The 63,840-nt window shown below is 37.9% G+C and overlaps 4 protein-coding genes across 4 annotated transcripts in view; 2 read left to right on the top strand and 2 right to left on the bottom strand.

Moving 5' to 3' along the window:
* Nucleotides 1-2,808, top strand: part of LOC107599524 (solute carrier family 2, facilitated glucose transporter member 3-like) — a 13,977-nt gene extending 11,169 nt beyond the window's left edge. Inside the window, exons 7-10 of the mRNA XM_016291147.1 lie at nt 1,681-1,868; nt 2,197-2,301; nt 2,382-2,480; nt 2,599-2,808. Of these exons, the coding sequence (XP_016146633.1) occupies nt 1,681-1,868; nt 2,197-2,301; nt 2,382-2,480; nt 2,599-2,808 (602 nt within the window). The remainder of the gene's footprint in view (nt 1-1,680; nt 1,869-2,196; nt 2,302-2,381; nt 2,481-2,598) is intronic.
* A 3,341-nt stretch (nt 2,809-6,149) lies between these two features.
* Nucleotides 6,150-10,367, bottom strand: LOC107599525 (tyrosine-protein kinase STYK1-like). Its single transcript, XM_016291148.1, has 9 exons — nt 10,316-10,367; nt 9,651-9,863; nt 9,099-9,332; nt 8,057-8,238; nt 7,415-7,495; nt 6,899-7,113; nt 6,764-6,804; nt 6,518-6,614; nt 6,150-6,377 (listed from the first exon to the last, which is right to left on the bottom strand). The coding sequence occupies exons 1-9, from the start codon at nt 10,365-10,367 to the stop codon at nt 6,182-6,184; spliced, it is 1,311 nt and encodes a 436-aa protein (XP_016146634.1). The 3' UTR covers nt 6,150-6,181.
* Nucleotides 10,368-13,562: 3,195 nt separating this feature from the next.
* On the top strand, nt 13,563-32,026 carry LOC107599527 (chloride channel protein 1-like). The gene is made up of 23 exons (XM_016291151.1): nt 13,563-13,615; nt 18,736-18,976; nt 19,060-19,191; nt 19,875-20,003; nt 20,856-20,989; nt 21,161-21,238; nt 21,456-21,534; nt 22,189-22,314; nt 22,402-22,486; nt 22,803-22,904; nt 23,074-23,158; nt 23,864-24,019; nt 24,332-24,401; nt 24,961-25,071; nt 25,294-25,507; nt 27,598-27,731; nt 28,057-28,244; nt 28,419-28,500; nt 28,678-28,763; nt 29,089-29,133; nt 30,314-30,418; nt 31,211-31,297; nt 31,388-32,026. The coding sequence occupies exons 1-23, from the start codon at nt 13,565-13,567 to the stop codon at nt 31,841-31,843; spliced, it is 2,976 nt and encodes a 991-aa protein (XP_016146637.1). The 5' UTR covers nt 13,563-13,564; the 3' UTR covers nt 31,844-32,026.
* A 3,602-nt stretch (nt 32,027-35,628) lies between these two features.
* LOC107599528 (uncharacterized) lies at nt 35,629-61,302 on the bottom strand. The gene is made up of 8 exons (XM_016291152.1): nt 61,155-61,302; nt 48,146-48,183; nt 42,408-42,510; nt 41,099-41,317; nt 39,744-39,884; nt 37,605-37,897; nt 36,693-36,950; nt 35,629-35,885 (listed from the first exon to the last, which is right to left on the bottom strand). Exons 1-8 carry the CDS (start codon nt 61,180-61,182, stop codon nt 35,652-35,654), a joined length of 1,314 nt encoding a protein of 437 aa, XP_016146638.1. The 5' UTR covers nt 61,183-61,302; the 3' UTR covers nt 35,629-35,651.
* Between the last annotated feature and the right edge of the window lie 2,538 nt (nt 61,303-63,840).

Below are 63,840 nucleotides of genomic sequence, written 5' to 3'. Positions count from 1 at the left end.
GTGTCCTCTTTTGGAAGACCAAACAAAGTAATTTCGCTTTCACAACGAAACAGCGTCACACGCGGCGGCGGCCTAGAGTGAGCGGAGGCAGGCGGCTAGAGTGAGGAACTGCTGGCGGGCTGAGTGAGAGGAGGCCGGTGAGCATGAGAACGGTGCTGCCGGCGGGCTTGCGGCAACCACATGTGATGACCCCGGGCTGGACTCCCCTTCGTCCACGGTGAAAGCCAATTCGGCGATCCACAGCAGGAAGTTGACGTATTGCCTCAGCGACCAGCACGGATCAGCTCTAGGCATGACGAAGCGGATATCGTCTTCTTTTGGAAGGCCAAACAAAGTAGTTTCGCGTCCACAACGAAACAGTGTCTTCACGACATGGCGGCAGCAATAATACTACAGCGAGAATAAAAGTTTCACCTTCTTTCTTTGCGTGAACATTTGGGCGCGTTATGCAAATCTTCCCACATCGTGACGTAGATATGTGGGGGCGTGTTAGAACGAGCCATTTTAGGTACACGTGATTGTCTCTTAAATTTTATAAAGAATATCTCTTTGGATTTGAGACGTTAGTCTTTGCAACTTTACAGATCTTCTTTATGCACCAAGAGCTTGTAACACTCCAAAGAGAAAGGAACAATTGAAATCGCATCATATGACCCCTTTAATATAAAAACTGTGCATTGTTTTTAAATGTTGCAAAATGTTTTTATTTGGTATAAACATTATTACCTCATTACATTTTCTGAGATATTCATCTTCAAAAGTAATGTGTTTACCAATAACATCTAAGAAGCAGACTATTAGACAATAAGTCATTCAGTGTTCTGAATTCAGAATTCATGTAAATCAGAAGAACAGACATTTACCATGTTTTAGCAGTAGTTTTCTCATCTCTTAACCTGACCCCTTGTCAGACTTGCTAAACTGGCTTGGTAATAAGTGTTTTCTGAAACTAGAAATTTAGGTGGAGAAACCATCCCGACTTTGATATTGTGGTTTGCTGTTCCTCATAGAGGAAGCAAAAGCTTTAGCCTTTAAGAGTCCCTGATCTTGACAAAAGACCAACAGCAGGTTTTGGCATATGTCATGTTGAAGATGCAGTAGTTGCCTTTTATCCTAGAATAATATACACGTACAATCAAGTTAAAAAAAATAATACATTTTAAACAGTAAAGACATTAATATTATTGTAATTAATGACAATAATGTTAAGATTTCTCTTTCAAATACATGCTGTTTTTCATCAAAGAATTCTGAAAAAATGTATCATGGTTTTCCTAAACCTATTAAGCAGCACAACTGTTTTCAACATTGATAATAATAAGAACTGTTTCTTGAGCACCAGATTAGCATATTAGAATGATTTCCGAAGGATCAAGTGACACTGAAGACCGGAAAATTCAGCTTTGCCATCACAGGAATAAATTGCATTTTAAAATATATTCAAATAGAAAACTGTTATTTTAAATTATATACCGTGTATATATATATATATATATATATATATATATATATATATATATATTTACTGCTGTACTGTGTTTTTGGTTAAAGAAATGCAGCCTTGGTGAGCACGAGACTTCTTTAATAAACATTCAAAAATTTTACCCACGCCAAAATTTAGTTGTCTTTTTATTAGATTTCTACGGCAAGTCACCAAACCTCCATTATTTTGTCCCTCAGCGCTGGTGCGTCTCCGAGGTTACGAGGATGTGGGGAAGGACATGCAGGAGATGAAGGAGGAGAGTGCGAAGATGGCCATGGAGAAGAAGGTGACCATCCCAGAGCTCTTCCGCACCGCTGCTTACCGCCAGCCTCTGCTTATCGCTGTCATGCTGCAGCTGTCTCAGCAGCTCTCTGGCATCAACGCTGTGAGTGACATACATTACCCATCATGCACTATGCTCGTAATTGCATACTACCCTAGTATTTTGAAATATATGTAAAACAGTATGTGTATGATTTATAATATGCATACTTTATGTATACATTAAATATTTGAATGTCTTACTGCACTGGCTGTGCGACCAAAGCACTCTGCAGTGTCCCAAATTGTAATGTGCTGAGCATCTAATTTAGGCAGTCTAATGTTTGGACTGTCAAATGTTTAATATACAATAGTGTTCTTATTTTACTATCATTTTACATTCTTTAGTTAACCATTTTGACTTTCCTTTGTGTGACTTTCCTTTCTCAAAGGTTTTTTATTACTCAACTGGTATTTTTAAGTCAGCTGGAGTGACTCAGCCCATTTATGCCACCATTGGAGCTGGAGCAGTCAACACTGTTTTTACTGTAGTATCTGTAAGTATTTAATTATTGAACTATATGAGAAATATGTGATGAGTTTGACATAATACTTCCATTTTATCCTTTTCTATAAGCTCTTTTTGGTGGAGAGGGCGGGACGAAGAACTTTGCACCTTATTGGTTTGAGTGGAATGGCCATCAGCGCCTTGGTCATGACCATTGCTCTCTTATTGGTGGGTCCTGCTGTTTGTTTTCATTTTGCTGAAGATTCAAAACAGTCACGGTAAATATCTGACCATCATGGGAATGCTAGTGTAATAACTGTATTTTCTTACATTTGTCCCTGAGCAGAAGGACATTGAGGCTGTTCGCTACCTCAGCATTGCTGCAGTTTTTGCCTTTGTGGCTATGTTTGAGATGGGCCCTGGACCCATTCCCTGGTTCATAGTGGCTGAACTGTTCTCCCAGGGGCCACGTCCTGCCGCCATGGCCGTTGCAGGATGCTCCAACTGGACAGCCAACTTTCTTGTTGGAGTCAGTTTCCCTAAACTGGAGGTATGAGCTTAATTTAGATTAAATTAAGGCAATTTAAATCAATTGCCGTTACTGTAACCACTTAAAGGGGTCATATGATGCAATTTAATGTTTTCCTTTGTCTCTGGAGTTTTAAAAGCTGTTCGTGCATACAGAAGATCCGAAAAGTCGCAAAGATTAAAGTCTCAAACCCAAAGAGATATTCTTCATAAAAGTGAACACTTGGCCACGCCTTCCTAAAACGCCTTGTTAAAACACGCCCCCACATAACTACGTCACTGTGTGGGAAAATTTGCATAACACTGCCCAAATGTCTACGCAAAGAAACAAGGTGTAACTTTTATTCTCACTGTAGTATTGTTGCCGCCACCGTCGTGGAGACGCTGTGTGTTTCGTTGCGAAAGCCAAACTACTTTGTTTGGCCTTCCAAAAGAGGACACAACGAGAAATCAGTGGTTAAGTTTTATTTACAACACTGTTCCAGAACAGTACAACCCAAATATTCGAGTGCGTGCAGCGCATTTTACGGAGGAAGGTGTCCTGAACCTAGTAAGGAGCGTAACATTTCCGTCACAAGCTTGAGGTATTCGGCCAATCACAGCACACTGGATAGCTGGCCAATCAGAGCACACCGCGCTTTTCAGAATGATGAGCTTTGTAAAAAATTGACGTGTTTCAGAAAGGCGGGGCATAGAGGAGCAACAATAATGTACAGTATGTGGAATATAATGGGTTTTTTTTCCCCATAACTCTCCTTTAAACTAGAATTTCAAATAATTTTAATCTAACTCATTAACATAATAAAAAAAAACAATTATTCTATTATAATAATTTTTTATCTCATGACTAGCTGGTTATTGTGATCTTATTTTATTATAAATTATTGTATTCCTCTCCTTGTGGGAATCCATTTCCCTAAATTAGAGAATTGGAGGTAGGGGTTTAATTTAGAATAATTTATTAAATCAATTGCCATTACTTTAACTTTACTTAAATTAGAGAATCTTTACCAATAATTCCTATCATGTAAGGCAATTGACGCTTTATGCTGCCATTGCTTAGGTATTGCTATTTTTGTCTAGATATTGAATGTGAAAGTATTTATTAATAAGCACATTTATAGGCCAGGTGTAATATGAAGAACTGCTTTTTCCCATTCTGATGTCTTCTGATCATTTATATGTTGCACGGAGAGAAACTCCAAAAAAGACCAAGAAAGAACATTCCTCTTGCAGTAGTGCACTGTGGTTTGTATCCCGGTGGTCAAGAGCAGTGTCACAATGAGCCAGCCCTCTTCTAACACTAACAAACACAACCATCTTATTAACTGTTTATACCTTTCACATACTGTACCTTTACTGTGCATAATGTACACAACTCATAGTTACTTGCTTACTGTACAGTTAGAAGAGCATCACCCTGTAAATAACTAAGTTAATGTGTCTGTTGAATGGTGTAATTGATGTAATTGCAGTTCAAAAGGAGAGTGTCTGCTAAACAGAAGTGTTGATGTTTTGACATTTGTATATTTTATGGTGGCTTTTCCTGAATGTGTAACAAAATGAGTGGCACTGTACAGTTGTATTATTTTGAGAATAAATAGTAATAAATCTAAATCATTTTATTTCTCCTGTTTCCTAAATGTTAATAGGATACATCAGATTCAAAAGTATACAATAACTTGTGGTATTTTGGAGTAACCTAGTTATCACAAAAATAAAGTCATAAAGATAACTGTTTTTACTCCGTGTGCATATAAGTAATAATGTGAATATATAGGTCTTTCAGATAACAATGAAGTTTTTTTTTCCCTTTAATTTATTTATTTTTACAGAAAAGTATTTTTAATCACTGGGCTGAAATTCAAATAACGCAACGTCATTTGCCTCTGTTTGCGTCCCATCTCGTAAATAACCAATCATAGTTAACCGTGACCTTTGAAGCCAATCAGATTTTAGCATCACACTTACGCTTCATCAAGCGTGCTTCTGGTTGACAACAGGTGAAGAGAAACTTTCATATTTAGGCTAAATACAGATGGCATTCAGATTATTTAAGGATTATTGTAAAACCCACGGCAGTTTCCCTCACGGACCAACCGCAGGCTTAACGATGTAAGTGGAAAACCAAATATTTAAACGTAGTTATAATTTTGGTTAGGTGACCATTATTTACAACTGCTAGTGATGACTAAACTGAAAAAAGTGAGTTTACATGAATAAATAGTATATTTTCAATACGTACGTTGTTATACGTTTATAAACTCTAGTTACCAATAAATATGCCAGTAATCTAATTTTAAGTCTTATTTGAATTAGAGGAGTACCAATGAATGAACATAATACGATATTTTCCAACCTAAATAAATATAATGATAAATGAAATCACACTAACTGTACTATTGCAAGACACTGTTTGTTTGTGTGTGTTTTATACATGTTTACATTGTAGCTTTGGTCTTCGCTACATTTTCCTGCATATATGACAATCTTTCGCTGTTACATATTTTACTTTACATCCCCTCTTTCTCATTTGTGTTACAATTGAGCTTTTAGCCTTTATCCGCGGTCTTCGGTCACTTTTGAGAATTTTACATTTTGAATTTTTAAAAATCGTAGCTTCACCAAAATGGTACGAAACTTGGTGACTTTCATGACACTTGGTATGTGAAGACAAAAAAAATTGAGGGCAAGATTCGAAAAAGCTAAGTGGTCGTAAAAAAGAAATAGTCACACTCGTGGTCTTCGGTCAAAAATGACCGACCATATGAAATGAATAGGGAAACAAAAATCGAAAATACAGAAAATGTTTCTGTGTACAATCTACAAATCCCTCACAATGCAGAAAAACATTGCACACTTGCTCTCACCATCAGGTGCTATTCTGCCTTCAAAAATTGGATTTTAAAGGCCTAGTCTCTATTTTGATCTGAAATACTGCATTAATTGAAAAATTATTTTACAAAATTAGAAAAAAAAAATGTGTACTATTTTCAATGGGAAAATTGATCATAATTATTGCATAAATATTCATTATTACCATAAAATTCTCTCAAAATACAAAAGAAAAAATATTACTGAAGAAAAATATATTAGATTGATTTTACTGAAGAAAAAAAAAGTTAAATTTCAGGTGTCTGATATTCCACTTTTGTCCGCGAAGACCATGAGTGTGACTCTCAAATGAGGAGCGCACAAGGGTTAATCTAAAGTCCTGAATAATAGCACATGCCTGATGAGATAATATTTTTCTTCTTTAAATTCCATAGTGATGCCACTGTCTGAAACCAGTGGCTTTCTTTAATCATTATAAAGTCCTTATCTCAAAGCTTGACTGTTCATTTATTCATAGCTAGTGTGAAGCTCTTTTGATGAGTCTTGACTGACACATAAATGGAACATTAGAGCACAGTATAGTTGAGCGATTCTCCATAGCCCGCTTCCCGCATGTATTTCTCCATGTCGAACGGCTCAGACACTCGCAGCACTGCCTGGTCATTGGTGCTTTTCTCTTTTGATTGGAGCTTTCTGATCAGCTCAGCCAATGAGACTCGATCCATTGGTTTCCACTGACAGCAGGATTTGATAATAGAATATCTAGAGAAAAAAACATTGTCATAATAGACACATTGTTGACTAATAGTTTTACAGTTTAGAACATATATATATATATAGATATATATATGCTTTTTTTAGATAAACATGTTTGCTGTATGTGTGTGAGTAAAGTAACATACAGTGTATTAGAGCAGTTGGGTGGTCTCTTTATTGTGTTCACTCTCTGTAAATGCTGCAGAAGTTCGCTGGCTATGATGTTGGGAAAGGGGGGCCCTCCTGAGATTCCAAACAATGAGATAAAGAGCTTTAAACAACTTCATAATTTGATTATTATTTTTTTTCCCATTCAAATGGAGCCCTACTACAACCTTGCAGCTGTAGCTGTACTGGAGAGTTTTATAATACTGGATGACAGACACACTCACCTAATGTCACCATCTCATAGAGCAAAATGCCAAAGGACCATCTATGGAGGATTAAACCGTAATAAATACAGTGTGAAGATCATCGGTTACAAAAACATTGACTGAAAATATAAATAATCATTACATTAAACTCACATGTCGCTGCTTTGCTGGAGAGGTTGCCGTGCTGATGCTTCTGGAGCTTGCCACTTTCTCATTTCCATATCTCCCACATATTCTATAGAGCCTGCACTCGTTTTTCTGCGATATGCCGGACCCAAACCCCACAGCTTGACCGACAGGTCCCGACCAACCAGGACGCTTCGAGCTTTGACATTGCCATGGATGTAGTTCTTACTATGCAGATACTCCTGTGATTTCAGAACAGGTTGTGTAAGAAAGAGAATGTAATCTTGGGTGTGACAAAGTATTTATTGTACATTATAAATCATAAATTCTTCAGTTAAGTGCTCATGACTGGCCATGATTAATGCATGCCAGAGTCAAACAAGTAAAAGGCTTGGTGATTTATGAAGTTGCCAGTATGTGGATGCATGGTGTGGCTTATAAAAACTCTCCATTCATAAATATACGTTTATTGCCAAGCTTTTGTGATGGAACTGACTTGTCAATATGATTGTATATATTTAGCAAGCTGATTTGTTATCTAACCAGTGCAGATCCAATCTGAGCGCCCATGGTAAAGATTTGTCTTTCAGTCATGTCACACGGTGCCTCCTGACCTGTGTGGTCCTGTGATAGAGAAAGTCAGTCAAAACAAAGGTGAGGTTTAAACTAGTAGTTTAACTTTTAATCATTACATTACATTACAGATCATCAGGAATGACACAACCTGTGTGTCGTCCATTCTCAGGTGACCTCAGCAGTAACTGATCAATGTGAGAGTTGCGAGTCAATATGTTACAGTAATTGCTATTCATGTCATATTTATCTAGAAGAATTGGAGTTTTGAGATTTATAGTTCACATTTATTCCTGTGATGGCAAAGCTAAATTTTCAGCATCAATACTCCAGTCTTCAGTGTCACATGCATGATCCTTCAGAAATTATTCTATTATGCTCAAGAAACATTTCTCACATTTTTGTCCAAAAAAATTTAATTGCTAGGTTGAGAATATTCCTCACCCACTTGCCTTTTATTAGCAAAGTAGCAAATTGATGTGATGTAAAGTAAAAACAGGATAATCCCTTTTCATACATCTGCTTTCATAAGGAAATATGTCAGCACAGGAATGAAACCTGAGTTTCATTACTGTCCCTTGCAAGACTGAAAATGAAGTATTACTCACGTACCTGTCTGCACCTCCACAGGAAGCTCAGCAGGTCTCGATGTTCCAGCTCCTCCACCGCAATCATCAAGGGTGTCTGCACAGTCACCACCCCCAGCAGTCTGGGCAGCGATGGATGCGATCCCAACTCTGAAAGGAAGTGGGCAAACCCCAGAAAAGACTGGCACTCTCTGGCACTGGCTGATTCTGTATGGGGGAAAAAGTAGAAGAACGTAAGATCAGTCTGTCTGTCTGTCTGTCTGTCTATATCATTCTATCTTTCTAGTTATCATCTAACTTGCTGGCCACAATGGTGAGGTTTTGTAGCTCATCCTTTCGAGAATCAAACCTGCAACCTCCTGGTTGCAAACCCTGAGCTTTAACAACAGGTGAGGCAGAATTCTACCACTGATCCATAATAAAATACTCTGTAAAATGTTTTATTCTCAGGTGCTCAGTGTGCTTCATGAGGACATGGTTTTATACAAGATCAACTTGACTACATTAGGTAAGAAAGACGGAAAGATCGGACAGAATAGCTGCAGATTGATGGAAATGATTTTGCCTACAGCTTAATACCCATACCACAATTCTATAACCAAACCGTGTTTTCAGTAAAACATAACAGAGCAGGGATTGTTTTATTATTGTCTGTCAGATTATGTGTCCAACCCAGTGTTGTTATTGTTAACTAAATCTAAAACGATTAAAAATGGTTTTGTTAATTGAAAATTCGTTAATAAAGCTTAAATCATGAAATGTAAATATTAGATGAAACTTAAAAATGAGAAATGTTGCTTTGGCAACTAACTGTAATGAAAGAAGTACTAAAATTACTCAAATTGAAATAAAATAAAGCTAAATAGAAATATAAAAAACATTAAAAAAGGTTAAAAGTAACATTACATTTTAAATGAAAACTGAAAATATCAAAATAAAAGCTCATTCAAAATATTAAATATAACAGTATAATACATAAATTGTATAACATATATTAATATTATTAAAATAAAATACAAATAATATTAATAATAAAAAATAATAAAATAACACTTATCTAACCTTACCTTTAAGCACTCGTAAAACGACTGGCTGTCTGTCAATGACAGCTCTGTGCAAGGTGATGGTGTTGTCTTGTTTTACTGAGAAGGTGAGAGGAAGTGGAGAGACCAGCTGAAAGAGGCCCGGGTGCCTCTCGGTGGTTTGCTGAGGTACTGCAGGGCTTGAATTCTGCATGTCATGGTGAGGTTGGGCTGTCATGGGAATAATCTCATGTTCCATTGGGTTCAGCTCTACTGGAGCTGTTGTTGCAAAGTAAATCAAAAGATTAAGAAATAAAAAAAATGTAAAAGAATCCTATGTATGTTCTTTCAGTATAACCTGTGAGAATGACCTTCAACAAACACTTTGATAATTAATGAACAAGATAATCTATTAATAAACATTGCGATCATTCGTAAAGGGAAACCCTTTAAATAAACATAGCAATCAAGCATGGTCAGGAAGGATTATAAATAAACATTTCTATCATGCATGAACCAGAAGACCTTTAAATAAACACAACAAACAACAAGCAACTTGAGTATTTAGTGTGTAACAAAGTCAGATGCCGTAGCTACCATCAATGCCTTGCAGGTGCCGTCTGTTGCTGTTACGGTGCCTGTGTGTGTTATGATGGTGTTGTGTGTCGTCTTTTTCATTTCTGTGGTGTCCATAAAGATGAGATGGCTTATGGGAGCATTTGAGCACAAACAAAATGATCAGCGTGACCAGAAAAGCCAGGAGAAACAGCACAGGAATGACAATCAGTTCGACTTTAAAAAAAAGCACCTCTGCAAAAAAAATAAGAGACACAATGAAATTAGAAAGCTGAATTATTTGTATCATGTGCTGTCAAGTTTTGGTAACAGATTAAGAGAATTGAGTGTGCACATGCAGTGCATAACTGGCAATATTGTACATGATGCTTCAAATATAATTCTAATACGCCGATCTGGTGCTAAAGAAACATATTTTTCGTTATCAATGTTAAAAACAGTTGTGCTGCTTAATATTTTGGTAGAAATTATTTTTTCAGGATTCTTTAATGAATGTAAAATTCGCATTTATTTTAAATAGAAACCTTTGGCAACATTATAAGTGTATTTACTTTCACTTGTGTGCAATGAATGCATCCTTTGTAAATAAAAAAAAATCAATTTCTTATTATTAAAAATATATATTTTTAAAAACCTCATTGACTACAAACTTTTGAACAGTAAATTGAACATAACACATTACTTACCACAAAGAGTGCCTGGTACACATAAATATGTTGCGTTAGTTGAATTAGACATACTGTAAAAGAAATATATGTATATATATTTATTACCACCATTAACTTGCCAACCAACTTCAAAACACTACATGTAAACTGATATCCAGTAATTCAAGTGCAGTGCTATTCACATGCATCAGCTTATGTGTTTTATGAGTGTAAGGTTAACATCTCTGGCATAATCATGCAGTGCACAGTTTTACAGTTTGGCAGCTCTTTGAAAGACATAAAACCATACTTTAAATATTTGACATTGATTGCCCATGTAGTTTGCTGCATGTGTTTTGCAGAGAATATTTGTTAGTGTGTATGTATTGTCAGTAAATGATTTGTACGTTTCACAGTGCTTTTAAGTATCAATTATAAAACTAGTTTTGCTTAGTTTTGATAGATTTTTATTCAGCAGTGAAATATGTAAGCAATTGTGGAGTCCCGTCCTATTTTATCGGAGCTAAATATTTGTTATAAAACCATCATGACAATGATGGAGCTTTTGCCTCTATATAAAATACTGGCATGAAAAGAACATATGATCTATACTCGTAGTCACAACATTGACATTTGTGATCAATGGATTTTAAAAAGATTATTTGAATTTATCAAGATTATCCAGAACATCAATGTATGTACAGTACAAAAAAACGCCTTGAACACTCCCACTACTGATCATCCTTTGTCAGCACATTCTTTCTATTTAACTTTGGCATCTTGAGTTTGTGCATGAGACTACCAGACTGTCACTCAACCTGTTTCTCTGCATTTCTGTCTTTACATTAAAAACACACCACACACAAAAGCCAGTGTGAGCTCAGTATAATGTAAATATCAACTTCTTGATATATCAAATCTTGATTTAACTACAGTTTAGCCAGTGAATGTGTATTTCAAATTTTCATATATATATAGCAGTATAATATAAAATAATGTGCGTATAAATGTATATTGTTAGCATAGTAATGAACTTACATGTCATCTTCTCTGTGTGTGAAGAATTATTGAACTATTTCTAATTTTCAAAACTTGGTAATCTCCTTTTGTCAGAGGTTTTTTTTGCTGTAGTTTATTCTCAAAGTATGATCTTCTTGGTCCCATCTCTTCGTTTCTACAAGTGCTCTTTGTCTTGATGTCTGGCATCTACCTGCATTTTTGTTGCCGCACCCACATCCTATAGCTGTTTCTTTAAGCTCCGCCTTCACATGAGTTTCTGTCATGCATCACTATACCACAGACAGTTGATTATATGAGACTGGCTTAGTTGTCATATGTTAATATGATAACATAAATGTTTGTCATGGAAGGTTCAATTAAATGTTTACATGAGATTCTACCTGTATGTGAATAAATCTTAAAATGAGAAAATTGTGTTCAAATTTACTCACCTTCAGGCCATCCAAAATGTAGAGAAATTTTGCATTGCATTATTTGCTCACCAATGGACACTCAGTGTCATGCATCACTATACCACAGACAGTTGATTATATGAGACTGGCTTAGTTGTCATATGTTAATATGATAACATAAATGTTTGTCATGGAAGGTTCAATTAAATGTTTACATGAGATTCTACCTGTATGTGAATAAATCTTAAAATGAGAAAATTGTGTTCAAATTTACTCACCTTCAGGCCATCCAAAATGTAGATGAGTTTGTTTCTTCATCAGAACAGATTTGGAGAAATTTTGCATTGCATTATTTGCTCACCAATGGACACTCAGCAGTCAAGTCACCTTTATTTATATAGTGCTTTATACAATACAGATTGTGTCAAAGCAGCTTTACAGTGTCAAACAGGAAAATAGTTTGTCAATAATGCAAGAGGAGTGCATGGATGTCATGCAGAATGAGAGTCCAGACAACTGATAAAAACATCACAACAATCCACACGACTCCAGTCCATGAAATAATGTCTTGTGAAGTGAAAAGCTGCCTTTTTTGTAGAAATCAAATCCGTCATTAAGAAGTATTTAACTAAATTACGAGTCCTATATCCATAATATTGCTTTATCCAATGAAAAAGTCATCTTGTCTGAATCAGGAGAGAAATATGCACAGATCAAGCACCATTTACAAGCAAAAACAGTTCTAAACAAATATGTTGGTGGATTTTGATGTGAGAGGACAACAGGGGATGGACATTTTCACTGGAGAAGTTATGGATATTTTGGACAGAAGCTATGGTTTAAAGTTAAAGCGCCTTGGATTTGTTTCTTACAAACACACAGCTTTTCACTTCACAAGAGAGTAATTGATAGACTGGAGTGGTGTGGATTACTTGTGGATTATTGTGATGTTTTTAGCAGCTGTTTGGACTCTCATTCTGACGGTACCCATTCACTGCAGAGGACCCCTTGGTGAGCAAGTGATGTAATGTTAAATTTGTTCCAATGAAGAAACAATCTCGTCTACATCTTGGATGTGCTTGAAAATGTCATAAATACTTGAGAGCTGAATATTGTATACTGTAAGCATATTTAAAAAATATCTTAAAAACTATTGTGCACAATATGAATTTGTAATCTTTCAGGAAATGTTACATACTAATCACACAATACACACAATTGAAGACATAGTTTGAAGTCTATAAATATTACATTCTTCTCGTCCTATTTTTTTCCACTTTATTTAACGCTTAAGCTGTCTCCGTGTGCCATTAAGTGTATTGTTTAACATTCTGTTGATCATTACTGATGAAAAGGCTGAATCAGAGATGGCTCTGGCCAATTTGGTCCTCCCTGTGCTGCCCTCATCATGTTTCATGGAGGACGGGGAGTTCCCTCAGCCTGCTCAAACCCTCACTGTGCCCCTTTCCAAATGAACAGGTGATCAGAGTCTTAGTTTGTTGCCAGGGGCGACAGGATTGGCCACTATTAAACAAACCAGCCCCGCTAATTAAGGGCCAGATGGGTTTAGTTTGGCATCTACACTCTCTTTGTAACTCACAACCTCTCACACACATGCATAAACGCATGTATGTGTCCCAAGCACAGACACGTCCACATAAACAGACACACATGGGGCTTAGTCAGGCAACTGGACTGCTGTGTTGCACCACATGAGAAAGTGTGAGAGAGAGAGAGATGGATGTGTGCAAAGCCAGGAAAGAGAGATTGAGAGAGAGAACTTGCATGTGCCCTCTCTCCCTCAGTCCGTGCCACCCCAGGGTGGGAATGCTAAGACAGACAGGCGGTTTATTTTTGGGTCAGTGACAGTGTTTCAATGGCCGCAGATGCATCGCAAAGGAAGGCTCTGAGATACCAGCAGACCGTGGTCAGTCACTGTCTCTCTCTTGCTCTCTCTCTATCTCCCTCGCCCTTTCTTCTGCTCTTTCTGGTTACTCTTTAGACTAATGTGAATTGCTGTTCTTTTGTTGTTTGAAATCGTATGCTCTCAGAGATGTTGCACAATCTTTGCATGACGTATATATTTCTAGCTGTACGAACTGAGTCACTGTGTTGAGTGCTGAGCTGCAGAACTCGCGGGAAAGTTCAACAGGAGTTAGTCATTTTCTTCCTGTCTTTTTCTCTCCCTTTTACTCCATCTCTCCTTTATGTATAGGCTCCTGAAGAGGTCTGTACTACTAGTTTTGTTTATTTGGATAAGTTTGCAGTGCAATTTTTTTTAAACAAAATGCCCAGTCCGTACTATGACTTTAAAAAGGAAGTTAATTAAAAATGGGTGATTCTTCGATTAGAATGACTATGCAAAAAATAAATGTGTTCTTTCATAATCATTCTAGTTTTAAAGTATAGATTATAATAATTTAATAAATATATGTAAAGTCTTTTTAATCACTTTTTCTTAATTTCTGCTTTGAGCTCGACTTTTAAATGTTCTGCAAATCACAGAAAGTGTATTTAAAAAAAAAAAAGTGGATAAAACCTATAATTTTTTCAGGATACTTGCAAAAAAATGTAAACATATAGTACACATAGAAGATGTATCATTTTCTAAGAATTAAAATCAAAAGATTAATTGAAGAATCACCCAAATTTACATTGTCACCCAAATTCCATACACTACATTTCAAAATTTTGCGGTCTGTAAGATTTTTTTTTTTTATGGTTTTTGACGGAAGTGTCTTATGCTCCAAGACTGCATTTATTTGATCAAAAATACAGTAAAAACAGCTGTTTTATTACAGTTTCAAATAACTGTTTTCTAGTTTAATGTATTTTAAAATGTAATTTATTCCTGTGATGCAAAGCTGAATTTTCAGCATCATTCTTCATTCATTCTTCCAGTCTTCAGTGTCAGTTGATCATTCAAAAGTCATTGAAATATACTGATTTGATGTTGAAAAAACATTTCTTATTATTATCAATGTTGAAAACAGTTGTGCTGCTTGATATTTTTGTGGAAACCCTATAGATTGTTTCAGGATTTATTGAATATTTTTCAGGATTTATTTGAAATAGAAATCTTTTGTAACATTATGAATATCTTTACGATCTCTTTTAATCAATTAAATGTATCCTTGCTATTAATTTCTTTAAAAAAAAACTTGCTGACCCCAAACTTTTGAATGTTAGTGTACGTGGAAACTCAATCATGGATTATAAATGTCTTCTTTAATCTCAGCCTGTCATGGGAGACCGTCAGTGTGGTCCCTTGAGCTCCAGAGCATCTGGTGTGATTGATTGTCTGCTGTGATTGCTGCTTTGACTGAAGGGGAGATGAATGAGGTTGAGCGTTTGAGCATTTGAAATGGTGGCCATACATCTTGGTTAGTGTAATATATAAAAAAATGTAGTATTTCTTTCTTATGGAATCAGTTGAGGTCATCTATTGTGAGACATGCCACTGTGATTCATTGAACAGCATGTGAGACTGATTGAATAAGCAAGAGAAAACTTGTGTAAATGTTCAATCAATAATCATACAGTATTTTGGGTTATGGATCACCTACAGAATACTTCACTCTTACAGTGATTTACAGCAACAAAACAACTAAAAGTCATTCTTTTTTTTTTTTGATCTCTTGATTTCTAGGAGTTCAGCTTTATGCAAATGAGCAAATATTCCATGCAGCGATAACAAATGGGATTGTAGAGTTTTATCAGTCATGTAGTTGGATACTAGAAGTAGCTACTAGCAACCAACATGACAAATTGGCGACCTCAAGATGTTTATTAGCAATATTTATTGCAAACAGGGCTTTTTGCTTTAGCTGTTTTACTTTCCAGTGATTTTGTTATTTTAGAGTTTTTGTGATATTAGGGGTTGCATTTTTTGATTATTCACTGTTATGTTGTCAACCTGAATCTCAGATTTGTCTCATATACAGTGTTTTTTTAGTAGTAAGTATTTATTAATATTTTGAATTAGCATTTATTTTTATATTTTCAGTTTTTCATTTAAATTTTAGTTTAAGTTTTAGTAATTTCATTATGCGCTTTATCGTTTTTTATTCGATTTAGTTCGGTTTTAGTTTAGTAATTTAATACTTCACCTTCAACTTTTTTATTTCAGTTAGTTCCATTGCAGCATTTCTCATTTTTAAGTTTTTCATCTAATATTTATTAAGATTTTATTTTATCTCAGCTTCATTTCAATTACCAAAAATAATTTTTAATAGTTGTAGTTTTAGTTAACGCTAACAACTCTGTGCCATTCACATATGAGGTCATTCATTTTATTTATTTATTTGTTTTATTATAATTTTTTTTAACTTCTACTTTATATGAAGTGTACATTTAGCAAAGTTACCGAACAAAAGCGCCTTGACAGAAAGGCCAAGCATATTGGGATATGTTGACAAGTGTGGTCATCCCAGCATGGGAAGAACATCTATTTTAGAAGACCTTCAACAGAATTACATATGACTTTACATAACATCACATGACAACACCATGACAATTGCCTCGATAGCCTTCCCATACTGCCATCAACATGACCTAAAGCACAGCAGCATCAAAACTCTTTCCAACGCGCTTTAGTTTGAGCACATTAGCATTTTCTGATTGGAATTACTTTTGTTTTCTTAGTATTTTTTTATTAAAATGACAACACCTTGGTTGTGCTCAACGTACTTGCATGTGTAAACTGCACATATTGCCTCAGCGCCACATTTGTTGTTAGCTGTCTAGTTAGCATGACAGTGTCGCCTGATTATAGGTTTCCGACTTTCCTTGGGAGTCCTTAAAAGACGGATGAACAAATTGGAAGAGAGAAAGATCCACACAGAGGTGTGTGGGGAAGTGTGGCTGTGAACATTGGGTCACACGAAGCTATTATTAGCCTAGCGGCTAGTATTACAGGCCCTGGGTAGAAAGGGGGTAGTTCCAATCTATGGCTGACAGAGGGGGTCTGCGGGGGGTGTAGAAGACTGTAGGTGTAGAAGCAGACTGGGATGAGATGAGAGGGGGTGAAATATGGAGGAAGCGAGGGATTACATGTACTGTGGGAACGGGTGAAAGTAACTGGATAGACACATGGAATGAAAGTGAGATGTGTTATGGGGAAGAGAGATACATGAGAAACCTATCATCTACATGGACCCATTCCAAAGGTGAAAGTGAGAAATTCAATAAAACTGCAAATAGTAACACGTATAGACACACATTTAATGTTCTATGAAAAATATTAGGCCTAAACCACAGAAAAATGGTTTTAAAGCAAGATACAATTTTAAAGCAAGAATTAATTTATAGCTATGTATACCATAATACTTTATACTACGATTCAAAAGTTTGTGGTAAGTACTGCATTTATTTAATCACATATACAGTAATATTGTAAAATGTTATTATAATTTAACATGTTTTTTTATATATATTATTTTATTATATTTTTTTCTGTTTTAATATGCTGTACTCAATATTTTGTATTCAAGAAACATTTCTCAGTTTTATTGTCAATGTTGAAAACAGCTCTGCTGCTTAATATATTTGAGGAAACAACAATACGGGGATTCTTTGACGAATAAAAAAGACCAGCATTTATTTGAAATCTTTTTTTTTTTCTTTTGAGAGTTTGATGCAAAACAAATTGATGCGGTTAATTTATTTGTTTAATTTTCTTTTACATTTAATTTTATGTTTTATGTGTTATGTGTTGCCCACATAACATTTACAAAATAACACAATAATAGTGGCTCATTAGAACTGCTAAAATTTGGGCCAGAAAACTTTCCATTTTCAGTTTATTTAGGCTTATCAACCTTGAAAATCTCCTTTATCTCATTTTTAAAAAAAAACAAAGCTTGATCATATTAGTCTCAAGTTACATGACTGAAGTTTTGAGCACTTTGCATCTCCTGCGTCTACAGTCATTTTCATTGTTTACTTCATTACATTTCTAAAATGAGATTCATTCATCAGCAGTATAATATTTAGCATGTGGAAAGATGTGGATTTGCTGCTGTCAGCAAATAAACTGTTTTGTTGCATTAAAATTACTATGTACAAGACATCACATTTGTGGCTGTGTACCAGCCGCAACATTTCTTGTTTCATACTCTTAACCGTAGGTTAAATGCTTATAAATAAATTAGTCAGAGTCATGGCACTAGGGTTACGCTCGCAGACGCACAGGCTCGGCCTACATCATGTCCCGACCCTATTTACCGTCCCTGTCATTAGGAATTGTGACAAATTGTTTGTAGAGTATTTCATGAGATTTGCCGGTTTAAATTGTCATATATCAGTCTCATTTAATAGATTTAAGTAAGAAAAGCTTTTTGTTTGAGGTCAAACTACGTGTGTGTGTGTGTGTGTGTGTGTGTGTGTTAGAGAAAGTAGTGGGAATGAAGACACTAGGAATATATTTTCCAGATGTCTGGGTCTTATCCGGACAGTTATAAATCTAAATGTAGACTACTGCTCTTCCGCCGGTGGTCTTACTCGAAGCATGTCGAGAAGATTTTCCTCTATTTTTGGACTCCCTCTCCTCTGTCACCTCTTGGGTGCGTCATGTTGTTTTTGAAAATGTTTCACTTTTTTTTTTTTTTTTTCTTCGAAAGAAGAAGATTGTCTATGACAATTTATTATGTCATTTATCACACCAGTGAAGAATATTAAAAGTGATATCAAAAGCACATTTTTTGAATATTCGGTAAAACAAATTTACTAAGATGCCTTGTATTTTAACATTATTCATCTGAAGAACTACTGACAAAAGAAAACAAAGACTTCTTGAATGTTAATGAATAATACAATCAAATGCACACAGATACATATTAGTATATATTTATTATATATTTTAAATATAATGACTTAAAACAAAATGTATAATAATAAGAAGCTTGTAGGCTCAAACCTTGCAAGGTGCAGTCTATGAGATACCACTATAATGGACTTTCAGTTGATAAGTCGCTTCAGACAAATGTGTCAGCTATTTATCTACTGATCTCTTGGGTAACAAAACCTGTGATTTTCTTCTGTGATCAGCTATATGGAGAGTACAGGGAGCACCCTGGTGGGTCCCAGCGGAGAGAGGCCTCTCGCCTTCTGATGGAGAGACAGAGAAAAAAACATGGACATCACCACCATCACAGTCACCATGGGCGCAGTCACAGCCGAAGTCGCCACCATCTGGAGCTGGACATAGGCAGCATTCATGACAGACAGGAGGAGGAGCAGGGCCACACATCCTCGTTCAAGAAACGCCGATCCTACTCCAAATGCAGAGGTCAATAATAATAAGCCTTGCAAAAGCCGATACAAACTATGTGTGAGGTTTGAAATCTGATAGGGATTGCAATGTTTTCCCAGACTGTGTGGCTCGAGTACAGAAGTTCCTCATCTCTAAATTGGGAGAAGACTGGATCTTTCTGGTGTTGTTGGGTATTACCATGGCATTAGTTAGCTGGACCATGGATTATGCTAGTGCCAAGAGTCTGCAAGGTACTACCCTACCCAGAATTCCTTATGTGCAGTACAGTTTCAGGGGTTTTCAAAAAAGAGTAGTTCTAACACTTGCAAAAAATATTTTAATATATTTAGCAAAATATATTCTAATTTACCTAGCAAAAAAATTAGAATACAATACATTTTACAGGGTGCTGGCGCTTTTTTAGGATTGTAGCAGATTCACGGTTTATCACGGTTTCCCTGACTGTGCCTTTTTCAGAATGCATGAAACAGATGCAGAACCACTCAATCACTAGCCAAACAAAGATGTTGCATGAGCAGTTTTTGATTTACATTAGATTGTATAATTTCACAATTTAAAGCAAAAACAGAATGGTCTGACTTTAGCTTTGTGAATTTATACAACATGAACCATATCTGCACGAGATATATATATATATATATATTGATATATATATTGTATATAACATTTTTAAAATTCTCTCTCTCTCTCGTGCAGATATGGTTCATGTTGTATATAAGGGTACCTCAGAAGGAGATTTTCAATGAGATTGAAAACCCCTGTTTTATTTTGGCAACTGTTATTTCTCATATTCTTTTACCAGCTTTCCATATTTTTCCCAATTTTCATTTCTAAAACTTTTGCCTTATTTGCTCTCTTCCTCTTTCTCTACCTCGTGTGCTCCATCACTTCTGTCCTTCTCCGTGTCTCTCAGCATATAAGTGGTTTTATGGGGAGTTGAGTGGAAATATCCCACTGCAGTACCTGATCTGGGTCTTCTATCCCATGGTGCTCATCCTGTTTGCCTCCCTGTTCTGCCACCTGGTTGCTCCTCAGGCCATTGGTGTGTAGCTTCACTGTTCAGATTTTTTTTACTTCTATACTTTATATTATTTTGCACAACTCACAATGGCTGTGTTTAAAAGTCATACTCAGTTCTTTACTGATATTAGGTGCTTGGTGTAATTTTGGGACCTTCCCTGTCTATATAACCTCAGTTTTTTAATCTGATGTCTACATACTCTGTGTCTGTCACTTAAAAGTACACATTCTGTATTCAGTGCCACTTTCAGTTAATATACCAGCCACATAAATGCTTTCTTCAACTACTGTAATTTCTGCACGCTGTTTGCTACTCAACAATGCCACCTGCTGGTTAATACACTGCAGTCATTTTAACAACACCATTAAGACCATTTATTCCCAACCTGTGGTACTTATGCAGGTTTACTTTCATTTTATAAAACTGAAACTTTAAAAATATTTGGGTTGTCAGAAGGTTAGGGTTAGTTTCTTCAGTTCCTTTTTTTCTATAATTTATTTGTAAATTTCTCCACTTATAACAAAGTTTTCCAAAATTAAAGTCTACATTCTTACTATTTGACTATATAGAGAAAAAGGGGGTCAAAACAAAACTGAGGGCTTAACGCAACAAATGTAATTTAAAAGCCAAAACCAAACTTTCATGAAAAGCCCAGTATATTATAGGCTACATGAAAAGCAATGACTCAGATTACAGTATAATCAGTTTCAGCTGTCTTGTCTGTGTATTGTAAACTATCCTTATCCATTATCACATTTATCTATGTCTACAGACTTTTCATATTGATTTTTCATGATTCATTCCTTCTTTTTTCCAAGCCATGTGATTGTTTTGTCTTTTTTCTTTCCTCTTCTGACTCTTATTTTCCCTCAGGCTCTGGTATTCCAGAGCTGAAAACCATACTCAGAGGTGTTGTGCTGAAGGAGTATTTGACACTCAAGGCATTTATTGCAAAGGTGGTGGGACTCACTGCTGGTCTGGGCAGCGGTATGCCGGTTGGCAAGGAGGTGAGACACATTTGATTTTGCACTCTCATGTAACATGTACCATGTAACAATAATTTTATATTATACAAAATGCACTGTGATTTGGTGGGTACGAGTGCCAGTAGAGTCACCTAAACTGGCCTTAGCCCCATCTGATGCTTACCTTTAAACTGTGCTATTTTTATACATCAGGGTCCCTTTGTTCACATAGCCAGTATCTGTGCAGCTGTGCTCAGCAAGTTTATGTCTTTCTTCTCTGGAGTCTATCAGGTAAGCAGAAGTGCATGTAGATCCTGCAATGCATCTCCATTCATAAAATGCTGAATGCTCGTTTATCATCCAGGGACAGGACAGGTTTTTTTTTATTATACATTATTTTTGAGGACAACACTGATATATCATCCAGGGCATTTATATTACCAAAAATTATTTCCCACCTGTACCCTCAACTGTGTCTGCTTCACTCTTTTTGTCTATGTGTCAGTAGAGCCCATATTGTTATACAGACATCCTCACAGTGGGCTGTGCTGTGGGGGTTGGATGCTGTTTTGGAACCCCTCTTGGAGGTAACGTGTGTGCAAAAATGGCATTTTCCTTGTCATTTCAGAATATTCTTGATAAGTAAAATGTACAAAAATGTAGCAAGGTTAAACAATTGGTGTAAAAAAAAAAAGTAAGATATACAGTACCGTTCAAAAGTTTGGGGTCAGTTTTTTTCCTGGAAGAATGCATTAAAATTGTATTCAAATTAACAGTAAAAAAAAAAGTTTACATTTTTATAAAAAGATTTCTATTTCAAATATTTTTTTATTCTGAATCTTAATCATTATTTATGATTGTTTGCCTGTAAAGTCATTGTCAATTTTGTTTTTGGTATAAATATGACAAAATGTATTCAGGTTTATACTTAAAACAAGAATAAACAATTGTATAAAAAGTTAAAAAACTAAATAATAATAATAATATATAAACTACAATTCCAAATTTTGGGGTCAGATTTTTTTTTTTTGGGATAGAAATTTATAATTTTATTCCACATTCCAAAGTATATTAAAATATAAAACAGTTCATTTAAATTGTTAAAATATTTCACAGCTTACAAGTATACTTCAAGTCTTCATATTCTATCATCATATTTGTGGTCCTTGGCTTCAGAAAGTCTGAAAATCCCTGCTGTACATGACAGAACCCCCTTCTAAATGTTTCTTTTGTTTATCCAGGTGTTTTGTTCAGCATTGAAGTTACATCAACCTATTTTGCGGTGAGAAACTACTGGAGGGGTTACTTTGCTGCCACATTCAGTGCTTTTATTTTCAGAGTGCTGTCTGTGTTTAATAAGGATGCAGGTGAGATACTAAATCATATTCCTGAGTGAAGGTCTTGGAAGCCTTGAGATGTCAGATGACTTTTCTCTTCCATATCTGTTGTTTCAGTCACCATCACTGCTCTCTTCCGAACCAACTTCCGCATGGATTTTCCTTTCGACCTGCAGGAGCTCCCGGCGTTCGCCATTATTGGGTGAGAGCGCGGGGGCGAGAGCGTGCCGTTCGTGGTGAGGGCACAATCCTGAAGCTGCGTGTGTGCCATACTGTAACCCTTGACACACTCGCAGACCTGAGCACACAGCACTTTAACTTAACCAAAGTGACCAGATGTTGGCATTACATTTGATTTGTTGGAACGGTTCCATAATAATTGTGCTCACATTGATGAGAAACAATTCAGCAGAGTGCACAGCAATCTTCTTGCTTCTTGCTTTTGAAAACATAAATGTGATTTTTGTATTTGGATCACTGGAATAATGTGATTTGTTCTTTGTTTTTTCCCCCCACAGCATTTCTTGTGGGTTCCTGGGAGCTTTCTTCGTTTACCTGAACCGCCAAGTTGTCCTGTTCATGAGAAGACCTAACATTCTCACACGATTCCTTACAAAACAGTAAGAGAAATTAACACAGCAAATGACAACAGACAACATGAGCTTTAATATTATCTTTAGCATTATTATAGGAGTATGTAGTACTCGCTTGAGAGTTATTTTGCTGTGATCTTTAAAATTAGTATGCAGAAAAAAATGTACAAAATATGTGTCACATTTTCTTTCTCAGCCGGCTGATTTTCCCTGCTGTTGTGACCTTAGTCATTACGACACTGACATTCCCTCCAGGCTTTGGGCAGTTCATGGCTGGAGAGGTCAGATTAGAAACATTTGTTAACAATTAATACTACAGTTTTGTTCATTTTTATAACAAAAAATGATATCAGTTTTCTAGGATCGTGTACTAATGCAGTGGTTCTCAACTAAGGGTCCAGGTACTACTATGGACCTCAGCAAACCCCAAAATGCTTTCAAATAAGTCAAAACAAGCATAAAAATAAGCTAAAACTACTAGAAATTGAGATATTAACTTTTCTCTCAGAATTCTCATGATCTCGGAAAACAATGAATGGAAGACTATGTACGGTATCTGTATGTATGGAAAACTATGTTTGTGAATATGTGAGGAAGTCTTATTTGAAAAGTATTATTTCTAAACCTGAAGAAAAGTCATGGAATTTAATCAAATCTTAAAATTCCTTGGTAATTTTTTAATAAAGAATACACATTTTTCTAGTTAAGCCCAGTTCTATTATTTTATCTGGTATAAATTGTGAGTAAATATATTTTTTTAAATCCTTATCCAGTAAATCTGGTGCAAATGGGAACCCTGAAGAACATTCAGCTTTTGCAATCTTGAAATTTAATGTACAACGTTGTCATTACAGCAGCTATTTTTGCAGAGAATGGTGGGAATTGGAGTCACAAAGGTTGAGAACCACTGCTTTAATGTTTATGGTCTGTCTTTCATTCAAACAGAATTGGGTCTGAAATGTGAATTTGACTGTATTATTCCGCAGCTGATGCCCAGGGAGTGCATCAACTCTCTTTTTGATAACTTCACCTGGACAAAAATATGGGGTTCCTCCCTCCCTCCTGGTCTCGGTCGCTCTGCTGTGTGGTTTCACCCTGATGTCAGCATCTTTGTCATTCTTATTCTCTTCTTTATCATGAAGGTTGGTCCATTCCAATCTCTTGTTCACATTGTCCTACATCAATTAAGTCATTTTCACTTTAAAACACTAAGAAAGTACCATGCACTGACATTGGCTTTAGTTATCAAGTCATATTTGTCTAGATGGCTTCAATAAAACCTGCTTTTAATCGGGACGGTTCCACAGTTATCATCTCTCTCCATCTGTCATGTTTGAAGCTGCTGAAGCAGTGATTTTTCTCTTGAGTTAGGCTCGTACATGTTGTGCTGACAGCGGTCTTTGAGATTTTAGAATTAAGGCAATCGTGTGAAAACATTATTATTCATCACACAGTTCTGGATGTCTGCAGTTTCCACCACGATGCCCATCCCGTCTGGAGCTTTCATGCCTGTCTTTGTATTGGGTAGGTCACCGGTTTTATTCATTTATTAGTGGGTGCCATTTACAGATGTTTTCTGATTTATTTAAAAATCCCTTAAACACACAGTGGGATCCAAAAGAAACTGGGGGAAAAATAATTATTGATTGAAATAATTGAAGAAATGGTCGTTGTGACAAAAAAATTTATATAAATATAAAAATGTATGATTCTGCACAATTTTAGGACACTAATCAAATAAGTACTTTTTGGTAAATTTTCACTCACAGTAATATGCTTATAAACTGTAATGAAATGTTTTTTTAATTTATTGTAATTACAAAAAAAGTTATAATTTTCACTAGTAGTCTCAGACTTTTGGATCTCACTCTAAATATGTAACTGCACTTATTAGATTTACAGAAATTAGTCAGGCGCATAACATTTATTTTATTTTACAATAACTTTCACTTGTGGTCTCAGACTTTTGGATCTCATTATAAAAATGTAAATTCACTTATTAAACTTATAGAAATTAGCCAGGTACATAGAATTTATTGTACTTTATGAAAAACATTTGTATATCCACTGCAATACCTCACAGGTGCCGCATTCGGTCGTTTAGTGGGTGAGATCATGGCTACTCTTTTTCCTCACGGTATCCTGTTTGATGGAATACTGTACCGCATCATCCCTGGAGGGTACGCTGTCATTGGTCAGTCATCCTTTCCTCCTCTTCCGATCCACCACTATTACCTAATGTTTGCTCATACTGTGCTGATGATGTCACTTCCTGTTCCTGTCCCTTCTTCTCTTAATCTTCCGCTGCATTTATCCATACTCTCTCCGTTCATTATGTCACTCCTGTCATGACTCTGTCTTATAGCACTCCATCCTTCTGTCCTGTTACTCTATTGGTCTATCCCTTTCTCTTAAGGTGCGGCGGCGCTGACAGGGGCCGTCACTCATACTGTTTCCACGGCGGTGATCTGCTTCGAGCTGACCGGTCAGATCTCTCATATCCTTCCCATGATGGTCGCCGTCATCCTGGCCAACATGGTAGCGCAGGGTCTGCAGCCATCGCTGTACGACTCCATCATCCAGGTCAAGAAGCTGCCCTATCTCCCCGAGCTGGGCTTCGGCCACATAAGGTGTGCAGACATTGCAAACGCCATCGCCGTGGCTCCACGTATGTGACAAAACAGCTAGGCTCACAGCGCAGCCAGGTTCCCGCACCCTTGCATGCTGACAGCACCTCAAAGTCCTTGTGATTCATTAGCAGCGGGAGCTATTAGTAAATACACTTGTCAACGAGCGGTGGCAACATGAAGCTTTGGCACCCTTCCAGCTAACACTGAGCCTCTCCACACACATTAGATTTGGGCTATTCATTACCTCTTTATCAAGGATGCACTCTGCATCTTAATCTACCCTTTTGTGGTGTGAAGTAGTGGTTCAAGAGTTGACATTGGACATCAGGTGGTGACCAAACACATTACCAAAATTGTACAGAAGCAATCGAAAATGTCCTTAAAGACCCCGTGCCAAGTTTTTAACATTCTTTACATGTCTTCCAGGGGTTTTTCAATCTGCTTAAAGACAAACCATGTGGAAATTCTTCAGTCAACATCATTGCTGAGCATTTTCTCCTTTAAACTGCAGTGTACCAAAGACCAAAATGTGGTTTGAAACAGCCCATTTCCTATGGTCACAAAACATGTAACCAATCCCATCAACTTACGGGGTGGAGCTTTTCATATTATTAACTGTCTGAGATGGCGAGCAGAACCATGGTTTGTGTAACATTAGCAAAATTAGCTGTTTGATAATGTAGCGAAGCCAAAAGCTAATGATATAAATTATTGTTATATGTCTGACATTGTAGAGAGCAATAGAGCAATACATAAAATGCATTACCATTCTGATACATGGACTTGTAGACAACCCTGAATTCACTCTTCCTCTTCTTCATCTGAATCAGTTTCTGGTTCAAACATTAATCCAATGTTGCCACTTGTCATTGTGTAGCGTTACTACTAGCATTACTGCTACTTCAGTGAACCGAGTGAAAGTGGAGCAGGTATAATTGAGTGGAGGCGGGGACTGATTTGCATATTCATTGGTCTGTGTATACTAAATGAGGTAAGGGTGTAGAGTTATATATAAGCCATTTTAAGGCATGAAGAAATTTTGTTCATGGGAAAAAACATTTAAACGTCATCAAAGTTTAGATTTAAGCGATAAAATTAGGGACTTAAAAATCAAACACTGAAACTCTAATATTGCAATGAACTGTGTAATGAATATTAGCAATGAACTATGTAAGCAACATGTTAAATTAATAATATGACATGAAAGGCATGCAATTCAGATTGAATAGGAATATGTAACTGGGAATCAATATAAAAATGTCCAATACCATTAAGCTGATATTTATAGGGCTGATATTTAAATTCTTTACTATTTTGTATAAATAAATTAAAAGAAAAATATCACTTTAAATGCCAAAAGGGAATTTAGACATCAATATAACTTTATAATATACAGTTACAGGGTTATTATAGTTAATTAAAACTAAAAACATAAAAATGGTATTACTTAAATTTTTACTTAAATAAAATAAAATATCAAAAACTTCAACCTTATTTAATTTCAGCTAATTTCCAAGGTCTTTTAATTTATCTTGATGTACTAAAAAACTAAAACTGAAATAAAAAATGTATAAAAACTACATAGACATATTTAAAAACAACAAAAAAATAATTTAAAAAAATGACAAAAACATACAACAAAACTAAAATTAGCATGCACGCAGGAAATATACAAATAAAATCTAATTCAAAATATTAACAAAAACTATAATAGTATCTCAGTGATATTAAAATAACACTTGTAAAATATGAAAAATATATGTTCACTTTTTTTAGGTTTGCTAATGATTATTACTGGGCCTATGGTATGTGTCATTATGTTATGACATATTATCAAACCAGCCAATAAGTTTGATGAAATGTGCCAAAAGAAATAGGAGCCATTTTCTGCTTCCTTTTAAAGCCTATATATTTTGCTGCTCTAACTATGCACTTTTATATGGTCCGTGCATTTAATTTTTTGGATTAAGAATTTAATTTTCCTTGTCAGAACAGACATGAGACCACCAGTCTAGAGTTATTAAGCTTTTAAACTGTTTCAACCAGCCTTAAGCTTGTGGCCTTACTTCAGATTCTCTGTTTTCTTGCAGCCAGTATAACATCTTCGTGGAGGACATCATGGTGAGGAAAGTCAAGTTTTTATCTTCCCACTCTACATACAGAGAAGGACTGCATTTGCTGGACTCGACCTCTTTAAAAACCTTCCCGCTGGTCGACTCAAAAGGTAATGTCACACAGGCTGTCTAGACAATTCTCTGCATCTAATTGAACTTCTCATTATGACATTTTTCTAGCTGCATGCAGTCTACCAAGGTGAGCTACTGTATGTACTTTTATATTGTTTCACTCAAACAATCTAAAGCACTGTTTAAAAACCTAACAAGCTCATATTGATAGCTTAGCAACATAAAGTTGCTTCTTTGTAGAATTTCAAATCAGTCACATAAGGCCTATCTCGACAGTATAGATTTTGGAACAGAGCCTTAGTGTCAGAAAACATTTTAATTATCATATGTAACTGGCTTCTGAACTCACTTCACCTTCAACAGAATCTATGATTCTATTGGGCAGCATTGAGAGGTCTGAGCTTCTCGCCCTCTGTGATTGGTGGCTGTCAGCAGAGAGGCGGATCCTAACACAAGGACAGAGCTCACAAGGTCAAGTGCCTTGTGCCAAAATCAGCTGGGAATCCTTTGCCTTTGTTGATGAGGAGGAAGAGGAGAATGAAGATGATAAGGTATCTATCTAGCTATCTATCTATCTTGAATGCCTTTTCTGAAGCTGCTGTGCTCATAAAATATAAAATGTAATAAATTATAATGAAACCATAATATAGAGTTTATATATCGAGACTTAATTTTTCATGAAGATTCAAAATTACTATTTGTATTTGTTCTCTGTGAATGTTTAGACGATACCAGATAAAGAGGAAAGAAACGGTCCTGTGCCTCCATCCAAACCTTCAGAACCATCCACCAATCACACGTCTCCCGGTGAGAAACTCTCCAGCAAACATAACCAAGCCATCCTCTTTAAAAACCTTAATAAACCTTGGGCAAGCACTTCTTTTGAACAAGCATCTTGAGGCGTCATAAGTGATACTCATCCTCTAATCCACCTTCCGACTTTTTCGTTTTTCTCCTTCTCTCTATCCTTCTCTTCTTGCCTAGATAAGGGTCCTTCCCAGTCTTTCGGGAGAATTTTACGTAACTACTTTTCATCCTCTTCAGAACGACACACAGAAGGTCAGCCACAGGTACATTGTTTGTGTCTATAAGTCCCTTGTGAAAACCTGTGTGTGTCTGTTCCATAAAGTGAATTTGAGTGCACTAAATTAATTACTCTCAGCATGTATGAAATTTTTATGTAAGGTCGATAAAATGAGAAGAGCGAATATATTGCTAATGGACTGCATTAATATTCATCAGTGTTTTTCAAGAACGTGCGGTTAAAGGAAAGTGAACGGTCTTCCATAGAATGTGTCAATATGAAAATACTCTAAAATGTTAATGAGTTTGAATGCTTGGTACAAATGCACCATGTCATGTATAATTTAATTTCCTTGCCATTTTTCACCCTAGGAGCCTTATCCTCCACCTTTAACTGACACAATGACACCAGAACAGGTATTACCAATACTATAAAAAATAAGATTCCTATTAGACATTAAAGGGTTAGTTCATCCAAAAATGAAAATTAGCCCACAAATTAATCACCCTCAAGTCATCCTAGGTGTATATGACTTTCTTCTTTCAGACGAATCCAGTCGGAGTTATATTAAAAATTGTCTTTGATCTTTCAAGCTGTTTAATGGCACTCAGCGGGTGTTGCATGCATCAGTCCAAAAGCACTTCATTAAAATGCACCCATCCATAAAAAAAAGTGTCTCACACGGCTCCGGGGGGTGAACAAAGGCCTTCTGTAGCGAATCAATGTGTTTTTGTTAGAAAAATATCCATATTCAAAACGTAATAATCACTTTAATCTAGTTTGCACTCACTGTTGTACACGGAAGCAGTTCCGGGCGGATGACGTATGGAGGTCGGCTTTGCGCATGCGCCGCTCAGAAGTGACGCATGCAAGAGTGCAGGGGAGAGATCAAAACAAAACAACGGTCACTAATTAGAAGTACAAAACGAGGATTTGTAAAGAAGAATGTCGGAGGATTTCGATATAAGCCAAGAGGAGACTGGTTTTCCTTTGCTAAAGTAAGGAAACTTTGCTTCCTTTGCTCCTGTAAACAAACGTTGGTTTTCACGAGACTCACCGGCGCATGCACAGCACTGACCTCATACGTCATTCCCCCGGAGCTGCTTCTGTTTACAACAGTGAGTGCAAGCTAGATTAAAGTGATTATTACGTTTTGAATATGGATATTTTTCTTACAAAAACGCATCGATTTGCTACAGAAGGCCTTTGTTCATCCCCCGGAGTCGTGTGAGACACTTTTTTTTACGGATGGGCGCATTTCTTTTAACTGCTTTTGGACTGATGCATGCAACACCCGCTGAGTGCCATGAAACAGCTTGAAAGATAAAAGACAATTTTTTTATATAACTCCGACTGGATTTATCTGAAAGAAGAAAGTCATATACACCTAGGATGACTTGAGGTTGAGTAATTTATGGGCTAATTTTCATTTTTGGGTGAACTAACCCTTTAAAGTATGGAAATTGTATTAATGTAGATTCTGGATATTGTTAGTTGTTTTAAATCCTGTGTAGTTTATAAATGCAGAAGAGTTGCTCAAATAAAATAAGGCATATTAGAGTCAAAGCCTTACCTGGTTTTGATTGGGTCACATAGATCAAAGCCTGGGAGGAGACAGAGATGGACAAACCTCTGGAAATCGATCAGATCAGAATAGACCCCTCCCCCTTCCAGCTGGTGGAGAGAACATCACTACATAAGGTGAGAGACATGCCATGCCATGTTAAGTCACGTTTATTTAAGTAGTGCTTTATACAATAAAGATTGTACAGCTTCACAGTAAATAAACTGGAAAATAACAGTATTAATGTTGCAAAGTGCATCAGTTATGAAACAAGTCAATTTCATCTGTAAAGCAGTACTACGGAAGACAATAGTGTCATTATTCAGCTCAAGTCAGTTCAGTGTTGATTCAGTTCAGTTTAAGTGTCAATTATGAGACACGTTCAATTCACCTATAATCAGCTCTAGAGAAGGCAATAGTGATGAATGCATGATATATCTATACCATATTAGATTTTTTTTTTATCAGTATCAGCTAATATTGGATTAGATTACATTGTTAAATGTAATCTAGCAAATCTCAAAAAGAATATAAATTTTTATACTGTACATTATGTTGTGATGCCTAAATTCACTTGTAGATTTAAACCTATTAATTTCAGTTTTAGCATTTTAATTTAACAAAATAGTGTAGAGTTTAATATATAATATATTCAATTAACATAAAATTTCCTTCATATAATTCATAATTATTAATTAAATAATATTTTTAAATCATTATCGGCTAATTGTATCAGTCAAAATTTTAATGATGCATTCCTATTTATTAGTGTAAATCAGTAATTCTTAAACTTTTTGTCAGCCAAACTTCAGTTTGGAAAACACTGGTGTAAATGAACAAATCTTTTTTGTTTAAGCATAGTTATTTTAAAAAATTTAGAATATCTTGATTTTTTTGAAGGTCTGTAAAAACACCTTTTTCCCCCCCAGACTCATACCCTGTTCTCTCTACTGGGCCTCAGTCATGCCTATGTAACCAATACTGGAAAACTAGTGGGAGTCGTGGCACTGAAAGAGGTAGCCCATCTCCATCCATCCATGCATTGTTGCTGCTAGTAAATTCTCCTTTTTTAGATTGTTTAACCCTTCTTTCTTCTTCTGCATCAGCTCCAAAAAGCCATTGAGGGCTCCACGCGCAGTGGCGTGCGCTTGCGCCCCCCTTTGGCCAGTTTCCGTGACACAATTCGTAAAGCTTCGAAGCCACCTCCGGCCTCCTCCCCTCCATCCTCGCCCAGCTCCACCACAGCTCCCTCCTCGCTTCTGTCTGTACCCGTGATCCCTCACTCCCATTCCCCCAGCCCAGCGGCCCCAGTGAAGGAAGAGAAGGAGGACATGGAAGTGTGGATTGAGGGTGTGAAGCGGGAAGTGATCGTTGGGAACAGCAGTAGCTTGACAACAGGAAGCAGTAGCAGGACAGGAAGTAGTGACAGTGAGAAAGGAAGTCCCGATAGCAGCCCAAACCTGCCGCCCTCTTCTCCTCCACCCCCCATCCCTCTCTCCACCCTGCAGCCCGTCCCGGAGAACAAGGAAGGTGAAGAAAATGAGGACGAGGAGCCCCTTTAGAACAAGTAAAGTTTGTTTTTCTTTTTGAGATGTGATCAGTGTACTTTTTCACATTTATTTTTATATAACAATTTCATGTTTTTTTTTTAATTAATGTGCTCATTTCAAAGGTTTAAAAATGTCTGTTCTTTTCTTGAGTCACATTTGTTCTCCTCTCTCTTCTGCTTCCTTTTCCTCTATTCTTTTCCTTATTCTCTTCCTCCCCCTCCCCCTTTTTACATTTCTGTAAATAATTGTATTTTCCTTTTTTTCCTCTTCTTCATTCTTCTACTTAAGAAAAAAAGAAAATGTACAGAATTTTTTAGAGGAAGAAGAAGAAAAGTAAGAAGAGATAGAGTTCTCTTCTTATTTCTGCTCTTCTTCCTCTAGAATTTTCTGTAAATTTTCTTGTCCTCTTTCCTCTTGATTTTTTTCTTCCTTTTTTTTCTTCACCTGTTTATTTCTCTTTCCACTACCACTTCCTCTTCCTCCTTTTTTCATTTTATTCTAAAAAAAACTCTGTAAATAAATATAAGCTGCCCCAGTAGAAATATGTATCGTGTATCATGTGACTTATTATTGAGATTATGGTCAAATAGGTGCTCGATTTTTTTTTTTCTTCTCAAATATATTTTTCAGTGTGTTCCCTTGACTTTCAGTAATGTATAATCTGTGTAATGTAACACTAACCCTGTGGCTGCACTTCTTTTCAGTGGGATTTTTTTTTTAAAAATGGATGGGGAATCTTCAAACATTAACTGATTATAAAAAATGATTTTATTGGAGCACCAAAACATGAACACTATCATTAGTGACATAAATGCTGCTGATAATGTTGAACCAGGTTTACATGCGGCAGACATTATTTCAGACCTCAAAAAAACACTTGTCTTCATGCACCTAAATCATTTCATATGAACACTTTATTAAAGGGCGTGGACCCTTTTATGTTATAAAATGTCAAAAATCAATTTCCAACAAAGAATATTTTCACTGCATTGTGAAGTAGTGGCCAGCCGGTGGCACATTGTGGACCTTTTCAGAATCTGAACTTTCTTTTCACCTGGAACATATTTTTTTTGTGATCTTTTCCAGTTGTACAATTTTAAGCAATTTAAAATTCAGGATGTGCACACTGTCCCTTCTTAATGAAATTCTTCATGTCCTGCCTTCATCTATCCATCTTTTTTTTCTGAAAACTCTCTCTCAGGTGTCTCTCATGTCTTTAAACCGAGGACTGCTGTTTATGAACAATCTATGGTTCATGTGATCTGCTGTCCTCTTTTAAATGTTACAGTTAATTTAATGTGATTTTTATATCTGTTCAGTCCGTGAGCAATAACTTTATTGGCTTCCATGTTTGTCTGTTTTTGTCATATTTATTAATTTATTTATTCATTCATCTCTTTCCTTCTTGGTGTGATGAGATATCAACAGAAAATGTTTGATTCATAACGAAGTTTTGAAACATTACTGATGGTTTTGTGAATTGTTTTGAATAATGGGAAGGAGATTTATATATCTAAAAGCATTCGATCTTGATCATATCTTCCAGGAATGAATAACAATTCAATAAACAGTGATACATTTGAATTAAAAAAGCTTTTATGGCACGTACTTTCTTAGATTAGTCAGATGTGGAATGATAAATGTTTTTTTTTATCATTGTGTAAAATAGTGCAGTGATTCAGTGAAATAGTGAGAGAGTATCTTAATATATCTATACAATTTGCTGGTCTTTTATAAATCTCTATAGCCGTTAACAAATGAGACAGACCTTTGCAATAAGGATTTTATTTACAGCACATGGTTTGAATGAGGTTACAGGATGACACCGAATGGAGTTGAAGAAACTGCAAGACTGCTACCTAGCTTGATTTTTTATTCCTCAATAATCAGAAACTCATTTCTGATTTCACGCCTTGCTTTGCCATTCTGCACTAAATGCATCATATTTCACAGAGTATGACAGAATTATGACATCATTGCTGTGAGCTATTAATGTCACCATCTGTTGGACATTTCACAAAGAGCTGTGACATTAAAGATGCTGAAAGTATACTTTCCAAAGAATCTAATTTTGTTCGTTGAACACGAGACATCATCCACTCCAATCTTTCTCATTTCGCCTGCTCTCGAATTTCCAAAAACAACCATTAGAACTTTGAAAATGACTCTCATTCGGCAGATGCTAGTCCTATGATGTTCGAAATATCACAAAGACAGAGAACTCGCTGGCCTCATTAGTATAGAAAAATAAATGTTACCTCAGCATTGCATAACGGCATTAATCAAAACTCTCAAAATCATCAAAGATTATAAATCATTGCTAAACCAAATGCCTTCTAAATCTAAATTAGGCCTAGTGTTAATGTTGCAAAATGTTTTTTTTGTTTTTTTTGTTCTCTCTTTTGGAACTTATGTAAGTATCGACAAAGGTTTAACGTGCACGCTAGTAGTCGAGGGCACTTCTTTCTGCAGCGGGTATTTAAATGACAGTTTATTAAATAATTAGTGGAAAGCCTGCTAGCATTAACCAGAAAAGCACCTTCTTTTCACTTCTTTCCACAGTCATACGGTCTGTCGTGACAAAAACATACTTTGACAGAACATGTCAACTAGCCCATTACCACATGATTTTACTGAGGTTATGAGAGTTTATCTCTTTGCATTATGTCAGCTACAGGGAAAGCTACAACGTAAATAACATGGAAAATGCATGCATGCATGATATAAATGGCTCCTACATGTTAGTTAATCAAAAATGGAAATTAATGGATCCATGAGTGGTCTTCAAGATTCACAGTTTGGTTTCCTGTAGTCTCAGCCTCAACGGATTAAAAGCATCCAAAGTTTACTCCTCTTTTTGCATGAGAATATTAATAGAATGTCCCAGAATGACGACGATGACTCTTCAGTTTTCCTTTTGTTGTTCAGTGCAAATCAGTATTGAGCAGCTCCGCCAGGCAGTACGCAAACGGATAAACACAGACATTGATGAGAAAAATGAAGCAGAACAGAACAAAAAAACTTGAGGACAGAACCGGGCTGTCGCTAAGAAGATAGGCAATACATTCGTTTATGTCCATAGTAGTGCATAAGTCTTAGTAACAATACAGTTAGGATGTTGAAAAGGGCAGCACTGTTTCCATTTGGGCAGTATTGTGCTTGGATATATTAAGAGCAAAAACATGTTTTCCAGGGTGTGTACTTGTGTGTGCATCAGTGTTTGTGTAAGTGTGTGTGCGAGTGTGTTGGAGGTACCTAGGGGACACTTCACGCAAACGGCAAATTCGTAACGTTTTTTTCAGAATATACCTTTAAATACACATACATCCATACATTCATACTAACATACATACAGTACATACATGTTATATATATATACATACAAATACATATTTGTTTCACTGGCTTTTAGTTTTATTACAAAATCAATATGTATTATTACTATGTGGATACTGTTAATTCAGTCACTTAAATATTCAACAAAAAAAAACGCATGCACTTTCTTTTGGTTGTATTGATTTCTCAGTATTGCACTCTTCGTTTTCATTTGTAAGCGGCCTTGGACTCCAGCGCTCCTGCCATAAAACAGCAGCAGCAGCAGCACATATAATGTATCATCCTGGCTTTGACACTCTCCCGTTTAGTCTCTATAGGCGCCCAGAGCCCTGTTCTTTCGGCGTTTGATAACGAATAAATCTGTTCCTGATGTGACAGTCCTTACGAATACACATCTGGGGTAAAAGAGCGTATACAATAGCTTAACTGGCGGATTATTTCACAGACGGTTTCGTTTTTTCCGGATGCCCCTCGATTTAAACTGTCAGTTGGTTGCCACAACAACAACGGCCCCATCCCCCACCTCTTCTTTCTTCTCTTGTGATTGGACGACGCAGGATGTGACTTCGTAGGTCATGTGCTCAACCACTGGCTCTGCTGGTGCTTGCCCTGGGCTCATGCCCCCAGATGGGGTGGAGTCCTCTCTCAGAGACGGAGGGGTCAGGGCAGGAGTTACGGATGTCAGCTGGGGTTCGAGGGTAAGTGTTATGTCATCCTCCTTGAGAAAGAGAGAAAAAAATTTAAGGAATAGTTCACCTAATTTGCTGAATTTTGCAAACCCTCAGGCCATCCTAGATGTAGATGAGTTTGTTTCTTCATCAGAACAGATTTTGAGAAATGTAGCATTACATCACTTGCTCACCAGTGGATCCTCTGCAGTGAATGGGTGCCGTCAGAATGAGAGTCCAAACAGCTGATAAAAACCACAGTAATCCACACCACTCCAGTCCATCGATTAGCGTCTTGTGAAGTGAAAAGCTGTGTGTTTGTAAGAAACAAATGCATCAAGTTGTTTTAAATTTTAAACGGTCAATTCTGGCCAAAATACCAATCCATAATAGAGTCCATCCCTGTTGTCCTCTGACATCAAAATCCATTGGCATCGTTGTTTAGAACTGTCTTGGAATGCTTTCACTTGTAAACCGTGTGTAATCTGTTCATATTTCTCTTCTGATTCAAAAAAGACGACTTCACTGAAGAAAGCAATATTATAGATAGAGAACTTAAAAATGTATTAGATTGTATGATGAGTGATTCCCGCTTCACCAGATGTTAATTGATGCACTGGAGTCATGTGGATTGCTTGTGAATTATTGTGATGTTTTTATCAGCAGTTTGGACTCTCATTCTGACGGCACCCATTCACTGCAGAAGATCCATTGATGAGCAAGTGATGTAATTTCTCCAAATCTGTACTGATCTTTACCCATCTACATCTTGGATGGCCAGAGAGTGAGTACATTTTCAGAAAATGATCATTTTTGGGTTAACTGGTGGTGAAGGATGTGGAAATTAAAAATGCCACCTTGACTTCCTCCTCCTCTTGCTGCTCTGGGATGCATTCGGTCTCCACAACGGATTCCTCACCATACACTTCCGCCATTCCCATTTCGGCCATGGTCACACCCATGTGTCCCAGCATCTCCACCTGATGGGGCTCCACCTGAGCCGCCGCCCACAGGTCAGCCAGTCTCGGGTGGGTGGGCGGGCCCAAACTGTGAATAGTGCTGTTGGGCGTGGCTTGTAAGGAGTGAGAGGCGCTGTGCACTCGATGTTCCAAAGACTTCAAGAGAAAACATGAGAAAAAGAATCAAGAATGTTTGTAGGTACGATGGGAAAAACAAACTTTGAAACAAAAAAGTATTTTAATACTGGGTACGGAAGATGCAAAAATGAGTCCTGAACATCTTTAATGAGGGAATTAACTACAATTGCTAAAACAGGTCAAGCAGTAGAGCTAATCACAACTCTGTAGTGTTCCTCTGAGCATGTAAACATGGCAGCGTGTCAAACTGTGTTTTCTGACCTGTTGATACTGCAGGAGCTGCTGCTGCTGGTACTGCTGATACTGTTGGAACTGCTGCGCCCACAGGTCAGCCAGTCTCGGGTGGGTGGGCGGGCCCAAACTGTGAATAGTGCTGTTGGGCGTGGCTTGTAAGGAGTGAGAGGCGCTGTGCACTCGATGTTCCAAAGACTTCAAGAGAAAACATGAGAAAAAGAATCAAGAATGTTTGTAGGTACGATGGGAAAAACAAACTTTGAAACAAAAAAGTATTTTAATACTGGGTACGGAAGATGCAAAAATGAGTCCTGAACATCTTTAATGAGGGAATAAACTACAATTGCTAAAACAGGTCAAGCAGTAGAGCTAATCACAACTCTGTAGTGTTCCTCTGAGCGTGTAAACATGGCAGCGTGTCAAACTGTGTTTTCTGACCTGTTGATACTGCAGGAGCTGCTGCTGCTGGTACTGCTGATACTGTTGGAACTGCTGTAGGTGGTTCTGCTGCTGCAAGGTCAGCTGCTGCTGTGTCAAATAGTGGGTGGAGCCGTCATAACCCTCACCCGAAGCCCCACCCGCCATGATGTAAGAGCTGGCAGCGGGAGAAGCTACGACCGAGGGCTCGTTGCTGATTGGCTCCCACGCATCAGAGGAGGAGAGACAGTAAAGGCCTTGGGAGACATAGGTGTGAGGCCACACTTCTGCCGAGGAATGATGCAACGGCTGGTCTGAAGGACAGAGACATGGAAACGAAGGAGAGACAGACGGAAGGTCATAAGGTGAGGGTTCAAATGCAGGTGAAACCAAAGTAGTTTCTAGAACAATAACCATATTAGCATCCACACAAAAACACGATAACGTTCTAACGTTCTACACTTTGCAGTTTTGTCTGTCACATTAAATGCTCAAGTTCTTTAAAGCAGGGTGGATTCTGATTGGCTGTCAATGTTTTTTTTTTTATCAGCTGGAAAAAAAACTGGAAGTGATTCTAATGATAGCCTTCCTCTGTGTCGTTATCATTCTAGATGTGGTGTGGACTCTGCTATTCTTTTCCATTTTAAATTATTTTTTAAAACTAAATTCTAACATTTTAAAATTCCTTATGTTCTAATCATACAGTCAAATCATTTTAAAGAGATGATTTAAACCCAAAAATTAAACTGTGTCGGCCCCCATTGACTTCCATTGTATTTTTTTATCCATATAATGAAAGTCAGCGGGAGCCGAAACTCTTTGGTTACGAACATTCTTGAAAATATCTCATTTGTGTGCTCCTCAAAAGAAAGAATATCATACAAGTGTGGAACGACATTAGGGTGTGTAAATGAATATTCCATTTGTTTGGACTATCCCTTTAAAAATTTTTACAATCATGTTTATTTTTCATTGTTACAATTCTCTTATTTTGACATAATCAGGCCAAAGAGATGCTTTTTGTTTGGTGTTACGTTGCAACCTGGCTTCAACCCAGGGCTTGTATAAGCTCTGATAGCTGAACCTCAGGAAAAGTGCTGTTCTGCCATTCTCCCCCATCGCCTTTGGGCCTGCAGCTGTCACTGTGGCATCTCTGACACATTTCCTCACACTAAATAAAGTGGTGGCAATGCGCTCTAGACCTGTCAAATGGACTGGAAGTCACATCAGTCAAGGCTAGGTAAACAATATCAAACAAATCGGCAGAAATATCCAAGTGCTCACATCAGTGAAACACAGGTGTGGTTATGAGACTCCTGTCAAAAGATGCAAACATTTCTTACTGCAAGAGCAGATGAATATTCACAAGCTTTTGAGTTGCCAGTGTAATGATCATGCAAGGATGTGCTTAAGAAGTGTGTGCTTGTAATATCTGAGCTGTGGATTAACAAAAGATTGTTCCATTCATCTGAAGTCAAACAAAATGTAAAAACTTTAATGTAACATAACATAAATTACTGTATATTGCCTTTATTAAAATCTCCAACAATGTCTTCATTCTGTTATGGCATGAGGTGGTTGTTGATGACCCTCACCTCTGCTGGTGATGCTCTCCTGGTTAACCTCACTGAGGTGAGCCACGCTGCCCTGGTTGGAGTTGGCACAGAGACTCTCTCCATCCATAGAGTTCCAGGTTAAGAGTGCGGCCTCAGAGATGGCAAACTGCTGCATAATGCCTGCAAAAAGTCAATTTACAATTTTGATGTTTTAAAGACGAAATATACTCACAGATTTTCACTGGGTGGTTCACTCCACTAAACATTTCCAAATTCTTATGTTGGCATATAAATACTACTGTTCAAAAATGTGGGGTCAGTATGGTTTTATTATTATTAATATTGTTTAAAAAATTCATACTTTTGTTTAGAAATGAAAGGATGCATTAAATTGATCAAAAGTGACAGTTAAGACATTTATAAATGTTACAAAAGATTTCTATTACAAATGGATTAACAAAAGATTGTTCCATTCATCTGAAGTCAAACAAAATGTAAAAACTTTAATGTAACATAACATAAATTACTGTATATTGCCTTTATTAAAATCTCCAACAATGTCTTCATTCTGTTATGGCATGAGGTGGTTGTTGATGACCCTCACCTCTGCTGGTGATGCTCTCCTGGTTAACCTCACTGAGGTGAGCCACGCTGCCCTGGTTGGAGTTGGCACAGAGACTCTCTCCATCCATAGAGTTCCAGGTTAAGAGTGCGGCCTCAGAGATGGCAAACTGCTGCATAATGCCTGCAAAAAGTCAATTTACAATTTTGATGTTTTAAAGACGAAATATACTCACAGATTTTCACTGGGTGGTTCACTCCACTAAACATTTCCAAATTCTTATGTTGGTATATAAATACTACTGTTCAAAAATGTGGGGTCAGTATGGTTTTATTATTATTAATATTGTTTAAAAAATTCATACTTTTGTTTAGAAATGAAAGGATGTATTAAATTGATCAAAAGTGACAGTTAAGACATTTATAAATGTTACAAAAGATTTCTATTACAAATAAATGCTGCTCTTTTGATCTTTCTATTCTTCAAAAAATGTATTTTACGGTATTTTAAAATATTAAGCAGCACAACTGTTTTTTTATGATAATAAGAAATGTTTCTTTAGTACCAAATCAGCATGTTAGTATAATTTCCGAAGGATCGTGTGGCACTAATTTGCCATTATAGGAATAAATTACATTTTTAAATATATTAAAATAGAAAGCAGGTATTTTAAATTATAATAATATTTTACAATATTACTAATTTACTGCATTTTCAATTGCATAAATACAGCCTTGGTAAGCATAAAATACTTTCTTAAACTTTCTTACAGATTACAAAATTGGAAATAACAATAAATTCTCAGAAAGGTTGTGTTAGTAAAAAAAAAATAATAATAAAATGAAATATTACAATTTAATGTAATTAATTGCACATTTTAGTCCCTATGCAATTTTATGATTTTAATATAAAAAGCCCACATTTTTGTGCTGATAAAAACATTTGCTATTAATGTACTGCAATATTTATTTATTTATAAACACCCTTAAACCAAGATAAATTGACCAGAGAAGCAAAATTGCATGAGATATTGAGACTTTAAGAGAATATGGAGTAAATATATTATGTGTTTTAGTAATATAATATTTATAATAATATAATAGCATTTTTCTGACCCCATGTTTTTATTTGTATTGAGCAACAAAACATGCCAAATTAAGTGAGGTTTAATCTTATAAGCTTACAAGTGAAACCCAAATATACTGATAAGTTAAAATATATATTTGAGGTACAGTTTAATTTAGAAAATGTTCAAATGTCCTTTAACGCTATAAATCATAGGCATACATTTCAACTTAATATATTATGTTTCCACCCTGTACCACAACTAAATGTGAGAAGGGGGATGACATTTCTCTCTGGTGACTTTACCATAATACATTTTCCAATCATCTCACCCGCTGCCATTCGTGCCTCTTTTTCTCCATCACTCAGGTCACTATAGGCGTCATTTTCAAGCCGTCTCTCCCTCTCGCGGTTCAGATTGGAGCGTCCCGCTCCCCCTTCTGGCCCTGCGGATGGTTTACCCCAGCTCTGCCACTCAATCATGTGGGCCACACGACCCTGAGCCATGGCAGTGGGCTTGGTCACTTTGTCCTTCATTGATCTGGTAACCCCTAAAGAAAAAGAAACACAAGTCAGCGCCTCTACAGACTCTACATGGAGCTGCAGAAAGGGGCGAAATGAAAGCAGCTAGGCAGTGCATTATGGGATATGTGTCATTTGTTTAATCACCTCACTACAGTAAACTACCGCAAGGCTCTGTGGATGATAACAACTAAATGAGTGATTATGAATGCGCTACAGTCTGTTGATTTGATCAGTCGCCGCACAAGCGGTGAGAGAGATGCGATTGGTTGACCATGTTTAGAAATACATTATTCACAAGAGTAATGAATTACATGAGATTCATAAGGTTTTATGCATGTATGAATAATTAGAGCCGAAAGGGAAACGTCTAAACATATTTCCCTTAAACAAAATGGCTTATTATCATGCAAACATCTCATTTGAACGGGAGACGCATTCGTTTAAAACTTAAGGCTCTGAATGTTAACGAGAGCTAAAAACAAGGTAGTCTGATGGTAACCTCGCTGACGGTTGCATGATTTTTCTCTAGGCTGCTGACAATGATAAAAACCCCATCTGATGAAGTGACGGCTCTCTTTAAATACTTTGATAAATCACCCCTGTTTGTTCCAGGGGGAAAACAATCTAATGGTATCACTTGAGCACTTCACCCCATTTTCAAGCATTTAGGAAAAACAAGAGAATTACAAAAGATACAGGACATGAAATCAAGAAAGATTCAGATACCTACGTTTCCCGAAACCTGTTGTGACAATGAGCAGTATCCATAAAAAAACACCACAATACACTAATGACCAACAGTTTACTTCAAAAAACAACAAAGCACACTACAAAACACAGCTGGCATCAGACCGAAAGACGACGTTTCCCAGCAAGCTTGTGGAGATGGATAGTGCACTTACGTCAGCCGTTTTTTTGTGAACTCTTATTGGGTCTGACTGGGGATTTCATCAATGGCTAAAGAGGCCATTGACATGCACTAATTAATGGAGGAGGCAGGTGGTGAAACTGGAAAGGGAGGGGAACCCACAGGGGCAGCCATGTTGGCTCCAATCGCCATCTCCTCCTCTGGAGCCAACATGGGGTCGGTTACCAGCTACCGGGACAGACACACACCTGACACACCTGTCAGAGAGGACTTAGCCAGAGCTCCAATCCCATAGGCGTTGGAGTTCCGCTTCAGATTGGGCAAAATGGAGGTGGTGTCCTCCATGGACAGCTGGCAAAAGGAAGGAAGGAGAGAGAGAGAGAGAGAAAGAAAGAAAGAGAAAAGCAGCAAAAGTTAGGGAAGTGGGAGTAAAAATCAATTAAAGTAATAAGCCACGAAAATCACTGGCTCACTTTCATTATACACCGGCAATGATAAAGTATAATATAATTTACTTTCACTCATAATGAAAGTAAATGAGGATTGGAGCTGTCAAGCATCAAAATGATATAAAAGAAAAAGAACCATAAACATCTGAATCTTCTGAAGTGATTCAAAAACTTGCCCAGCAAACAGACTGAAATTTTGTTAGGGAACAACTACATGATTCAGATTTGCTCCTTTTGTGTTCCATGGAACAAAGAAATTTAAAATGAAGATTGAAAGATTTGTCAGAGGCTTAGTGGTGGTGACATTGTGTGACTGTGGTGTAGTTCCCTTAGCCTAACACTAGCTTTTTTACTTCTGGTCATTGTGAATTCATTAAAACTTGATGATGGAAACCTGTAAGAATGAGTGTTGTTATTGTTAGCTAAACTAAAGCTATTAAAAATAATTTTCATAAATTGAAAAATAATTGTAAGATGAGAAATTTTTACTTAAAATATGTAAATGTAAATTAGAACTGAATTCAACTGAATTAAAGCGTTAAAGAATAAAAATAAATTAAAGCTAATTAGAAATATTCTAAAAACAAAACCTAATAAAAATGATAAAAGCACATAAAATTACTAAAACTTAAACTAAAATTACAATAAAAATTAAAAAATGTGAAAATAAAAGTTCATTCAACATACACTGAACAAAATTATAAACGCAACACTTTTGGTTTTGCCCCCATTTTTCATGAGCTGAACTCAAAGATCTAAGACTTTTTCTATGTACACAAAAGGCCTATTTCTCTCAAATATTGTTCACAAATCTGTCTAAATCAGTGTTAGTGAGCACCAGTGGCGTAACATTGCTTTGAAAAGTGGTGGGGACACCACGCAACTCATTTCCTAGTTTTTTTATTTAATAACCTAATTTACGTGGGGACTGGGTTTAGAGTTGGACAAACTTAATTTTTGCTTTTCAAAAATACATCGATGTACCAGGGGCGGCGCCAGAGAATTTTGAATGCAGGTGCTGAGGGGGTGCTAGATCATTGACAGAGGGAGCTGGGCAATTCAGGACTCCACACTCATTCTTCCCACTGATCGCTCTTTTGCGATTAACTTTCTCAGTTGGTTGCAGTTTTTTTTTTTTTGCGCTACAATATGCTGTTAATCAATGCATAATGATGAACTTTTATCGAAGTTTATAGTTATATGGAAACGAAAATATTTAACATTCAACCCGTTCTTTTTCATCAGTAGTATTATTTGTGATTTGAATTTTGTGAATGGGAGTTCCTCTTTTACCATGTTATAAGTCGGGCTTCGGATGCTTTCACTTTCGATTTCACGATCTTGCCAGGTTTTACAATAAAATATTTTTCAATTACTTTCAAAAAGTGGTAGGGACAATATCGACCCTGGCAAAAAGTGGTGGGGACATGTCCCACCCATCCCACCCACAAATTACGCCTATGGTGAGCACTTCTCCTTTGCCGAGATAATCCATCCACCTCACAGGTGTGGCATATCAAGATGCTGATTAGACAGCATGATTATTGCACAGGTGTGCCTTAGGCTGGCCACAATAAAAGGCCACTCTAAAATGTGCAGATTTACTATACTGGATATTGGCAGGAACTGGAACACGCTGTCGTATACACCGATCCAGAGCATCCCAAACATGCTCAATGGGTGACATGTCCGGTGAGTATGCTGGCCATGCAAGAACTGGGATGTTTTCAGCTTCCAGGAATTGTGTACAGATACTTGCAACATGGGGCCGTGCATTATCATGCTGCAACATGAGGTGATGGTCGTGGATGAATGGCACAACAATGGGCCTCAGGATCTCGTCACGGTTTCTCTGTGCATTAAAGGTCGATATTTGTGAACAATATTTGAGAGAAATAGGCCTTTTGTGTACATAGAAAAAGTCTTAGATCTTTGAGTTCAGCTCATGAAAAATGGGGGCAAAAACAAAAGTGTTGCGTTTATAATTTTGTTCAGTGTATTAATAAATAATTTAATAGTAAAATAAAAAAAACTTAAAATATCACTGGTTAGAATCATAAACTTTTGTTGTATTAACTTTTTTTTTTTTCATTCAAAGATGAGAGCAGATGTCACTAACTCCATGTGAGCCACACTGTGTTATCATCTCACACATCCAGTACCACCTACAAGTTGCAAAAATGGGCCAAATCTCAGATAACTTGACGTGGCCTATCAAGACCGCTCATACTCCCAAAGACAGCATTTTTTTATGTTTATCAAAAACAGTACTATGGTGAAATATTATTACAATTTAAAATAATTGTAATTGTTTAATTTTTTTTATTTAATTTATTCCTTTGAGGGCAAAGCTACATTTTCAGAAGTCATTTTTCAGCGTCATGTGATCCTTCAGAAATCATATTTGACAATAGTACTGTTTTTACCGTATTTTTGATTCAATAAATGCAGCCTTGGTGAGTATAAGAGATTTCTTCAAAAACATTATAAAATCATAATTATTCCAAACTTTTAAACAGTAGTGTACCTGACATAATATGTCCAAAATATGTTTTTTGAGCATTTGTTTAAAAAAAATGCTGGATACCCCCAGAGAGTAATATCATATAATTAAAAAACAAACAAATAAAAATAAAAAACAAGAGAGGCAGACAGTATGAAGGGCAAAAGGTCAATACCAGACTTACATTGATTCCTTCCCAGGAAAATTCGGCACGTCCATGCTTGAAGCAAAGCAGATAACAGTTGAAGAACAGATGGGAAAGATACAGTGAAAGAGAAGAAAAGGCATGATTTCAGTTAGCAGGAAACAACAGAAGGCAGAACATCAAGCCAAGTACAGAACACTAGATCTGGAAGAACAACAGATAAACAGAAAGCAGGAGAAGGAGGCGAGACGCTGTTCATCTGTTATGAACTGTTGTGTAAACCATATATCTTTGTATGCACCCTTGTTGTGTTATACAGATAGTTCGCTAATATGGTGTAAAATATTCATGAATGAAGTACCACCTATAGTGTATCTGTGTTGATGTCTGCCTTAGAAGTCTCTACACTGGATGAGGACAGCAGCAAGAGGAGATGGAGGCGACTTTGATGAGTAGCACTGGAGTAAGTAATCCTAGCCAACCCAAACATACTCACAGAGTGCGATCGATCGCATTTACACTGCACCCAGCGCAGCGAGACAAACACTGGTGCCAGTACGAACAGCAGTAGCCGCTCATTGTTCATTAAGAGAAAGATCAATATGAAAAGGTCAAATGAAGGTCAATATCAGAAAGGCGTTGGCGTGGGGCAAATGTCTGCCCCTTAGAAACTCCGAACAGACAACAGGCACGGTTGGACCGTTCGGGGGTTGATCGATTCGTTTTCCACCATCTTAGAGTTTATGGCTGCTTCTGTTACATAAACGTGGAGCTGGCTCCTAAAAATACATTTTTGAGGCTGGCTTGCAATTACGGCAGCCACCTATAACTTTTCTGTGGGGGCAAAAACAGATAGGTGCAAATTAAAAACATAGAATTAGTTTTCTCTACCCAGTGATGAAGTAATTCATGTTTTGCCACACACTTTACGCTGTGTAAAACTTTGAATGGGATTTGTTTTCAAAACAACTTTTAAGTTACAATTATTAACAGAGTGCGGCTGTGATTTAATGTACTGATGGGAAAGATTGGGCGTTATGCAAGGTTATGTGCTCTGGATTTGAGCGTAATGAAACCCATAGAAACACAACTATATGTGATCCTGGACCACAAAACCAGTCTTAAGTTGCTGGGGTATATTTGTAGCATTAGCCAAATTTATTTTTATAGCCAAATTTCAAAATTATAGATTTTTCTTTTATGCCAAAAATCATTAGGATATATCTAAAAGATATAGTAAAGATATATCTACTAGGATATAGTAAAGATCATGTTCCATGAAGATATTTTGTAAATTTCCTACTGTAAATATATTAAAACTTAATTTTTTAAGAACTTCATTTGGACAACTTTAAAGGCGATTTTCTCAATATTTAGATTTTTTTACACCCTCAGATTCCAGATTTTCAAATAGTTGTATCTCAGCCAAATATTGTCCTATCTTAACAAACCATACATCAATGGAAAGCTTATTTATTCAGCTGATTTCAGATGATGTGTAAATCTCAATTTCGAAAAATTGACTCTTACTGGGTTTTGTGGTCCAGTGTTACATATGTGATAGAATTATAGATGCTAGCAATTCTTAAACTGTTTTCACAATTCACGTGTCACAAAACTAATAGAAAAAAAGCAATAAATGTGATATGATTAAAAATGTATGCAAATAATTAAGAGGCCCTGATAATATCATGAGCACTTTTATCTGCCTGTGATCAAACTTTACCTATTGAGTTTATTCAGTTAAATCAGATGAGTTGCCAGCAATACTTGTTATTGTTGTAATTGTTTCACACAGAAAGGTCTAAATTCTCAGTTCGTTTAGTTATCAAAAGAAGGTCAAAATTAATAAAGAGCACTGTAAATAATAAACCACAATCCTGTATATTCCTGTTAGAATAGATTTTCTTAGAGGTCAGCTAGGTAATTTGCTGATTATATTTGGTTGTGTGAGAATAAAAACATGTTTTATAAAAGCAAACACTCATACAAAGTCTGTGAAACAAACTAGTCCCATTTAGGGCCTTCCGAATTAATCTATAATAATTTATTATGTGAAGTTTAAGTTTGAGGGTGATTGAGCTAGCAATAAGATAACTAAAATAGCCTTGCTACTTAGCAACTAGCACCTGATTCTTGAGTTGAAGCTTCTATTACAAATTATTTTATTTTTATTATTCTTAATTTAGCAACCAGTAAGTGCCTTTTCGAGGGCAGCTCTCTAACACAAATGCATACATAAACAACACAGACACTATTTCAATTGGCTCCAGCTACAGTGAGACAACAGTACCTCCTGGCTCGGCTTCTTAACTCTGCATTGAGATATTAAACATGCCGTTTGGTTTGGACAGCTACCAGTAACCAAATGGTAGATTTTGAGCCAAATTCATCTGTGGCTGAGTAGAGTGACAAGCCAGGAGCTGTTGCCCTTGGGTGGGACGTGAACACAGACAGCAAACAGGGAAGATGGATGAGGCTATGTATTCCCAGGAGACAAACCCGTTTTACAGCAATACTGTACGGTAATGGCTGGGCTCTGGGGTCTGGCTCCCGTGGCCTTGCTGAGAATCTAATATAGAGGCTTTTCAAATACACATTATACCATCAAGCTTTCTCTGACTTTCAGCGCTACGGGGTGGCAAGACGTGCATGTGGCACGCAGGGGGTCTGCGTATTAGCTAAAGACTTCATTAAAGTGTCATGGGGCACAAATGTCAGCACTCGGTAGGTATAATAGCTTCGGACAGAAATGCAGACATCGCAAAAGTTTTATTTCAGCAAAGGACATAATTTAGATGTGATCCTTAGAGCTTAAGCTCACAACATGTGACAAAGGTTTGGCACAAAGCAAATCTTAAATATGCAAAGCGCTGTAGTTTTCCTTACCTGCTCCCCATCTTTCCGAACGGGAACTGCATCCACCGCTGCAGGGGAAAAGAGAGAGACAGACAGAGAGAGAGAGAGAGATAAGGAAATAGGCATGTGGCTTATGCAACCTTTACCAAATATGCTAAGTCAAACTGACAGCTTCTCGCTACATTTTCTGCTGACATTCACACAAAGACCTAAAATTAGATTAATTATCTATCCAAAACCGCCAGCACTCTGTGGGGAAGGAGAATTGTTGCATCACGCTTTTATATTGCATCTGTCACGATAATAAGGTTGTATCAAACAAGCAGGACGACGAAGATGAAGATAATTCCAAACAGGCTTTAATAAATCCACAATATGATTCAAGCAGCGAGAACAGCATCCAACCAAAGCGTGGTAACAAACAATGCCCGACAACTAAGGGGTGAAAGGCATGAACTTAAATACTGAAGTTAATAAGTTGTGCACAGCTGAACAGAATGACACAAATTAACAACCATGGCAACAAATGCTAAGGGAAAATGGTGCAAACTGAAAACAAAGTGCATGTGATGTGTGTGAGTGAGTTTGAAAGTACGCCCCCTCCCGGAAGGCACAGCCTCATGCCGGCAGATGGATAGAGGAGGTTCTGGAACAGGACGGGAATCCGGGATAGGGACAAACAAAAAGGTCTAAGGAGGTGCAGATGGAGGGGACAGCCAGGGAATGGCCTTGAGCAGAGGCAGGTGGATGATGATCCAGGCCACAGCCAAGACAGCGACCCACGGCGGCATTGCAGGAGGGAAGAGCCATGGAGGTGTAGAGACAGATGCAACCATGGGGATGACCGGAGACAACGATGACATGGAGGAAGCCCACCGCGCAGCCAAAGAGCCAGTGCAGCGACAGGACTCCAAGGACCTAGGCGGCTGCAACAGTGCCGCAGCAACAACCCCCCGAGATGGCAGCAGGGGTCCAGAGGACTGAGGTTGAGCTGGAGCGACCGAGGGCGGAGATAGAGCCTGAGGAAGGGCCGAGCTACAGTCTTCAGTGGAGGCACGGCGATGTCCGACTCAGGCAGAGCCAATGGTCCGAGGGAGCACGGCGAGGCCTAAAGTCCGATGGTCACTGCTGACGTTGAGGGAGGATGGAGCGCAGGAGTCAGGGCGACAGGTCAAGGAGTAGTGGAGCGTGCAGAGGCAGAAGGTAGATCCACAGGCTTCCAACATCCAGGAAGAGATGGCTCCCAGCAGGCCTGAGGTGTTGACCCACCACTGAGAGGAGGCAATGAGGGACTGATGGGAGGTAGTGATGACTGAGTGGCAGAAGTAACTGGGGACTGGAGAAGAGCTTGGAGAGCAGTACAAAATCCAACACAAAATTCAATTTCAACAGAATTCTGGAGAGGTGGTGGGAGAGGGAGGTTGGGACATAACAGACTGATTCAGGTTGTAGCAAAGGGGATAGAAAATCAATCTCTCCAAAATCAAAACAGCTTTCGAGTGCGATGGCCAAACACTCACTCTTAGTGGCGGGAGGTTGGGTGGGGCTCACTTCCATCCCCACAAATTCCACATTCACTCCCTCAGCGACGGAGGAAGATGCTGGCTCATACACCTGGTCAGGCACGTGGTGCTCAGGCTCCATGGCGATGTTCAGCTCTATCGCTCTTGTTAGCGCTAGCTCGTGCGTTGTGGCAGAGTCACTCTCACTGCCTGTGGTGGGCACGGGCTGCCGATCCCCGCAGTCTGGGTGATGTTGGCTGGGCATTGGGTTGTTAGTGCAGCGGGTATTGTCATCGATAGGTCCGACAGTAAGTGGAGATTTGCAAGAAAGCAGCATCCACTCCTCATAACCCATGAAGCTCCCTCGAGCTGCTTCCACGGACAACTACGCTCTGTTCAGGCCAATGCGAAGAAATGTGAAGAGGCAGTCATCCGGGTACGATGTTAAATAAGAGAGGTTAAGGAACTCTAACACATGTTCCCCATAGGGAGCGGTCCCCCTGCTCAAGGCACAACAGCACAACAGTCTAACTCGTGACGGAAAACTAAACAAACAAAAAATACGCATATTCCCACAAAAATTTAAATTACGCCGCTTCTATCAATTTAGTGGTCGGGTATTCTGTCATGATACTAAGGTTGTATCAGACAAGCAGGACAACGAAGATAATTCCAAACAGTTTTTATTAAATCCACAATATGATTCAAGCAGCGAGAACAGCATCCAACCAAAGCATAGTAACAAACAATACCCGACAACAAAGGGGTGAAAGGCATGAACTTAAATACTGAAGTTTATAAGGTGTGCACAGCTGAACAGATTGACACAAATGAACAACCATGACAACAAATGCTAAGGAAAGACAAAGTGCATGTGATGTGTGTGAGTGTGTGGCAGCAAAATGATAAAAACATTTAGTTATCATGCTGCTTGATGCAATTATGCAAATGAATAGGCATTGTATTGAATTGTAAGAGGCTTCCAAGAGATGCTGAATTTAAGATTAACCTCAAACAAGCATGTGCTAATAGAAGAAAAGAATTCGGACATCTTTAATATTAAAATCATATTCATTAGATTCATAAATATGTTTATTTTGTATTCTAGCTTCCTGTATATTTGCACTTTGGCATCATTTTGATTATGTTGATGGTGAGTGTGTTTTCAGTGACTAATTCAAAATGACAAACTAGAAATTACACATAACCCAGTTTGCACTAACATTTTAAATGATGTGCCTGAAAACAATCGCCCTGTAATGTTAGAGACCGCATACACACATAATATTATAGCATAATGACTTTGTTTTTGAGACAAAGCAATAAATGGAGCCACAGCGCTCAGTGACAAAACTCAACATGGTGCATAAGGCCAACCAGCAATCAAACAATCATCTGTATCAAACATATAAACAAGAGTATGCAAACATGCAGGTGATCATGTGCACTGTAGGCTTATATAAAATGTTTATTGTGTTCCGACTGTTTTTGAGAATGGCACGCTTGCTGCTCAAGCTATCGTCTCTAGTGAGAGTAAGGATATGTTTGCAAAGAATGATAAATGGCTGTAAAGGAGAGATTGTGTAGAAGCCCTTACGGCATATGGAGATGGTTTAGTTTTGTATGCTAATTGCTAACTGCGGTCACTGCTCCCCTCATTTACAACAATCCAGATTCATCAATTCATTGTAGAACAAGAGTAAAACCTAGTGCCTGCTGTGCAGTTTTTTTTTCCTGCTACAATTGCCTCTTGTCAGATTGTACAATATGACCCCAATGAGACTTTGCGTAAAGCTGCATTCACACTGTGAGATTTTGCCATCTGACACAAATTTTGGGAATCGTGAAAGATGGTTATATGGTAAAATCCCTGAAAATTGTCCAGTATGCACCTTGCTTAAAATGCTAACAGACTTTCAAAAATTCATCACAAAAGTCCTATTGGGAATGGTAATTGTCTCTCATGGGGAAGGCTGTAAAAATAAATTTGCATGGCTCTTCAGTGATAAAACTGTGTATTTAGATACTGATTTATTCATGGTGGAGGAGCAAGTTTTGTGGAAATGCATTTCTCACATTGTCAGTCACATGTTTAACATTTATTTAAATACCCTATTCAACAGATATTTATTGCATTTTATCTCTCTAAATGATGGATGTCATTTTTAAAATTAGCAGCCATTTGCAGAAACAAGTTAACACAGGTATTTAGTTGACTAGTTGCTGTTGCTGCCATAACAATGGCTAATAAATGTTTACATGATTTGTGTTCTCACTGTAGTGAAGCGGTGATGTAATATTACGCCTGTAAACAGTTTCCAACATTTCAGAAATAAAAGACTATTTTTAAAATGCATGCATGCTGAGCATGTCACTCTAAAACATCCAAGTCTGTTGACTTTTCCATATGACAAAATAAATATTTTATGATTTCTCAAACAGCAAAATTGTGGCCAAAATCGTGTTGTAAATCTTGCAGAAATTCTGTGTGAGAACCTTCACTGTGCACATGTGCAGTTATTAGTGAATGAGACCCTGTCTATCTGCAGTGCATGTGCCCTCGCTCACTCCCCCATCTCTCTCTATTCAATTTAGTTCTATTTAATTTAGCTCAATATCAGTGAAATGGAGTTGAGCATTCATTCAATGAACTTATTTACAACAGTCCTAAACCATTGACGCAATAGAATAACAATATTTGTGATGGGGTTAATCGCATCAAAACAGAATGTCCCAGTCCTTGTTCTATTTGCATCTGATTTTTTTTTTCACTCCAGACTGATTCGGATCTCAGAACGCATTAATTGCACCCCGTGCATGTGTGTGTGAGCTTGTCTTTTAATTGCTGGGCTCTCTCTCTGTAAGTACAGCAGAGCCTTTGGTCCTTAGGGCCATTTCCTCAATCAACCTAACCCACTCTGGAGAGATGGATAGAGCCATGCAGAGCAGTGCAGCTCTGGAGGAGACCAATGAACAAGAGTGAAGAGTAAACAGAGAAAGACAGATAAAGTGAGTTAAGGTAAAGCAAATCTACTCATAATCAATTACAAAGGAGACAGTCAGAACCAACAGACCAGAAGATCAGTAACAATGACAAGATGAGAGCAATGATAGATAGATAGATAGATAGATAGATAGATAGATAGATAGATAGATAGTAGGGCTACACGATAAATCGCATGCGATATTTAACGCGCATCTTGTCAGAAAGCCGGTTCTGTAATCAGCGGTAAATCTCCATCACCTGCGGGCTTTCACATTGAGCAGCATTAACTACACAGAGCCGTTGTTCACTGACTAGCTGCGCAAAACCAGGTTCATATTCGCGCGATTTTTGGCGCAGCTCGTCAGTGCCCGCAGGTGATGGAGATTTACCGCTGATTACAGAACCGGCTTTTCTGACAAGATTCGTGTTAAATATCGCATGCGATTTATCGTGCAGCCCTGATAGATAGATAGATAGATAGATAGATAGATAGATAGATAGATAGATAGATAGATAGATAGATAGATAGATAGATAGATAGATAGATAGATAGATAGATAGATAGATAGATAGGATACACTGAACAAAATTATAAATGCAACACTTTTGTTTTTGACCCCATTTTTCATGAGCTGAACTCAAAGATCTTAGACCTTTTCTATATACACAAAAGGCCTATTTCTCTCAAATATTGTTCACAAATCTGTCTAAATCTGTGTTAGTGAGCACTTCTCCTTTGCTGAGATAATCCATCCACCTCACAGGTGTGGCATATCAAGATGCTGATTGGACAGCATGATTATTGCACATGTGTGCCTTAGGCTGGCCACAATAAAAGACCACTCTAAAATGTGCAGTTTTATCACACAGCACAATGCCAGAGATGTTGCAGGTTTTGAGGGAGCGTGCAATTGGCATGCTGACTGCAGGAATGTCCACCAGAGCTGTTGCCCATGAATTGAATGTTAATTTCTCTACCATAAGCCGTCTCCAAAGGCGTTTCAGAGAATTTGGCAGTACATCCAACCGGCCTCACAACTGCAGACCACGTGTAACCACACCAGCCCAGGACCTCCACATCCAGCATCTTCACCTCCAAGATCGTCTGAGACCAGCCACCTGGACAGCTGCTGCAACAATCGGTTTGCATTACCAAAGAATTTCTGCACAAACTGTCAGAAACCGTCTCAGGGAAGTTCATCTGCATGCTCGTCGTCCTCATGGGGGTCTCGACCTGACTGCAGTTCGTCGTCGTAACCGACTTGCGTGGGCAAATGCTCACATTCGATGGTGTCTGGCACTTTGGAGAGGTGTTCTCTTCACGGATGAATCCTGGTTTTCACTGTACAGGGCAGATGGCAGACAGCGTGTATGGCGTTGTGTGGGTGAGCGGTTTGCTGATGTCAACGTTGTGGATCGAGTGGCCCATGGTGGTGGTGGGGTTATGGTATGGGCAGGCGTATGTTATGGACAACGAACACAGGTGCATTTTATTGATGGCATTTTGAATGCACAGAGATACCGTGACGAGATCCTGAGGCCCATTGTTGTGCCATTCATCCACGACCATCACCTCATGTTGCAGCATGATAATGCACGGCCCTGGAATGGGAGGGAGGTTGAATTCCTGGAAGCTGAAAACATCCCAGTTCTTGCATGGCCAGCATACTCATCGGACATGTCACCCATTGAGCATGTTTGGGATGCTCTGGATCGGCGTATACGACAGCGCGTTCCAGTTCCTGCCATTATCCAGCAACTTCGCACAGCCATTGAAGAGGAGTGGACCAACATTCCACAGGCCACAATCAACAACCTGATCAACTCTATGCAAAGGAGATGTGTTGCACTGCGTGAGGCAAATGGTGCTCACACCAGATACTGACTGGTTTTCGGACCCCCCTCCTGACCCACCAATACAGTAAAACTGCACATTTTAAAGTGGCCTTTTATTGTGGCCAGCCTAAGGCACACCTGTGCAATAATCATGCTGTCTAATCAGCATCTTGATATGCCACACCTGTGAGGTGGATGGATTATCTCGGCAAAGAAGAAGTGCTCACTAACACAGATTTAGACAGATTTGTGAACAATATTTGAGAGAAATAGGCCTTTTGTGTACATAGAAAAAGTCTTAGATCTTTGAGTTCAGCTCTCATGAAAAATGGGGGCAAAAACAAAAGTGTTGCATTTATAATTTTGTTCAGTGTAGATAGATAGATCGATAGAGAGATAGATAGATAGATAGATAGATAGATAGATAGATAGAACAACGGACAGCTAGAATGAACAATAGATTGAACTATAGACAGACAGAATGGTGGAGAGACAGACAGAATGAACAAGATAGATAGACAGAATGATTGATAGAATGAACAATAGATAGATAGCTAGACAGACAGACAGAATGATAGAATGACAGACAGATGGAATGAATGATAGATTGAACTATTCACAAACAGATAGATAGACAGAAAAATAGAATGATAGCTAGAACGACGGGCAGATAGAATGAATGATATATTGAACTAAAGACAAACAGAAAATGGATGGATGGATGAATCGCTGCACATCCCAGCTGTCAGGACCCATAACTTTCTATCCATCTTTTCCACCATGATGTAGCCCCCTGATGTTGTTATGGACAAAACACTTCCACTCATGCAGGAAAACACATTGAGAAAATCCCAAGAGACATGAAGGATGAGCCATCGCATCCAAGGTCGCTAAGCGCCACATGGCCACTGCACTGTTTACTCTGCCCATCTACATTTATGACTGAGTCGATGACACTGAGCATTATGTGGGCCGGAGCTTCAGGGGAAAGGAAAGCAAGAGCGAGATAGACGGAGAAAGAAGCAGTCAAATGGGATAAACAAATATGCATGTGATGAGGATAAAAGCTAACTTCAATGCACAGTGAACGACAAGGAACAGGATGAAGATTCCTAGACTCCTAGCGTAAGCCTGACGGTATCAAGGGAAGAAGCAGCAGAAGATCTGCATTACCAACAACCAGATGGAGGAACAACTGGACCATGGTACAATCTGGCTTGACAGATCTCACCGCCTAGCATGTCTGGGAACATCTTTGAGATTTTATTATACAGCAAAAGGTAAAGATGGAGAGAGGGAAGAAAAAGGTACAAATAAAAGAATGCAGGCCAGAACTCTGACACACGGTGACGCTCACAGTGACTCTGATTAGGAGCGAAGTCCAAGAGGCTGACTAACCTCCAGTACTGAGCCAAAAACACACGGAGAAGAGGGGGAGGGAAAGGAAAGACAGAGACAAAGAGGATGAGAGAAAGACTGAGACACTGAATGAAGGAAGGAACGCTATGCTATGCAGTATAACAAAGAAAAACTGAGGGCAAAAGCGGGTAGGCGTAAAGAGATTAAAATGACACTGAGTTTAAAGATGCAGAAAGAGAGAGAAAAGAGTCACGAGAGAGAGCACAGAGTTACAGACCATTTACACTTAATCGATCAGATTGCTATCCGATTAGGTTTATGTCTACACAAAATGGAAGATCAGATCTGCTTTTCCCAGGGTATATAAATGCTAATGCAGAGCTGTGAAATTTTCCCTCTTCAGCTCAAATAGAAATCAGTGTTTGAGATCTGGAGGTGTACATTTTCGTATTTGGCCTAAACAACAAGACGCATTTACACTTAACTCAGAGGCATCTTGTTTGTGTTTAAACCTCTTCCTGAAGTGGTCTGAGGGTACGTTTACACAACAACGATTGTACTAAAAACAGAAATGTTTTTCTTTTGCATCTTTGAAAAGTTTCGCGTACAGACAACAATGTTGTCAAAAAATCCCTGTTCAGACGAATCCGCGAAAACAACTAAAAACGCTGTATTATGCATGCCAGGCCAGTAGTTGGCGATGTCACTTTGTAAAGAAACACTACATGCCTGCGCATACGTGTATTCCTATAGACATGATGTCACCACTTTAACAAATTTACGTTTTTGTAGTTTACACAGAGACGACAATGGCATAATTTTTAAAAACTTACACTATGTTTTCAAAATTTGGCCCCCAAAACGCCATTGTTGTATAAATGTACGGCCAAAAGGTACTAATAGTTTTACATTTTTAGTTGAAAACGGTGTCGTGTAAACATCCTCTTAGTCACAGATGTGTCTTAGGGACCACTCAGCACTCTTTCATGATCATATAGTAGTCAGAGAAATAGAAATTAAGTGTGACCCAGTGAAAATACCCCAGCAAAAAAATATATGAGCAAAAGACTAAACTTGAGTGAAAAAGGGGACAGTAAAAAAAGAGATGGGGAGTATGAGAAATACAAACACATGAACAGAAACTAAACTGAACAACAGCAGAACTTACTGTTGATGAGTCAGCTAGTTATCAAACTAGGACAACGTCTGGTTTGATAAAGTTACACCAAAATCTCATTTTCTGTGCTATGCAAAGCTGCATAATAAATTTAAGCGAATAAATGCCCAAAATAAATATCAGCAAACTCTATCAGCAAGAATCTATGCAAAATTAGCTGGGATATATATTTATATACCCATTAAATGTTTGGGTTCAGTAAGATTTTTTTATATATTTTATAAATATAGTCTCTTATTCTCACCAAGGCACATTTATTTTATAAACAAATTCAGTAAAACAGTATAAATATAAAGTAAATATTGTGAAATATTCTTTCAATTTAAAACAGTTTTCTGTTTTAATATATTTTAAAAAGTAATTTATTCCTGTGATGGCTGAATTTTCAGCATCATAACTCCAGTCTTTAGTGTCACATGATCCTTCAGAAATCATTCTAATATGCTGAATTGCTGCTCAAGGAAATGTCTTATTATTATCAATGTTGAAATCAGTTGTGCTGCTTTATATTTTTATGGAAACATTAAACTTTTTTTTTCAAAAGTTCAAAAGAATATATATAACGTAAGCAATATCTTTCATTTACAAGTATAGCATTAAGAGAGAGAGAAAGGAAGAGAACATTTTATTGCATTTCATTATGGTTTTGACTTGTAAGGCTGAACATTTCTTTACTTGGGACTTAAAACTCACCTCTAAATTATCGGTTTATAAAAAACCTTCAACCTAATAATAATGGAAATCTGTAAAAGAAGCAACTGCTTCTACTGTCTCAAACTTAGTTTGAGTGAACAGACAGGTGAACAGACAACTGGATGGCAGCTGCTTAAAATAAGAAAAGTCAGGGGGCACTTTTTTGAATAAAACCTAAAAGTAACCTGAGGATCAGGTCCCATTATGGACAGCACTGGATAAGAAGTAATAAGAGGTACAAATTCACCAGAAGACATTTGAGAACTTCCTGGCTGTCACTCCCTGTGCCTCCATCATCCTCTTTCTCTCCCTCCCTCCCTCCTTCCCTTCACTAGTCTGATTCATTCTTTGCAGCCCTTCTCTCTCTTTGTGATTCCTTCTGCCCCTTCTGCCTCCTCCTCCTTGAGGAGTAAACCTCTCAATCATACTGAGCCAGTCACCTTGGACCGTGTCAAGCTGGATCATGCAATCACACACGTGCAAGAGATTGAGTGTGTGTGTGAGAGAGAAAGGTAGAGAGAGAGCATGTGCATGTCAGCTTGTCTGTCCCTCTTTCAGAGCTTGAAATTAAATCAATACAAAGAGGCATCCCTGGGTAACGCAATAGCTCAGAACAGAACAAACACGTACAAAGAGCAACCCAGTGCAAACATCGGCATTAGTGCCAAGAGCTCAGCCATCTAACTGATGCCCTCCCAAACACACCTACATGACAGTTCTCACCCACAATCCTGTGACAAACAAATACATTCGCCGTTTTACAGCTCTATATGTACATTTATTCATTTAACAGATGCTTTTACCCAAAGAGACTTTGAAAAAGTGATGTATCATAAAGCACTCAGCAAACGAGAGAAAAGTCTTTTATTGCACACCATTGTGTGACTGTTCTTTCAAGCTTGCCAATACATACTTCTCTCAACTTATTGCTTGTTATATTCACTCTGCGACACTTACTTGGGATTGAACCATAAGATCAGGTCATTCATCGTTCGGCTACAGTGACAATACTGTTCAACTGCTCTGGAATATGTATTATGGAATATATAGAAACATATACATAGAAATATATATATATATATATATATATATATATATATATATATATATATATGCACAAATATACAGTGAGCTAAGCTTCCTTTTAATACTGCACATAACGGGCCACACCTTCTGCAGAGACCATGATGCTTTGAATGTGTTGGAACAACCTAGATGTTTTTTCACTCAATATCAATGTTGAGTCTGTTGCTGTCTTATTTTTCAAGACTGTCTGTTAAGTAACCCAATACAAGCACATTTCATAATATAGCAAATAAATCATAATATATTTTCAAATAAATATGGTATAGAAAAACAAGCAATATATATATATATATAAAAAAGACATCATCAACATGATTTTTAAATATTGCCTTTTGTGTCATACATGTAAGTTAAATAGCCAGAGGGGGCTTACAAAGTTGCAGTTCAAAATATAAAAATATATACTCTGTTAATTTATGATAATATGTTAAATATGCTTAGTGCTGTGTCTACAGCCATAGATTGACCCTCACTGCCGATTGGTGAAGTACTGAAGACTATAATTATCAAACCTATTCCCAGTGAACATGTTTGACAGCTTAGATAACATAACTTTAATGAGGAAAGCCTGTGGTGTCATTTCATGCTCATTTACTGAAAGCTGCAAGAGGGTATTTCTAGTTTAATATTTTGATTAGTAAATTGCAGTTGCCCTTTACAATCTGTCACCAGATTCAGGTATTTCAGTTGTGCCCTTTAAAGGCTGAGGTTGATTCATTACGTGATCTTGTGAGAGGAGCAATAGCTGTGTAAGTGACTCTAATTAAAAACCCAAACACATACACATACACATACACATACACACACACATATATATATATATATATATATATATATATAAAGTTAAAAAATATAATTCAAATGCAATACATTTTACCGATAACACTGAATCTCTACAGGATTTGTGATGATCAATGAAGACCTAAGAATGTTTCTATTTCTGGCTGTAGCAACAATTTGCTTTGTGAGCTCATGAAGTCAAGAATAACAAAAAAAATCGATAACAGGGCCTTGGTTGAGCCATTAAAAACATCAGTGCAACATCTCGACAGCACATAAATTTCCTCAGCTTACATGACAAGTGTCTGCTTCGCTCAAAATAAAGGGGTGAACAACCACAGGCCCGTATCAGGCACTTGACCCATATTATTTAGCATGCATCTTATCCTCTCTCCTCTCCTTTTCGGTCACTGTAAAGTAGACACTATTTATAGCCAAGCACACTAAATATGCAATCCACGCTCCTCTCCAGAGCATTTCAGATACCCGGCCCATTTCAGTGCCACATCTTGAATATGCATATGAAATTTTAATCTTAAAAAATAAGTATTTCTATAAGTGGCAATTAAATTTAGTTGCTCAGCAGGATATAAATACAGCCCGTATTTATATCCTGCTGAGTAACTAAATTGAATCCCTAATTACCCAATATGTCCTACTCTGACACTTTGTGCTATAGCTTTATTATGTGAAAGAAACCTTCCATCTAGACTCTCTGTTCCTTTGGCATCACAGCTCAATGACAATCAAAGGTCAAATACAGCAGAATTTATTTATTTATCACTCCATCAGCTGCCTGAGTTTGTTTTGATGCTGCGCTCTCGTCTTAATGGGCATACAGCATCGTAAAACACGTTTAAGAAGAACAATTCTGTGTCTTCTCTCCAGGGTAGTTAGCCTGCCAGCCATCTCACAGTTACAGCAGAATATTAATCGTGGAAAAACACCTGCAATTTGTCATCAACGGTTTTGTTAGCGCATACCCGTTTGGCAGGAACATGTGCCCACCAGTGCCGTTGACTTTCCAGAATTTGACCTACATGTGAAGCGCATCCAGCCGGCTCCATGTCACACCTGAACGCTTTTTGCACGTGAGCGCGTGGACCCTGCACCTCTTATCCTGAAAAACATCTTCTTCGGTTAACCTGCATGAACGAACGTACACACTCAAACCTGTGAACTGCTGCTGTTTTCACACAAACAGCTCCTAACGTGACCTTAGCACAGTGTCAGATATGGCGAGTCTTTGAGACCGTCTGTTCTGGAGGTGCATTGAATGCAATCGTACGCTCCAAAAATTCCACTTTGGGTCTTTTTACCACTGGGCAAACGGTCTGTCTGCATCTACCGCATGCACGCGGACACATGCGGCTATCAATTCCAGACGTACTAACAGCTCTCAAAAGCTGACACCTCCATCCCGGCTTCCCAAAAGCAGCGTGCCAAATCACTGTCAAAGCCTGGAGGACAAACGGCCTTTAACCAAAAGGTTTCCATAGAAACACACACCTTTTCCCTGAGAGGGGGGATGCGTGTGAGCATCGCCTATCGCTCCTCTACCCCTAGCTGGTCTCCTTTCAACCTGGAAAAGAAAGGCAATCAAAACAGAGAGGGTCTTACTGATGGTGCGGGAGCCGATACAGCCCATGGTGTCTCAGCGAGGGCCGGTTTGTGAACGAGGAACGACAGCCACCCTCTCAGCAGACATTCTCTCCTTCTCTCTCTCTCTCTCTCACTCCTCTTCTTCTTCTCCGCGTCTCTGACTCTCCCCTCCTGTCTCCGTAAGGCTGTATGCGAGAGCGAGTGTGTGTGCATGCCTCCAACACACTCTCGCCGTCATCCACCCTCCCTCCCTCTTTGCCTCGCTGCAACCCCCTCAGTACTCTCTGGTGAGCCAAGATATCAGAGTTAGTCAGTCACTAAGTCAGTGTGTCTGTGAAATGGGAGAGAACGGTGTGAAACCGCTCACCAGCCACTTATGTTCCCACAAATCCCTTTGTAATCGATACTACTGGTTGTAGTATCATACAGCTGACAATGACATTGAGAAATGACAATGACAACAACAGGAAAGAGCGTTGATCAGAAGTCACATGCAATTCCCTGGAGTTCCTGAATCAATATCTTGACTAATCGTACGGGGCATCTCTTTTCTTTGGTTCTCTCCATTATCACTTGACAATGCGGTGCATCTGTCTCCCCACCCAACTCTGACGCCCCTCCCTCGCTCTTATTTTCCTGTTGCGCTTGCACTCTCCAAAGCATGTACAAACATCTATTTATCTCTCCCGATCTCTCGGACTCCCTCTCTACTTGCTTTCTCACCCCTCACACTCAAATTGAAGAGTTTTGTACATCTATATAAAACCGGCTCATCATGTTTGCTTGTCATGTCCAGTGTGTCCGTGGAAATCTGTAACCTTGAATATACCCAGACAAACACACACATGCTGTTCAGACCGTACATGCACACTCTCCCTGCCTCAAGCAAGCAAGGTTTCTTCCTTCTCTATTTTTTAAACAAATTCTGTCACTGCATTCAGCCAGCGTTTACAGAAGAAGAACCTTTGAAGAGGAATGGAGAGAGCTAACCAAGGAGGTGTGCTTTGAATCATATTAAGGACCGTGAGGCTGAGCAGCTTGAATTAGTATTCAGGAGGATGAGAGAGAGAGAGCGAGAGAGAGAGAGCAAGAGCGATGAGGAAAAGGGAAGGGACGGAGGAAAGAAAGGATGAAGTATGCATGCGTGTGGTAATATTACAGGGGAGCTGTCCAAACAGATGCCGGGGTTGACTGCTTTTCCTCTTCGAAAATCAGTTTCAATATCCTCCAAGCATTTCATCTAACACTTTCCACTTGGTGTTATATTGTTTCACATCAAATATACAATAAGTTTTCATTTCTAAAATAAACTTTTAGGTTTACATTGAATGCCTTTGTATATCCTTAGAAACTTACACTATTAAGCACATAAACAAATTTTCTGTATAGGGAGAGAGTGGGGTGAGATTTGTGTTTTACATTTAGTCATTTGGAGACAAATATATGGCAAATTAATAAGTAAAGAATTCCGGCATGAAACTCTAGATGCCGCAGTCCGATAGGTCTAACTCAGGGGTTCTCAAACCTCTCCATGAAGTACCCCCAGCACTGCACGTTTTGTATGTCTCCCTATATCTGACACACCCACTTCAGGTCTTGCAGTCTCCACTAATGAGCTGAAGAGTTGAATCAGGTGTGATAGATGAGGGAGACATTAAAATGTGCAGGGCAGGGAGTACTCCAGGACAGGTTTGAGAACCACTGGTCTAACTCAATCTGACCTAATGACATCATTATCAAATGGCACAGCTGATTGGTTCTCTCCTGTATCGGTAGCCAATGAGCTCGCTGCTCAACATTCAAATATATGACTAGTGCTTGCCATAGCAGTTGCAGCTTGCTTCAGAACAGCGAAATCAACATCTAAGATAAGTGAATGCTTTTCTAATCCATATCGCTGTGTGTATTGCGTGGTCTGCCTAATTGAATAAAAAAATGAGCAGCCATAATCAAGTTTAAACTAAGTGTCATGTTAGCAGTTTGCGTTGTATGCAGGAGCGAATATTAAGCATATTAGCAGCAGGATTTAGCATCTGTGTTTGGAGCCAAACGCAGTTTAGAGCATATGTAATCGCTCTGAGGACACGCCGATAGTAACGGACATGAAACTGGTTAAATGAAATAAGCATTCTTGTGTATGCATTTCAACGGGTGTTCACCATACACATCGGCGATTATCCCAGTGTCACATTTGTTATTTCTAAGGTCGATGTTTTCATTGTGTTGAGTGTGTGGTTGATTTCAGCTGCACGCAGCGTCAGAAGCACGCACTTATCGCAGTCATATCAATGACAGTGTTGCGGGAGACAGACGACAGAAATGCATTATGGATATTGTAGTTCGGAGAAATGTGCTCGTGCGACGTGTGCTCTCGCTGTGCTGTGTAATTCAGAAAACGGAGAAAGAACATTTTATATTCGGCTTTTATTTCAGTTCATTCAGGTCAGTCCACCATGTGGTTTTTTCCATTTTGTTAATTAAACATTACACAGTGTGCATATAATTAGAGTTAGGCCAGTCGGCGTGGTAGCCCAGGCTCACATAGTCATAGCCCACTATTGTTTTGATCTTGTTTTGGCTTGTATTGTCCCTTTTATGTCTCCTGCTTTGTGGTGGGTTATTTCATGCATGTTATATTTGTAGCAGCAACATTTCTTACATGCTCACAGCAGCATATTGTGGATGTATTGGCAGTAGCAAGTCT

The sequence above is a fragment of the Sinocyclocheilus grahami genome, unplaced genomic scaffold (assembly GCF_001515645.1).
Source record: "Sinocyclocheilus grahami isolate Dianchi unplaced genomic scaffold, SAMN03320097.WGS_v1.1 scaffold268.1, whole genome shotgun sequence".
NCBI classification, from domain to species: domain Eukaryota; kingdom Metazoa; phylum Chordata; class Actinopteri; order Cypriniformes; family Cyprinidae; genus Sinocyclocheilus; species Sinocyclocheilus grahami.
Note: the sequence above shows the minus strand (reverse complement) of the source record. Positions and strands in the feature narration are given on the sequence as shown.

Bases quoted from the DNA above. Each gene is read 5' to 3' on its own strand.
- LOC107599525 (XM_016291148.1), bottom strand. From the start codon at position 10,367: ATGTCTAATTCAACTAACGCAACATATTTATGTGTACCAGGCACTCTT. The intron at 9,333-9,650 runs GTAGCTACGGCA...TTGCAACAACAG, and splicing joins GCACCTGCAAGGCATTGATG to CTCCAGTAGAGCTGAACCCA. The intron at 6,615-6,763 runs GTGAGTGTGTCT...TTGGAATCTCAG, and splicing joins CTATGAGATGGTGACATTAG to GAGGGCCCCCCTTTCCCAAC.
- LOC107599527 (XM_016291151.1), top strand. From the start codon at position 13,565: ATGGCCGCAGATGCATCGCAAAGGAAGGCTCTGAGATACCAGCAGACC. The intron at 18,977-19,059 runs GTCAATAATAAT...ATGTTTTCCCAG, and splicing joins ATCCTACTCCAAATGCAGAG to ACTGTGTGGCTCGAGTACAG. The intron at 28,245-28,418 runs GTATCTATCTAG...GTGAATGTTTAG, and splicing joins AGGAGAATGAAGATGATAAG to ACGATACCAGATAAAGAGGA.
- LOC107599528 (XM_016291152.1), bottom strand. From the start codon at position 61,182: ATGGGCTGTATCGGCTCCCGCACCATCA. The intron at 39,885-41,098 runs GTGAGATGATTG...GACTTTTTGCAG, and splicing joins AGAGGCACGAATGGCAGCGG to GCATTATGCAGCAGTTTGCC. The intron at 35,886-36,692 runs GTGGCATTTTTA...CTCTTTCTCAAG, and splicing joins AAGAGGAGGAGGAAGTCAAG to GAGGATGACATAACACTTAC.